General features: G+C 44.6%; 1 pseudogene; it reads right to left on the reverse strand.

Annotated features, from left to right (window-relative positions):
• Positions 1-8712: 8712 nt before the first annotated feature.
• Positions 8713-45816, reverse strand: LOC120850205 (annotated as a pseudogene).
• Between the last annotated feature and the right edge of the window lie 26273 nt (positions 45817-72089).

The following is a 72089-nucleotide window of genomic DNA, read 5'->3' on the forward strand; positions in this document are numbered from 1 at the left end:
GTACGTGGGGGAACCAACAAACGACACAATCGGTCGTAGAGGACAATCGGGTTTGTGAATTTTGGGGAGGCCGTAAAGTTTTGGAGAACAACCATCGGAAGAAAAAAGGCGGCGATAAATTGTGTCATTTAAGCGGTTCTTCTTTTTTAGATCACGTAGATGGTCAACCAGAGCCCTTTCAGATTTTTTAGTCGGATCCTGTGCTAACTTTACAAAATGCGCAGTTTCCTGGAGGATGGCATCCATTTTTTGAAAATAAGCCTCTTTGTCAATGACAAAATAGCACGTTACCTTTTCTGGACGTAACTGTTTGCCGAAGTGAGACAGGTCAGATTGAAACCACCGTGTATCGTAAACCTTGTTATACCGGAAATTTTTTGAGTTTCATTTCTCACCACCCTGTGGAACATAAGCGAGCTGTTGTAAAAACTTTAATTAGCCGATCAAAACATTTCCCTTCAAATTCAGATTTACGAGCATCGGAAGTTCAGACTGTTATCGAATCCCTTTTGAAGCGCGGGTATTCACAATGTTTTATTGAAAACATACGTAAACAGATGCAGCAGGGAAGAACAAAAGCGACTAATAATTACAAAGCAGGCGTGGTGACTATCCCTTATGTAAAAGGAGTCTCAGAATCTATTCGCCGGTCCCTCCTGCCACTAGGTATACGAACAACTTTCAAACCCCATATAAAATTACGTGACCTCATTTCGAAGCCAAAAGATCCAACCCCTCCTGAATCTCAAAGTGGTATTGTATACAAAGTGAACTGTCAGGACTGTGACAAGTGTTATATCGGAGAAACTGGCCGCAAACGGAGTACCCGCCTCAAAGAGCACAAAAGAGACGTGGAGAAGGCAACACATGCCACAAGATCAAAAACTGAACTGGTGGACCATTGTTGGACGACTGGTCACACTTTTGACCTTGCGAATGCTGTGACCCTGGCACGCGAACAACGGTGGGGCCCCAGAAGATTTCTGGAATCATGGTGTATTCGCAGTGACCCATCTGCCTGCAATTCTGACCGCGGCCCCCTCCCAGACGTGTACACCGACATCCTGAAATAACCTTTCCTTTAACTTCCCATCCAGGACAGACGTAAAATGAAGTTGAAGCGAGTGCAGACGATGATAATGTCTCCCGTATGCCATGGACGAAGATGTCGGCAGAACCAGCGCTACGGATGAAGAGAAGGAAGAAGAAGCGTTGGATTTCTGGTAGCTAGTCGGGTGTTCCCAGGCCGCACTGATGATGTCTCCCGTCTAGGAGACGAAACGTCTGGTAAATGTTGGTATTGTTATGCAAGTCGGAGGTATTTGTTTTTAATTTGAACATTCATGCCCGGCCAGACGTAGCGCTGCAATGAATTTTCGAGAAGCTAGAATTCGAGGATTGGCGAAAGAATTGTGGGGGACTCATCGGCGTAGAGCTGCAGGGACGAATGGCCGCTGCCTGCCGATGGAAATGTCGCACACGACGATGACGCCTGTTGAGAAATCAGGAATGTGCGTGAGCTGTAGAAACGTTGAGGAGACGCGGAGGTACCGAATCTAACGCTTCTCGTGACAAATTTGGGATGTGGAGTGACGCAATGCGATTTAGTGTGTTTGCAGTAGGTGCCGCGAACGTTTTGCGAACCAGAGGCTATAAGATTGAACCAAAGGGTCGAAAGTTCCGCAAGGTTTCTAAACGTCGCACATATTACATAAAAAATTCGACGAACTTCGTTCAATTTTTGGCGCTGAGAAAATCGATTTTTTTGGACTTCCGACTTTTCGCACTATGAAATTCGACATTTTTGAACTTTCGAACTTATTATGCCGAGAAATTCGACGATTTTCCAACTTTTGATTCTGCTGAGTTCAAAAGTGCGACGAACTTCGAATTTCCAACAAACGTTTGACGAAATTCGAACTAAGTTCACCCCCATAGGTTCGAGGCCACAAATATAAATAACACAAGGTGTCCAAGTGTGAAGTCGAGTTGAAATTGCACTTAGAGTCTTACTTAGCTGATCGCGCCACAAACGACTTGCTTGTAAAGCGCTGAATGATTACTTTGGGGTGGCCTCGGCCTCGTACCTCACAGCTTTTTCTTTTCGACTTCCGCACAGAGCCTCTCCCGTGCACAACTCCGTAGGTTGCCCCGAGGTAACCTATGGGAGAACAGATTCCTGATCTGCAGGCTTGGAATTCAACCGAGGCACTTCGCTGGGAGCGTCCTTCATAGCCTTAGTTGGTTTTGAACGCAAGTCCCCCGATTTCCTCGCGTCAATGAAAGGCGCGCGCGGCGCCGATGCGATACATCGAACGCTGAAACGGCGCTTACTTTATTATCATTAGTAGCCGGCTTCATTATAGAGTGTACTATATCTCCATTCGTCGAAGAAAAGTTCCAGGCACAGGCAATATGGTTGGCCCGATAACAACCGGTCGTGACCTGATCAGCTGCATTAGGCCGGCTGGTCCCTTAATTTAGTCTGGTTGCATTCTCATCGACCTTGACTCGTGTCAAGTGCTGTGCACCTGGATGCCTTTATATGGATGCGTAGTCTTGTACATTTAGCTGCCTTATGCCAGCATTGCATTTAGGCGACGTTTGATCAGAGTGCAACTAGTTTGCAAATAAGCAGGCAATAAGCTGCCCGGGGAGCACAACCGAAACGGCTTGGGTCTTCGAAGATGAACCCATATTCTTAGAAACGAGAATGCTGAGGTTCTCGACAGCGGATTGTGCCTGCGGAAACTTACGACCGAAATTTTAGGGAAAGGGAACACCGCCCGACTTTTCTTCGAATAAACAATGGCTGACGTGGACACAGTTCAGATAGCGTGAGGCGGCTGTAAACGCGCGAGAGACATGAAAGTCTGCTAATCACTGACAATTTTTTTTTTAATAATTTCTAAACGGCAAATTCAGTTCAGCCGAAAGATTGTGCATTAATATTTCGTGTGGGGTTTTGGTTCCAATAAGTTTGGCGATCAAGAAAGAAGATCAAGTGAGTCACCGTTGGATAACAACTTTCATCAATGTACCCAAACTCAAGTACCGCATCTTGGTCACACAGCCAGTTGGTTTTGGTGACTAAACCAGTCCCTATTTAGTCAACATGCAGCAGCCGCAGAAAAATCAGATCTTTAGGGGAATTGTGTCTTGAAGTTCGCCGATGCCATAATTCGAATAATGTTCGTGCCTCCACCACCCAGGTGCATTCGTCGCATGTTCATGGGATTTAGTGTCCCGGTTGGACACCACAAGACTCGTGTATCTCGAACACCTGTTTAAGTCCTTTAAAACTTTATAGATTCGTCCTCCTAAAATTATAACCTAAAATGCAGGGTAAATACTATAGTACTGAATGTGTTCCATTTTTGGTGGGGCCCAAAAGTTACCCTCTCAAACACGCAGTAGATATTACACGTCTTTTGACCGTTTTCTTTTTTGGAGTAACGAAAAAGTAATCGAGTAGAATAACGAAGTAATTAATAAATCACTTTGTAAGGAAATTAATTTGCAACCATAATTCATTACTTTTTAGGCCAGGTGATTGTAATGGTAATTATTTACTTTTTTTTTTAGTAACGGGCGCAGGTCTGCCTGGAACGCGTCTCCAATCGGTGTGGTACCAAAGTAGTACCAAAGTGGCAACAAAGAACGTCACAGAAGCCGGAGTGTCATGTCAGATGTCACGATCCTGGCGGTTGGTGTTAGAAGTCTTGGGAAAAAGTATAAGCGAACCCGAGTGTCGCTGTCGCCGCGGCGTCCCAACTCCTGACTGCCGAAGCTTCCGAGGACTGTCAAACCAGAGAGCGACTTGCAGCAGAGCAGGCGTCTGCCACATCTACCATCGCCTGCTGGGACACCGCCAGGGGTCGCGGCCGACGACAGCATGGCGCCTTTATGACGTCATCAGGCGGAACTCGAGGGACCACATTTGAGGGCCCTGTAGACGCTCCAGGCACCGTACCGCGACTGCTTTTACGTATTTCGTCATTCAGTGAATTGCCGCTCGCCTTCGGGGAACTTAGGGGACAAACGCCCGCAAACGAACATCTCTCAGAGGGGCCCATCAATGAAAGGACAGCCACATCGCGCGAAGGTCGATTGGCGAAGCCAGATGCCGTTTTAATTTATGGCCAAGTTTTTTCCCCGCGGCCTCGGGGGGAGAGAAAGGGAAACGCGAGAAGTTTTTTGCAGTTTCTACTTAAGTTCATAGAAGTTGTTCCGTCAGAACGAGAAAGTACAAACAGCTTCTAATATCTACGGCCACATTTCAACTAAACTCATCAATTGTGTGAACCGCGCGAGCGACAGCTACTTTACTTCTACTCGATGCTGGCGTACCGGCGCCAGGCTTGATTTACGTAGCGAGAGTCGCTTTGGAAATCACAGGAAAAAAGGAGCCACTATTACAAACGTACCGTTCTAAAGGACAAGCACAAGGCAGCGAGCAATTAGCGAATAAAAAAGACAAAATGAGCAATTCACTTTTTTTTTTTTGTTGTTGCAGAGATCTCCGTTCTAAGGTAGACGTGTCAAGGAGAGCTAGAGAACATTACCGACGATTACTGCCCACTCTGAACTAGATTTTGGCGACGGGGCACTGCATTATTCTGCGAGATTGGAGTGAAAGTCCTAGCAGCAGGAGTTTGCAACGTAGTTGGAGGGCAAGACAGAAACCAGTAGGCCCTAGCATCGCGTTTTTTTAGGCGAGGGAATCTTAAGAATACCGGGACTGCCCCTTGTGGTCACCGACGGTCCCTGGTAGGGAGGATTATGCACCGCCCTCAAGGGCGCCACCATCGGAAGAGTCATGGGTGCTTAGCAAGGATGACGTGCCTCGGATGTTGGGTGAGTACGTGCATACAAGGGCGACAAACGCACTTTTTTGTTCGCCGCCAACGCAACAACGGTTATTTTTCGACAAAAGCAACACTTCGCAGCAACTTGTTCACCAACATGTCCTTTTATGGTCAGTTTGTGACGTTCGCACGTAAACAAACGAAGTTGCCAACAATGTGTCTTTGCAGGTCTGCCAACAGTGTTTGTTCTTTGGTCGTTCTACAGAATTTATTCAGAAATTGAGATAAGGAAAATTAGAGCAGGAGGTAAGGGATGTGCCGAACCATGTCCAGAAATCATGTTTTTAGTTGTAGATTTCTTTGGTGGGTATTATTTTTCTTTTTATAACTTACCCTGCCTTGAACACGTTACAAAATAAAATAGGCTGCAGTTACAATTATTCGCAACATACAACAGTTTGTTAAGATTACATCTTTACGGGACACCAAATCAATTGAGATTTACTATTATGATTATCGATCATACCCAGGCCCGCCCCCCCCCCCCCCCCCGAAATCTTCTATTTGGCTGGGGCCTCCTCTCCCCCTCCCCCTTATTCACGATTTTGTCATGGGCGGGCATTCCCCCCCCCCCCCCCCCCCCCCCTTTTCCCCCCCGAAACAAATTCCTAGCTACGTGCCTGCCTGTACTGCTCCAATAAATGAAACATTAGTGGTTCGTGTATATCTTATTTTGTACCAATGCCTCTCTTACGTTAGGGTTGCTTGTTCGTTGTGAACATTTCTACAGGACAAAAAGATTTAAAGTGTTGATTTTTTATTGTTTCCTTTTTTTGCAAAACGATTGTGCAATTAAGACTATTGTACTAGCACGTACATTTGCTTCTAGTAACTCAAATTTGATTTATATCATATACTGCATTTTTGAGTCACAACTTCATGAAAATAGCATACCTGGAGTCCGTGTGAAAACAAACAAGCAAGTCAAGCAGGCGTTGAAACAAACTCTCTTCGTTCTTGTTGAAAAACAAGAGACTATCCCCCAAATCTTATAGGCGTTGACGTAACGTCTGCTAAGAAGGGACATTCTTAATTCGAATTCCTTTGTTTGGCTGGCAGAAAACCAACGACATCTACAATGAATTACATGCACACTTCCTGGTTCCCATAAAAGAAATGAAGAGCTACTCATATCTAATGTAATTCGCTAAAAAGAAAAAAAAAACAAAAAAACATGTCGAGGACGAGACATACGATGACAATAAGACATGGCGTATTACGACGTTGCCCATGCACCTGCATCGTCTTCGTTTCTTTTTTTATGGTGTATTACGTTAAAGATAAATCGCAATTAACTATTTCGGTTAGACTTTTACTTCAGAGATGTCGGCGATAAGGGTGGGTAGCGCCGACAAATACAGCACCTGATTAAAGCGGACCAAGAGCGCCGTGTTGCCTTTCTTCACCGCTAAAATTGTATTCAATTTTAGCGCAAAAACATAAAAAACCTAACCTACAATAACCTAACATAGCCTAACCTAGTTTAAAATAACACTAACCTAACCTTACTAGCCCTAACCTCACCGAACACTAACCTCACCCTAAGCCGACCTAACCTAACCTCACACTAACCTTACTACCCCTAACCTCACCTAACACTAACCTAACCCTAACCTCAGTTAGCATATCTCTAACCTAGCCTAACCTTTAAGCCGGGGTTACACTGCTCATACATCATATAAAAGGTAGTTTGCCAACACAAATCACCGCAGTATCTATGATTTGAATGAGGCGTGCCAAGTTTCTCTTTGAACTCATTGCCATGCTGCATTCGAAGCACGAATTTCGTGGTGACTTGCGCTCGAATTTGTTCGCAGACGTTCTTTTGTATGATGTATAAGCAGTGTGACATAGGCTTAACATAACCTAACAATTAAGAATCTACAGAGCACCGAGCCTCGGGCGGAACATATTTTTCACATATACCGTTCGGAACATGTAAATCCACACCATTGTTCGAAGAACTGACCGCACGTAGGTATATATTGTGCAGAAATAGAAAGTCAAGGAACCACTGTTGCAATTTGAGGCGAAACCCATAGTTTTCCAAACATTGCCTGGAACGATTTCCTAATATCGTGAGATTTGCGGCTGGTTGCTGCCACATATGTGTTTGTGTGTGTGTGGGGGGGGGGGGGGGGGGGGGGAGGGGTGGGTGAGGTCCGTGGGGATTGGGGACCGAGTGCGCTACTACATTGTAGTTCATGATATTAAATTCCTGAGACTGGGAAGGCAACCTAAAACAAAAAGTGTAAGAAGACACAGAAAAAAGGGACAGTAAACGTCTCAAACTCAGATAAGTTTTATTCCGTCCACTGCTTTTAAAGCTACCTCCCAAGGCCACCACCAACTCACACCGATACGAATCTCCCTTCCCACAAAGACCTTCTATACCCCAAGATTTCACTATTGTATTCTGTAAGAACGACCTGAACAAAAGACAAAAGAACAAAAAACGTCCAAAACCGAATCTAGAACCGCACGCTTCATACAATATCCTCTCAAAAAATATAGAAAGAAAATTCCACAAAAATCACAGACACAAAAAAAGTACAGCGTGAAAGAATATAATAGATTCATATTTGAGAAACATATTTGACTGGTTTCCTAGCTGCATTGAAGCTTGACTTACGCAATTGCCCGCCGTATTTATTCTAATCGTTTCTTTCGCTACACCTTTCGTGTAGTTAGGTTCTCCGCATAGCACTTCTGTTCCTTACCAGTCAATTGCACAATTCTTACATTCCTGAATACGTGTAGCCAGTTCCGAATTTGACACTTTGCGTTTTACGTTTTGTTTGTTGTGTTGGGTTGGGTGTAGGAAAAAATGTTGTTGTTTGTTGTGTTGAGTTGGGTGTAGGAAAAAATGTCCCCGGAAATAATGTCCCTGGAAAAGATGTCCCCGTAAAAAAAAGTCTCCAGACAAAATATCCCCGAAAAAAAAAAAAAAAAAAGCCCCAGGTGGAAAGTAGGAAAAAATGTCTCAAAAGGATTCTTTGTCTCTGAATTTCCCTGATCCTCACGGCCTTCGCGCGGTCCGGTCATATTTACTTGGGAGAAAAGACACCCTGTGGCAAAACGGCCCCAACAAATAGGGAAATATACGATTCCGTAAGGTACACATCGCGACACTGTTAGTGCGAACACGACATCGGCGCATTTTCCCATTTTACTTAGAAAGAGTATTAGTTGGAATGAAATTTTACCGTCTGCATTATATCCCCAAGAAAGCAACGCTCGGTCACCGACTTCTAGAAGATTCGCGTTCATTCTCGCACCAGACGTAACTTTTCACCTGCTTTCTTGTTCTCGAAAGTGCCAGATCATCCTCGCCCCGAGCGCGCGATGGTCGAGCCTTCTTTGCCGAACTTTCGAGACAGTGACGCACTGTAGATAAGCAGCTACCCACGACATTGCCGAGTCAGTCTCGCTCTCCCTCTCTGTTTCGCCGAATTGCCGCCTGCTTTCCTGCTGCCTCGACGCTCTTTCGTTACTTATGTTTGGTTGGTACAAGTTCGCCCATTAAACCTTCATTCTCAGTTCACTCTTCGTCTTCTCGTCACCTTCATTCGTGACACTATAATAAGTTTAATGGCAACCTTTCGTTTCTATGAGAAAAAAAAAAAAAAAAAAACTAGCGATCGCTTGTTCGTGCTAACAGTGTCGCGCTTTTTACCTATTTGGAAAGGGTACACAAGTACCTCTTAAATATCCACAAACACAATATTTGGCTTTGGCTAGAAGTGTTATAAATGATTATTTCACAATGAAAAATAAAATAAGTTGAGATGCAATGTTACAAAATCAGGAATAAAATGACACACTCTAGGTTCATAAACAAAAGTCAAAAGCAAATCGTACGGCCGACGGCACACATGAAATCTTCAATTAAGGCGGGAACACATTTGCGGAAAAACGAACCGAAAATCGGAGAGAAATCGGAGGCTGCGAAAATCGCAGCGTGCGATTTTCGGAAGACGAGCCACATGAGGTGGAATGCGCGGCGCGGAAATCGCAATGCACTGCGGTTTTCGTGCTCCGACTTCAGGAGGCTGTTCGGTAGTCTGGCGAGCTGGCGTCCCATATTTCGCGCCTCTTAAAAACTTCAGCTATTAAAACCTCGTTGAATGCCACGCGAGCCTTTGTACCACCACCCTTTGATAAAGACAGAAGGGGTTTTCTACGAAGGTTGAGACGAGAACGCAGGGATGGCATACGATGTTGCCTGCGCTGCTTCCGAAGCTGCGTGAGCCTCCATGTTGCGAGCCGATCGCATCTTTTCGTTCCGTCCTGTTCCGGGCTTTCGATCACCGAGCTCCTCCGCCCCGAATTCGGAGGCGCCGTGCGAAAATATCTGGCGCTGCAGATCTTTCGAACCGCTCCCGATTTTCGGAAAAGGGGAGGAGCCTAGCTGCCGTGCGATTTTCGTGTGCGGTTTTCGCACGAAATTCGGCTTTTTTTTCGCAAATGTGTTCCCGGCTTTACGATTGCCCCAGCGGCGTACATTTCGCAGAGGCTGCGAAGACGGCGTGTCATTTCGACGAGTCTGGACTTGCACCTCTTCTTGGGAGGAGCACCGACTCGATTCTGGGCAGTCATCATGGCCACGGTCGATTCCTCCGAGCGCAAGGCGTCGATAGCTTTCCATACTGTAGAGTGGCTGTGGCCGACTACGCTTCCAAATCTCCGGTTCCATGCTTCAGAGTACTTGTTGGTCCTTTGACCTCCGTCTACAGTGGCCGAAAGGACATTCCAAGTGGCGGGAGGATAGCTTGGTGGCGGGAGGATAGCTTGGTGGCGTTCTTCGCAGGCTGACGACGCCGTTCGCTCGATTTACGCGCCAATAACTTCCGGTGACATAGGTTGTGTCAAAATAGTCTTCTGCGGATTCTGGCATCATCACCTTCAAGACATAGATGCCACTTTCGATGTCTTCGGGTGGCAGGAAGACGAGGGCGTCGACCATCCCAACGAAAGTACGAGAGCTGTCGTCTTCGTTGTAGGGCCTTGCCAGTCCGAGTTCTTGAACCTTTCGCCAGGTGCTCTGGCACAGATGGAATAAGCAAGCCTTCCTGTTGATGTCTTCCCCGTGTACTTCCTTGACAGCGTTCATGGTCGCTTTTTCGAAATCGCACATGACGTTGACGGGAGGGGGCGTCAGTTCTAGAAACTCACATTCTCTAATGACGGACGTGAGAAGCTTTCGATAGGCTTCTTGGGATTTTCTTGTCATAAATGCGTAAGCAACAGAGACAACGCTCTCTCCTAGAGGTACCAGGATGAAGTGCAGCTGCAGGAATCCCTTGGGAGAGAGTTCGAAGTTCCCGTCCATAACACATATGCTGCTCTTGGCTAGCAGTTTTAAGCAAGGCTTAGTTGCGAACACGAGCAGTCGGGCTTGTCTCAGGTCCGTTGTCGTAGCAGAGGAAACGCTTTGGTTCATTGCCCGCAGTCGTCGTCCAGGCTGTCTCAACAAGCAGGTCCCTGAGGCTGACAAGATTTGATGGGTACACTGAACCCCGCTGTTGGCGAATACAGCGATTCAGGCTCTGCTCAGTCTTCATGAGGTACTTTCCATCTTCACTCAGGTCCCTCACGGCTTGAGTGATAACGGCGGCAGGCTTTTCTTTTGAAGCAAGGGCGACCTCTTTACTCTTGGTCCTGGATTTTGCCACACTAATTCCACCGTCGTCTGGGGGGGTGGTTATGACAAAAAGTATGGTTGTAGGCGCCTGTTGCTCCGTCGACAATCAAGGCTTCTTTGCAGTGAATGACGCGCTTGACACAGCGCCAGCGGACGCCCGATGCTAGGTCCTTTTCGTGTACATGCACCCATCCACGCACAACTTCGTTTCTCCCTTGATGGACTTCAAGGTTTCCATTCTGGAAATATATATCATACTGTTATAGATATCAGTTATTGAAAACGTACGCCATTTATCAATATCAGTCGTTAAGTAGAATTGAGACAAAGTTTAAAAGCCTGCATGCAAAACTAAGATTTGCTGCAAGTTAGCAATTGTAAACCAATAAACACGGGTAAATTGGTTATTTATTAGATAGAAAATCGCACTCTCATTTGTTGATAGAACGTTAAAAGAACTTACTTCACAGCAGCCCCCAAGTCCCCGATGTGAATGAACTCCGCTGACCGAGCACCTGGCCACACGATACCAATGAGACCGGCTATCTAGAACTTACGAACTCTTTCGACAAAGTCATATCCCGCTTCCAAAACACACCAGAATAGATTATTTCGGTTGCTTGGTGTGACTTACAGTCTCCCTTTCTACCTCTAGGTGAGTCAGGTAATTTGTGATTGGACAATGACAGGACCGCCCAAAGGCCATGAGAATCAGGGAAAATCCAGCGATAGAGAACGCTTTGGGGAAATTCTTACAGCGGAGCTGTTAAGGGCTAGGTTCCCCAGTTTTATGTCCGGTACCAAACAAATGTCTACACAAAACTACACAAAACTCTGGACAGCTACCGCCATCTATGAGCGACGGCGGCAACCAGACAAGCAACCTGTTTGCCACCGTCGCTCATAGATGGCGGCAACCTTTCCAGCCTTTCCGTAAAGGTGCGCGATGGTCCAGTGGTCGCCGTCGTGTACGTCCCCCCCGCCCCCCCCCCCCCCCCCCTCCCCCACCCCACCCGCGACGCCCAGGAGAGACACTGAAGCATTCATGGTGGACGTCTTCGGCTAGGTCATGCTCGGCGACGACACGTCTGCCGTAGTGACGAGTGACTAACGTTGACATTGCACGCTAGGAGGGAAAGTGGCTCACTTCTTTTATGCTCGAGCGCTTCGGGCTTGCGTGTGTGAACGAACCTACGGTGTTCACGACCAGGCATCGGACGTATATACACCTCGTCTTCACGAAGAACGTGCCTGCCGTCAGCGTACACCCTACGGTGGTATACCACAGCGATCACTTAAGGACATGGTCATTGAGGTTACGAAATAAATAACAACGCCGGTTCGTTATATATATATATATATATATATATATATATATATATATATATATATATATATATATATATATATATATATATATGTCTGATCCTTTAATCGTTCAAATAACCTATTACCCAATCACACTTTAGTTTTTACATTTATAAATACTTCATTCCTATCATAGTACAGCTTCGCTGGTCTCCCTTCTTCACCGAAGTGGAAAGACTGACAGTTTGTTTCCTACTTTCCACCTGGGGCCTTTTTTTCCTGGGACATTTTTTTCCGGGGACATTTTTTTCGGGGACATTTTTTTCCGGGGACATTTTCTCCGGGGACGTTTCTTCCGGAATCCGTGCTCAGTTAGTCTATCATTGATGCATCTTGAAATCTGACCAACATATTTGAAACCACAGGCCAACGGTATCTCGTATACTACGTCCTCTTCAGTGTGAGTTGGTGGCGACCTTGGGAGGTGGTTATAAAAGCTGTGGACGGAACAACATTTGTTAGCTGAGTTTGAGTCGTTTTTCCTGTCCCCTTTTTTTCTGTGTCTTCCTGCACTTTTTTTTTTTCAAGTTTCCTTCCCAGTCTCAGGAAATTAACATCATGATCAACATAAACCAGCTCGCCTGCACCTTGACACTTTTTTCGTACATTGCAGTGCTACTGCACGCCAGTTCCGAGCGCGTGGAGCGAAAGCTAACGCTGCAGAACCCAGGGATCGTATAGGACCAATCCCCACCCCTGATCGTTTCGATCTGGATGAGCATCATATACCACCGCACGGTCGTGTATCACTACTGTGCGGTGCACGTTAAAGACCCCAGGCTAGCGACTGCAGTGCACTTGCCAAATTGCTCATCTATACAGCCGACACACCAGACGCTCACTGAGACTGACTAGCTACAGGCTGTACATACACAAACATAATTAGTATTTGGCACGCGCTTTCCAGCCTTGAACTCCTCGTTCACACTTCCGCAAGACGCTCTTGCCGCCGACCGAATTCGCTGGCCAAACAATGACCGAGTCGCTGATATCGAATGGCTTGCGATATTAAACATCAGCGACAAAACGAGCATTCACGCTAACCTCTCGAATGTTCGCGAAATAGGCAACAACCGATTAGGTCTTATTCACACTTCTCATACAGAATGCGGACGTAAGGAACAACGCATTTCGCACGCCTTGCAAAATTCGAACTCCAAAAGTACATAACTAGAATTGAGCACCCAAACCTAGTTACGCAAGAAGTATTACGTCTACAAGGGGGGGGGGGGGGGGGGGCACAGGAGTAACCGGAATGAATTTCTGGAGGGCGCCCCGCCCTCCAGAAATTAATTCCGGTTACTTCCGCCCCCCCCCCCCCCCCCCTTTCTTAGACATCTGGCCGCCCCCCCCCCCCCCCCCCCCCTCCCTTTTCTGGGCCCCACCTTCGTAGTACCAGCTTCTACCGCCAACAGTGCTTAACGACACCCCTTCCTAAAGCCCCTCGATGTCTTTGCATTTGTCTTGCGAGTAGCGTCAAATGAGCCTGTGCACGAGGCCCGTGTGGCCCTTGGAAGCAAATGGCGGCGCAACGCTGAAATGAGCAACTCTTGGGAGCGGATGGTGGCGGAGCACCCGCTCTTGGCACGTGTCTTGCGCGTTTCCACAACATTGGTTGGCGGTACTTGTGTGCGTGAATTTAATCAAGGGTTTTTACCCCTTCCTCCCCTCCCGAGCCAGTTTGCCGACCGGGGTCGGCGTCGTCTGCAAAAGTTCAAGTGCCATGTTGTGAATTTTTTTCCCAAGAACTTCAAAATCACTGCTCGTTTTTCGCAATGCAATGTTTGATTTGAAAGACCCTCTGCAACAATAATAATAATAATAAAAAAACACGTTTTTCCATTCAGCATTTTTTTATAGGCATAAATAGAAAAGTTACGCGGGGCGAGATCCGGTGAATACTGAAGTGAAAAAGCGATAGCACGCCTGTTTTGATTAAATATTGTTGCACTGACAGGAACCTCCACTCCCTCCTTTCCCTCAAATCGAGGCGTTTCTGCCTCCCTGAGTTGCGCAAGCGTCGCAAAACTTCCAGGTAAAGCACCTGATTAGCAGTATCACCAGAAGGAACAAACTCGGAGCTAAGAATTCCCAAATGTTTTGATGTTTTCATCAGTTGAGGAGGTTGAGGGTCACCTTGAAGGAGGTTGGTCGTCGATAAACAATTCACCGGCCTTGAACAGACAAAAACTCCTCGTAGAGCTGCGATCTCTTAATAGCATGTTCTTGGTGAGCCGTCTGAAGCATTATAAAAGTTTTGCCGCCATTTTCAGTAAAAGAAAACACAATTTCAAGGCCGCCCGCTGTTGCCTCAATTAAGTCATTCGAAAAGAAGAAATATAACAGAAAAAAAGAGAAAGAAACGAAGAATGGTTTTGAAGCGCTGGGGAAAAAATTTACCACATGCCGCTTTAACTTTAGCAGACAACGCCGGTCAGTAAACTGATTCGGAAGGGGCAGAGCTGGACATTGGGAAAGTTTGGCCAGTGGGTGTGGCGACCAAGGCGCCAGAGAAGAGAAAAGTAAGGGAAAGGGAGGAGAGCGCCGAAGGAGTAAGAGAGAAAGAAGGGAGCAAAAAGGAGACGACCGCTATTTTTACTAGGGATGCCGCGAACCACCCTAGGTTTGAATTCGAAAGTTTTCGATATTTTCGACCGTAGAGAGGTTCGAATTAGAAAAATTCGCAACTTTCAAAAATCGTGGAGTTTTGAATTCGAAAAGTTCGAAGCTTTATGGTTTCTAAAAGTTCGCGTTCGATTATATCGAATATCTTCTTACTTGAGGTTCGAGAAATTCAAAGATTTCGAACTTTCCTAAATTAAAATTGGAGAGATTTTATTTTATCAATTTTTTTTTGGATCTGAAATTAGAAAAATTTGAATGTTTCGAATTTTTATAAATATTAAGTTGGAAAAATCGAAGATTTTGAATTTCTTTCTACATAAAGTTCGAAAAGTTCGAAGGTTTCGATTCTCTTTTAGGGCTAAATTCGAAAAACAAAAACTTCTAAGGTTTCGAATTTCTTTCAAGTCCAAGTGCGCAAAGTTCGAAGTCCGGTTTTCATGTTCCGCCAGTTTCAGTCTGAAATAACATTTTCCCGCCTCACTGGTTTTCACGAAATCAGGTTTAGAAAAGTTCGGGTGTGATACTTAGACTGCGCGAAGTTGGTCAGGCAATTGAATGAGACGACGAATGTCCCGGATGTGCTGGAATATTTGCCAGAGCAGGGTGACGTGTGACCGTAGATCAGTAATTGTGACCGCCAGCCCGGTGGGGGGGTCTTTAACGTGCATCACGCAGTAGTGATCACACAAACGCACTGTTTAACGATACTCATAAAGTTCGAAACGCCCAGAAGCAGGCAGGTGGTTGAGGGTCACTTGAGGCTCAGAAAAACCTTGAAGGAATCTGGCAAACTGCCTCCCTACCCCCTTGCACGCTGGTAGTAATCCAATCGAACGCCGCCCGAGTGACGCTGGCATATAGTAAGTTTAGTGTGTACATGAAGCAAAATCCTGAGACTGAGAATGAAATTTGAAAGAAAAAGTGTAAGAAGACAGAAAAAAAAGGACAGGACAACGTCTCAAAATCAGCTGAGGACAACATCTCAATCTCAACTCAGCTAAAAACTCTGCTTAGGACAACGTTTCAAACTCAATTCAGCTGAGCTTAAGACGTTGTCCTGTCCCCTTTTTTCTTTCTTCTTACTCCATTTCCTGCGAATTTCATTCCCAGTCTCGGGATTTTGCATCATGCTCAACATACACCAGCTCGCCTGCACCTTGCCAATTTTTTCGTTCGTAATTGCTTTGGAGGTTTATTTTCCGGGACGAAAGAAACGCCGAGCAAAAATCACCGAAGCTGACACAACTTGAGGTCGAGGTGCGTTCTACCATACCAGTGGCGTCGGAAGAGGAAAAACGGGGGAGGGGGGGGGGGGGTCCAGTGTCTCTCTCTCTCCTTATTTTTTATTTTGTTTTGCACGCAGGCAATTCTTTATTTGCTTCAAGGAGCCCAGGGTAACAGCATCATGAGGGGCGAAGTAGACGACACGAGCGGAGTCAGTAGTAAGTCACCAGCTACAAATTCCTCGTTAGAGTATTTCGGATGGATTTGAAACAATTACAACTAAGCCTGAAGCAGTCTTGTACGCAGTGCAAAAAAAACAAAAAAGTAATCGATTAAGAAAGATTCAGTTCTACTCATCTTCACCCCAAGAACCGTAATAAAAAAAAGTTCGGCTGCTCAATAAACATTACTAATTTCCCCCTTTATGAAATTAACATATAGGTAGCTGCATTGTAGATTATATATATGTTATCTTGTCAAGACGTAGCCGCTTCAAACAGCAAAGGCATCGCTTCTTCCTCCAACAAAGTAATATTGTAAGAACTATACACGTAGCGCGACGTGTGAACAATGCGCAAAACTTTCTTTTTTTTCTTGAGGCCAAAAACAAGCGTACAATACTATAGAAGCGAAGTAATTAGTCGTTACTTGAAAAAAAGCACCCAGACTTCGACTACTTCATATTTTCAAAACGACTTTTTTTTTTTTTTTTTTCTCTCTAGCGCTTTGAAAACGGATCTTTTGTACTGCTTATCATTGGATCATAATCAGCGAATTATAGGAACTACTTATCTTTTGAGCCGAAATTGATATCAATAAACATTCCTCTTGCCGGAGAATAGGTTCAAAGATTTCTCCTAAAAAGTAAAAAAAAAAAAAAAAAGAAAAGAAAAAACAAAGGGCGCCAGTAGATGGAAAGATAAGGGGAGAAAAGGGAAGCGGTTAAGGGCGATTTACTACTTCCATAAGCAATCAGGTTATCCTCGCGATTACTTTCGAATACACTCACTCAAACGATTACAAAATTACTCTGAAAAGTAACCGGTTACAAGTAATTCGATCGCTTGTAAATGAGTACCGTCTGCTCTGAAGAAATTGAACTTACGCTTATTTTCAGAAAATGGCTCTCAAGTCCGATGGCGCAGTGAGTCGCCCATTTCGACCTTCTGCGCACGTCGTAGATCATCTCTTTCGAACGATTCAAGGCTCGCTCACACGGTCGCGCTTGACCGCGTTAAAGGGCAACTCCGCTTAATTTCAAAAATTTTGAGATAGTGGCCGATTTTGCTTTTTGAAGCACTCAAAAACAATCCCCAATCCTTTGTTTCGCGAAAAATAAAATATTTTTCGTGTAATTTTGCTCTAGCCATGATCACAAACCGAAACCGAAACGGTGGCAAAGCCGGACAACATTGTATATTCGGCATCACTAAGCATGTACACCCACGTGATATACAATGGGAAGAAGGAGCTCCCCTCTTATCAGGATCCTCCTTTGTGCCTCCTGGATTAGCACAGGCGTCGCTATTTTCCCCCCAGAAGATTATAGAAGATTAACCTGTCACTCAAAATTCTTACAAAAGCAGCTTCCCTCTCCGGGGAGAGCACGGCGCTGGCGCCACCCGTGCTCTCGCCGGGAAAGAAAACAAAATTGAAAAAAAAAAAAGAAGCTGTACATGCTTGATGACGTCACGGACGTGCCGGTAGAAGGAATTTGGAGGAAGCGGAAATGCAGCCGGGCAGTGTTGTCTGGCCCGCACGTCTCATCCAAAACCAGCGGATTCGTGCTTGTCAAACTTTGACAGCGATTTTAATGAACTTCTAGGCGGAATTCCGTCGTTATATTTGCCATGGGGGTTTTGTAGATGATAACAAAGAGAACTGTATAGTTTTGCAGTACTGGAAAAGAAGCGGAGTTGCCCTTTAAGACGGCTTGCGTCCATCTGTTGCCATGGCGACCTGTCGACGATCTAAAGGGGAGGCGTTGCACTGCTCGACGCAACGCAGTCGACGCAACTGTGTGAACGAGTCTTGATAACATAGCCAGTGTTGTGCCAAACACACAAACAAAGTATTTAAGATAAGATACTGAATACCCCTTGGAAAGTGCCTACGGGACTTGCGGTTGCAAATTGAAGCAGCCAGCAACCAGTCTACTTTTCCAGTCTTCCTGTGTATTCCTATGGGAAAACGGACGTGATATTTTTCTCATCGCCGAAGAATGGTAAAAGTCAGCATAGTTTCTTTACTCGTAACGGGCACTAATAAGTAGCTTTATTCACATTATAAAAGTGTAATTTATTTAGTTAATGCTTTTTTGTTTCCTGAGTCATGTTTAAGTAATCAAAAATTCAGGCCCAGGTCTATGTTGTACAGCATGATATACAATACAAGCCGTCAATTCAAGCAAAAACGAACAATTAAAAAGAAAAAAAAAATCGGTTATTAAACATGAGGAAGATACATAGAAATGGGGGGACGGACAACAATGACTTCCAACTAGCAACAACATTTATTGACCCGAAGTTTGCATATATAGGTGAAGGAGGAAAGGGTGAAAGACGCCACAGTGGAAGGGGAATGCAATGGGAGAGGAGGTGGTAGTAGTAGTAGTAGTATGCGTTTTGGGGGAAAGGGGGAGGGAACCGACTTGCTGGGGTTCCCCCCCCCCCCTCTTCCCCAAAAACGCGTTCTACTACTATTACTACTACACCCTCTCCCATTACGTTCCCCTTCCACTGTGGCGTCTTTCACCCTCCCCTCCTTCACCTATATATGCGAACTTCAGGTCAATAAATGTTGTTGCTAGTTGAAAGACATTGTTGTCCCTCCCCCCATTTCTATGTATCTTCCTCATATTTATAACATATAATATATTTATATATACATATATATGGATATAATAATAATAATAATAATAATAATAATAATAATAATAATAATAATAATAATAATACCAACAATTGGAAAGGGGGGTAGAGGCAAGAGGGGAGGGAAGATAACTTTCAGGGCGCCGAAAATACACAAGGACAAGATACAAGAAAGGAGACGTGAACAAGGCGCACTCGCAACTAGCGTTTATGAAAAACCACTCTCTTATATACTCATGGCAAACAACACAATCATACTACGTCCGGTGTAGCCCCCTTCGTAGAAAAGTGTGCTCTTTTGCCGATAGTGACACAGACGTGTCACTAATGCAGTCCATGCCTTTTTCTTTTATTTCGAAGGCCTCGTGCAGCTCCCTCGATATCCGATCGGCGTATCTGGCCAAAAACCTTGTGTCACTAAATGACGGTGTGCAGGAGCAACGGCTGCAGTGCGTGGCGAGGTGTCCCGACGGGGTAGCCCGTGTAGCCGCAGCATGTTCGCGGGCGCGATCATTAAAGCATCTGCCCGTTTGGCCAATGTACGATGATCCGCATGACATGGGGATTTCGTATATGACGCCCGTGGCACATTCCGTGTACCTGTTGCGGTGCTTCGTATTGCAAAGATCTGCGGACTCACGGGGATTGTTGATTCTGTGACACAATCTCGATAGCAGCAAAGTGGAAAGTTGAGCCAGTTGGTTCATGGTTCTTTAAATAATTAAAAGCGCCGAAAAAGACAAGGACAAAGAAGTGGAACGACACAAGGCGCAAGAAGTGGAACGAGCGCCTTGTGTCGTTCCACTTCTTTGTCCTTGTCTTTTTCGGCGCTTTTAATTATTTAAAGAACAATCTCGATAGTTTGTTTGGTGCGGAAAACACAATAGGCACATCGTACCTATCAGCAACCTTTTTAAGATTGTGGGTGAATGAGTGTACATAGGGGATTGCCACCGGCCTCACTGCTGCTCTTTCACGGGGCTGCCTCCGTGTACCTTTAAACTTTTTTATTAGGGTGTCCGCTACATCCACCAGAACTCTCTGCGGGTAGCCCGCTTTTTGCAACCTCACTGCCTGTCTCGTGAAGCTCGCTTGAGCGGTGTGTGCACATGATCTTCTTAGTGACGCCTCGAGACAACTAGATGCAATTCCTCTTTTTACAAGTTTCGAATGGGCCGAGCTGAACGGAAGGATGCCCTTTTTAGAGCGTGGCTCATATGTCCGGCATATGTGATTTTCTTCAAGACTTAGCCTAAGGTCCAAGAACTGTATATGCCCGTTCACTGGCTCTTTACGCGTGAACGACAACCAATCACCGCATGACCTAAATATGTCAAGCACTTCTTCAACCCCGCAGCTCGGTGCGTCAGCGGGTCTGCCGAGGACAAGAAAGTCGTCCACATATCTGACGATGCGACAGCGGTTCGCGTCGCCCAACCTCTCGGCAATCTTTCTTCCGCACACACTTAAAAAAAAAAAAAAGATTCCGTGAGAGTGACATCTAATCGCTTGGAGGCGCGGAAACGATGGACGTCAGCTATGGTCCCAAGAAGTTTATGCCTCTCCTGGATCAGCCTATGGAGGGGGATCCGAAGTTGTTTTGACTTTGGTGGATGGCGAAGGCCTCCATGATGTCTCGTCCGTATCTTGAGGCGTGACCTCCAATCCTGGTCGTCGAAGGAAGGTCGGCCGAACAGGGTATGCTGAAGTCAGAGGTGTGTTTGGCAGTCGGATGGTAACTAATCTCCGAAGTGTCGGAGGCTGCTTTCTTGACCTCGTTCGTGTGTTCACTCACGCGATCATTTAGCACCGCCCGATGTATTTAGCACCACAGAACATGGGAACTGAATGCGCGCACTCTTTACAGCAGGTTACATAATTGGACTTGTGATTTTTCTGGCAAGAGGGCGCTGGACCGGTGTTGTTGACCTTTCTACAAATAGAAGCTTATTTAAACTTGCACGAGCGCGAGCTCGATGAATTTCAGGCGATGTGAAGTGTTATATATGTAGGGGATGCATGCCAAGCATAACTTAGGAGGGAGGGGTTTGGACCTGTACCCCGCGACAAGATTTTAAAGTTGTTGTTTCAATCAGGTCTCTCGGGTATCCTACCTTGAGCAGACGGCTAATCTGCTTGGATAGGCTGGGGGCGGAAAAGGTGCTGACAGGATTTAGCTTTGCCCGACGCAATTAGGTTTTGGACGATCCCATTTTTTGCATTCTTGAGTGTGAGCTTTTGAAAGGGAGAACGGGCTTAGAGGACCTCTGCTGGTGAGCCAAGCAGTTGCCTTTGCTAGTCGGGACCAACCTGAGATCGAGGAACTGTAAACCCTCAGTGGAAGGGGTGGGGTCTCTTTGGTGAACGTGAGCCCATGGGAGTTCCTCTGGAACACGCTCTTTATGCCTGCGGAGTCGGTGATGGTAGATAGTAGGATTAGGTAATCGTCAACGTAACGAAAAACCTCCACATGGGGAAAACCTCGTTGAAGGTCCGACTGAGCTTTGGAGTCAACAATAAAGAAGTAAATTTCGCTGAGGGTGGAAGCCAAGCAAGACCCGATACAAACGCCGGATTTTTGTAAGAACACTTTACCCCCATATTCAACAAGCGTTGATCGGAGATACCACTGTGTCCATTCGAGAAAGGAGGACAGCGAGACTCCACATGAATTTTGAAAGTCTATGTCAGCTTTCTGGTGGATGGCGTCAGAAATGAAATCCAGGAGTGTCTTCACGTTTAGGCTATAGTAGAGATGTACAACATTGAGAGAGAACGATCATACAGCTTCAGTGCCGGCGTGCAACCCGTCCAAGACGAGAAGGACATCTTCCGAATTTCTTAGTCTGAAAGGTTGGGGGAGCCCTAATGTGCCGAGATGTTTCTGCAGAAACTTCGCCAAAGGATTCTGCCAACACTCTGCAACAACTGTAGCATCTGCCAGGTCGGCTGAAAGAAAGGGCTGGCAACTTGCTTTTCACTGGTGTCCTGCGCACACTGGAATTGCGGGAAATGAGAAGGCGGATGCCCTCGCTACTGAAGCCCATCGACTTGACACCCCAACCATTTTCCTTCGCCATTACAACGAAGCATAGCGATTGATACGAAATTTCTACCAGAAGCGCCACCCATACCGAGAGACGGCTGAAGGACGGCCCCCTCCAGCAATCCCCCGCAAGCTGTCAAGAGAACAAGCGTCAATGTTACATCGGCTGAGGGCAAGCTGCGCAAACACAAGGTCAACTCTGCGCAAACTTAAACGAGTCAATAGTCCTGATTACCTACACTGTGAAGCCCTAGACACATTGAACACGTGCTACTAGTATGCACAGAATACGAAGAAGAGCGTAAAACCTTGTTTCAACGCTACACTTTCAACGGACTTCCTTCCTCCAACACTCGGGAACTCCTCATCCCAGAAGCCCCACGTCGGCTTGTCCAGAGGGCTTACAAAGACCTCTTGGATTTTTTGAGTGAGACTGGTTTGGCAGACCGTCTTTGATCAAATACCAGACACCGCAAACAGCAAGCTTTTTAAATTGAAACCCACAGTTGTGCCAAACCCCCATCACATTATTCAACTGATTTCCAAATTTCTACACTATCTCTTTTAGCCACCTACGGCTCCTCCCCCTTCCCCAAGCCGGGTAGCGACTCGCCCCGTACAGGAGGCCAACATCTCTCCCGGCTTTCTCTTTCCTTCTCTGGACCTCACAACAAGAAGAAAAGAAGAAAATGGAGAGGTATTGCTTTGCTGGGGCAAGAACGGCACTTTTTAAAGAAGGGAGATTAGGTGAGTCGCAGAGAGCTTTCACCCTGGACCTGAGGGACCCGGATATCCGCGTTTTGAGGCCGATAAAATTCTTTTTCAGGGCGTTGTCGGATTTGTCTTGCATTTGTTGCTTGTTCAGGATGACGAACTGTCCCGTTTTGTCAGCTTGAAGCAATCTCAGCTCACCGGCTTGAAGTTCTTTGATGACTGGCGTAGTGGCGTTTTTGGTTCTCCTGCTCCCACCGTGGAAGCACACAGCCCTTGTTCAAACACCGACGAAGTTTTGACGGTTATCCTCCGGGATCTTGGCGGCGATCTTGTACACCGACGCCAGTTCGTTGACTCCGGAGCTGTCCACGGGCGGGGCAAACTTAGGTCTATGGGCGAGCAGGCTTTCCGTGGTCGGAGACATCTGAACCCCTGACAAATTGAGGGGGGCTCTGGTTGGGCCTTGGTTGACACGTCTCCGGCGTTCCTCACGTGACAGAGAAAATGATCTCAGCAGTCTGATAGCAGGGTGCTGGCTGACTCCTGTAGAAACCTGAAGGTTGCCTGACGATCATAGTTGGGTCCCAGGGGTCGCGCTTCACGGAGGACTGGAGTTGTTGCAATAAGCGTAGCTCATTGGAGATTTCGTCCCTAGCAATCCGCACACCCTTTTGATTTGCTTGCCAGTTGCCATGGGCGTACCAACCGGGGGGGCAGGAGGGGCCCTTGCCCCCCCCCCCCCCCCCAGTTCTCAGAGTGGGGGGGGGGCAAGGCATGTGTTTTGCCCCCTCTGAAACAGCCGCCACTGGGCAGGGCAAACACTGTCCGGCGGCGCCCCAGGGATACCAAGGGCGCCGCCCCCTGGCCCTTGGGGGGGGGGGGGGGGAGGGGACGGGAGAGGGGGGTCTGGTTTGCCCCCTTACTCAAAAAGAAGTTGGTACGCCACTGCCAGTTGCTTGTCTGGAATCCCACGATCTGCGTGATGAATCCGCGTGGATCCTTCTTGCGAATTGAGTATCCTAAGACTCGCACACGTAACAGCAGGAGCGTATTGCTTTATTTTGATTATTCATCCACAGTTTGCTACTAATCCAGTATGTGTTCTTCGTTTCTTAACTCCATGCTTCGTTCTTGTCGTCTCTTTTGACTGTTTGATTTGGCATATATTAGCATTCTTTTGGTGTTTTGTCAAGCTGCTTCACTCTGTGTACTTCATAGCATTGACTGTATGCGTAAATACGTGCCCTATAACAGCAGTCTTCAACGTCAACACGTATCATACATGTGTATTGGGCTATTTCAGCGCAGTGTTCGGCGAAATGAATTCTAAAGAAAAACGCTCTAGCTGACAGATATTTTTGTACATCCGATTGTAAAACGTATTCTGTCACAACGCTAAGCAATATTTGCTGTTAAAATCGAGCGCGAAGAGAAATCCCATTTGCGTTTTCCCATAGGAATGCATTACCAGAAGTGAAATGTAGACTGGTTGCTGTCTGCTTCAAAACGCAACATCACACTAGCACCACCTGAGCCTCTAGCGTTTATTGTAATAACTCAATGAACCTGAACAAAGATTCAGTTTACCCGTTAAATTTAGAGAGAAAAGCATGGGCGGACGGACGGACAAAACTTTGAAATTAGGAGGGACTACTTAAAAATACTTAATGCTCACAAAAAAAAAAAAAAGAAAAAAAGATGCAAAGTCGTGAAAGGTACAATAATTCGGTTTATGCAGGTGAGTTATACCGTCAGGCGACATAATAAAAAAGGGACAAGTCTCACAATAAGTCGAATAATAACCTAAAATTTTTTCATTTTTTAATGAGTGAAAGTAAACACGTGGTTCCAATTAGAAACATGCTGAGCGTAATCGAAAGCGGCTGCATCAACGGGTTCTAGAAAGACTTGGACCACGTGGGAAGCGTGGTAGTGCTCTAAAGTTGCCGATCATCCAGCATGCGCAAGGCTTGCGGGCGAAACCGCGGACAATAACAGACGGGAGAACCGCGCAGCGCCAGCCATGCGCTTGTTGGACGAGCGGCATCTTTAGCGCACTACCGCGCTTTCGGCGCGCTCAAAGACTTTCCAAAGATTTACTGATTTCGTGGTGTGTGATTATGCGTGGCAAGTTTTTATCTGGAACCATACGTTTATCCTTACTAATGAAAAAGTGAATTCACAAGCTGCAGTTAGCTATCCGACATATCTTAACAATTAGCCCTCTACAGTATATCCTCTTGGCCGTGTAAATCACCATCACGGAACGCATATTGTAGCTTTCACGACTTCAAAAAATAAAAACAAAACAGCCTGTAAGGTTTAAAAAGAGCCCAATAAATCAGTTGTTTTTAACAATTCAAAATTGTGCAGCCCATCCAATTCACGTGAAGATGGAGGATCAGCGAATCTGTTATCTTGACGACAACTTTACGACATTTATACGATTTACATAGGATTGCAATGAAAACATGTATACGACTTCGTTGTTTAATTGTCTTAGTGACTGAAGTGATCATTGTCTTATGCTCATTTATGGGAAAGTTGTAAACCCAATGTTTCGAGGCACACATCGAGGGCACTTTTTTTCCGATTGAGCCCAAGCCTCTTTATCAGCATCGCAGGAGCGAAAGAAAAGAAGGTTAGATCGGCACGCTCTGCCCTCGGCCTCGACACAGCGCATACCTAGCTGAGGTAAGTTGGTGACTGTAGATGATAACGAGGGATCAGGACCTCACTATCGGATAATGCTAAGGAAGGCTGACTCAGGCGGGTTGCCCCCTCGTTTTATTTATACTTGCCACGACCAATCGAGACGAGGGAGCGCCCTTAAAACGGGAGTTATTTTTTTTTTGCTAACATCCATGGGCGATATTTTTTTTCTAGATTTTAGCACATAACAGCTTCGCTCTAAAAGGATAATTTAGAAAATTAATCTCGTGGTAAAAAACAAACAAACAAAAGAAAACCACTTTGTTTCTGGTAAATATCTCAGGGGTCACAGAATCGTCAATTTGGAAATCTGCATGCGACACATCTGCTATATTTTGAACGATTCGTATGAAAACTGAAGGCGATTTTTCGTGGGATAATATTAAATAGAATCGACATTCTATTTCCAGATAATACCAAAACCGGGCAACAAGGCAAGTTATAAATTTTGATTTCATTCAACCGTCAGGTGATACCAGGTGTTCCGCAGAAAAGAGGATTGGTTTGTCTTTCCCCGCATTAATGAACTATGCATCGCCGAACGATCAGTTTCGGCCGAAATGTCATGCTAGCTGTTGGCAACCGATGCCAGATTTAGTACTTTACGTTCGTTTAATTCGAAAAGTCTACGCGAATAAAAAATTTAATAAAAAAATACGAGCTTGGTCATGCCGACAACGACCGGTAAGCACAAAATGACCACTATATCTTCCAGGGAAGAAGAGAAGGGCGTCTGAACTGCACCACCTACCGCAGTTTCGCTTTCATTTCTGATACAAGCCGCGAGATGGAGCTGCGTGAATGAAAAGGCCGCGAAGCGCGCGAGCTTATTTACGCAATGCGCGAATGAGCTTGCACTTGCGTGATCCGTACCCTCGACTCCAGATAGCTAAAAAACAAAACAAATAAAAAACAAAAACTGAAGATAGTTTAGTCGCAAAAGGTCGTCTGCCGGGAGACTGAAAACTTTTTATGCAATTCCTGATGGACGTAAAGCCTTTCAGTACCGATGTTTCGTTACAGCCGGCCGTTAGAGTTGAGCGTCAAGACTCGCTCACAAACTTGCGACTCCTTGAAACCGAGTGCCTTAAAACCTCTTAAAATCTCATTGGACGTGAGAACAATGAGAACACACTGACACGCGTGCGCCGTCTATGCGGTGGCCCTGGAACTGCATTTCACTAGGGCGCTGCGCAGGTATTTGTTTTGTTTCTGGATGGAAGCTGAAAGTACATTAATGTATAATTGTAAGAGATTGGAGGAAAATGGAAGCTTCAAGGTGCTGTATCCATTTACTCAGCCAGGAAAGGCAACACTGACGTGAGAAAGTTTCCTGAAACATGCGGCGAAACTGCGAGTGTGGGGTGCTCGTTCGGGGTTTGGGTCAAAACTCCCACGAATCGGCAGCTTTTAACGTCCACTCTGTCGTGGCCGCGGCAGCAGCCGCGGCCGCAAGTGGAATCAAGTGGAAGCGTTCTGAATATCGCCGTGGCGACAACGTCACGTGCGTTGCCCTTTCCGTTACGAAGAGCACACATGGGTAGATTACTTCCAAAATGTAATTTAATTACAATTACAATTGCTTTAATTAAACTATTTTAACTATAATTACAGTTACCACTACGTGAAAAATAATTCATTAAAATTACAAATTACTCCTAAAAACTTTACAACTATTAATGCCTGAGAGCGACCTGACTTGGGCCACATAGCTTCCAACGAGTTGTTTAGAATGCAACGCATTCGTTCATTCCTTGCCCCAATGCTTGGGGAGGCTTAAGCATCGCTAAATCAGTGTCACGTATTGTACTTTCCTTTTATAGATTGTGTTAAATACATTATAGAACCTGACAGTTTGGGAAATGAAGTACCACTTTCTAATATTTTATTAAATAATAATAAATTAGTTCATATACTCGAAAACGCTAGATCGTTAAAGTAAAATTCTGTTGACACACTTTTGTTAGCCATGCAAATAAAAATGCGACAATTAGTGATGCCTAAATATTTTAATAGTGTCAATATAAAACTACAATTCCCAATCGCTAATACGGCAACATGCGCACACAAACGTTTTCTGTTATTGTAAATTATTTACATTGAGTTGAAATTATAGCTCACTGCTTCCGCTAGGGGAGTATTTTTAGGCTAGTGGTTGGGCACAAGAGCTGTCAATTAACGAGCACAAGGTATTGAAAGAATTTCGGCCAATCACGTGCTCCTATTTTCGCGCTATTCTTACCAGTTAATGACCAAACTCTCTACATATACGGCTCTGCTCTCGTCGTAAGAGGTTTTAAGAGCTTTCAAGGCACTCAATGCTAAGAAGTCGCAGGTGTGTGAACGGGTCTTTACAGAACTCCACGAAAATGAACTGATAAATAATAAGGCTTGTTCGCTGTAGCAGAGGCCTTTCATCTTATAATATAGCTCAACTCGCTGTTTTCAAACACGCCTGCATTTGCCCGCACCAGGGGTGGGCACAGCGCGTGCGCACAAACAAGAGTCGCGAGAGCTGTGAAGCATGTGCGCATGCGTCATGGCGACAGCAGCACCACCGCAGCGGCGTGACGTCACAGCAGAGTTTTGTGGTACTCGCGGACTCCGCTGGCCGCAAGTTTCGTATTGACAGTTTTCTCTAAAGTTACTTTATAGCTTTTGAATCATCGGATAACGAACGGCAAGTTCTGAAACTTTGCCGTCTGGTCTCAACCACCATATATAGCGCTGCATTTGGGCGGAGCGTTCGGCGATGCTTAGTTTATTTTTGAGGTGAGAAAAACGTGGTTCTCGTCTCTCGGACATACCCGGTATAACGAAGGTGGATCACCCCGTTGCATGAATTCAAGTTTAAACCCAAAACTTTCTTTGCAGAGCGCCCACCACCCGATATTCCACCAGGCACAGGTAATTCGACGTATACATAAGTTTGGTGTAGCGGAGGGATTGTAGCACCACAAAGCTTTCCTAATTAGACCAAGACTCTAGGATCGATTTCATCCGATCAAAGGTCCGCACGATGTCCTTGGGTCTTACTTTTCCCGACTGTTCCCTTTATAAAATGCTTCACTAGGGATTTAAAAGGTTAAAAAGCGCAAACAAAGCAAGGACAATAGAGACAGAAAGACGACAAGACGGACAGGACAGGAGGACAGGACAGGCGGTTACGGTGACGTCAGAATGCCGAGCTCTTATTGGTTTTGATTGGAAGGATAGTGGGTAGACCTCAATGCTCGTTGCTTCGAGGTATACCCACTATTTTTCTCCAATCAGCCAATCAGAGCTCGACGTTTTGACGTCAACGCAACCCCCCTGCGCAACAAGCAGACGATCTTGAGCTCCGCGAATAGGAAAGTATTTGACGGGAGCACGGAGTGTGGTTACATTGCAGACTCACTTTTCTTCTTCTCACACAGGTCCTCCCATCTTCTCGACGGAATTCAGTTGCATTCCGTGGCACATCCGCTGGAAGTGCTACGTGGGCATCCTTAAATGCGACTGCAAGAGTGAGTTCATGCGTATCCTGAAGTCTCAGTGCCACAGCTCTTACATCATTCAAAAGACGCGGAGTTCCTCTGCAGACATGGTGACAGAACTATCTCCGGACACCCCACAAGTTTCCCCAAAACATGTTTGCCTCGTAGATTATTTGTATGCTTCGAAACGAGCCTGCAGACAGTTTTTAACGCGACAGCGTTAAGGAGTTTATGTCGGCCTCGGTGGCGTCGTGACGGGAAAATCCTGATTGGTGGATAGGGTCGTGACGTCACAGCCACATGACCTTTCGCGGAAACTTCAAAATAACCCACAAGGCTCACGTGAAAAGGGACGTGAAAGTGACTAAACGTGAAACTGATTAAGGAACCCGTGACATGCATGCGAATTAAAGGCCGCCGCATGTCCCGAATGATTTCACTTTACAAAGCAGTTCGTTTGTATGAAAGAAAGAAACATATAATTTTAGTCAAGATTCAAACCCAGGACCTTTCGGTTGCGGGCCAGACACGTACTGACTAGGCCACCGTGTCCACCGCCCTTCCTGCTCACTGACAGGAAGAGCACGAGAAGCCAATGAGAAGACGATGCGAATGGTGCCCGATAACGCTATCGCGTTCCGCTCTTAAAGGCGAAGCTTAAGTGTCCTTCAAGTTTTTGTACTACCAATGTGGCATAGAAGGGCACGACTCAGACATGTCCGAGAACGTCGCATCTGCGTCCTTAAATCCTGACAAGGCGTCAAATGGAATTTATGAGACATAAACTATAGAAAAAAAAAACAAAAAAAAAAAACACGAAAATCATGAATATGGACAGTCACGGTACGGTGGCTCGGTGCTTATCTCCCTCTCGATTATTATATCCCTTCGCTTCTGCCGTCCCTCTTTTTAATTTTTTTTTTTTTTAATCTGGATCCTTGTTTATGCGAAAAAATGTTAGTGCCAGAAAATAAACATTCGTCGTCCGAAAGCGAGTGGTTTTTCGTGAACTCCCTCCGTGTTTTGCTTCTTTTCATTATAAGTAAACATGTCTGCGCAGTGTCGTTTCTACGATGTTTCCTAAGTATAGTGCGACCCCGGTTGAACGCTTCGTCACTGTAACCGCTGCGCAAGAAATAGACAGACTTGCGCCAGCATATTCGAAAATGCCTCATGGTTTCGAAGAAACCGTCAATTCTACTTATTAATACTTCCCTCGCACTTTTTTCTTAAAAAAAAGAGAGTGTACTTTGGGAGATTCTAAATAACTTGGCCCAAAATAGGTTGTTTTAGATTTAAAGATAAATAAAATGTAACGTAAACAAGAGGAGATAGATACGCGCGCGGTGCCCAAGGGTATGATCCCCGAGATGGAGTAGTGCCACCTGGTGGCTACCTGTCGTGACGTAGCATCAAGTATCACGTGAACGCTTCTGCGCTTCGTTGGTAGCTTGTAGGTTGAGGTGTGTCGTTCACGATTCATGTTTGATTAGTTCATTTGAACCAGAGTTTGGGCGTGTGTGTGTGTGTGTGTGACCTAATTCTTTCTCTGTACTTCTCGTCGAAATTATGCTCAAGCAGCGCGACAACAGTGGCGTCGCGACCTACGGAACAGGACCCAGTGACCCAGTTTCGTGTTGCCGAACTAAACCGCGACCAAATCGGTCGTCATCGTAGTTTCGGGGTTTTTCCAAGTGACCAAACAGGTAGATACAGGGATAGCGTAATTTCCGGAGCAAGATATTTTTTTTTCGACCTGGCGGAAATATGCAGGCGCAGAAAACAGAAACCAATCACGACAAGGGCAGAGCAGGCGCTGAACTCGTCCTTCCGATCGCAAATTTTTCTCGCAGTCTGCTCGCAAGGTTTTAGTGACACGAAAATAAAGTGTACGTACCACAGGAATCCCTTGCGTGTTTATTTGAGATTTACATCAAAGAGAGCAGCAAATCGAGTTGGCGAGGGGGTCAGCGCCACGACAGACTCCACCACCACCACCCAACATTCCAAAAATGACAAGGGGGCGACGAAGAGATAAAACTCACCTTTTAACCGGAAGATCTAGGCCAAGGTAATGACCTAAATCTTCCGGTTAGTAATGGCCGGCCGCAAGTTGGCAAGCCAGAGTGGAAAGGCTGGAAAGGTTGTCGCCATCCATGAGCGACGGCGGCAAACCAGACAACCGGCAAAAACAACACTCTGGACAGCTACCGCCATCTGTGAGCGACGGCGGCAGCCACACGACCGGCAAGGCGATTGTCTGGTTGCCGCCGTCGCTCATAGATGGCGGTAGTTGTCCAGAGTTTCGTGTCATCATTTCTTTGCTGACAAACACGATACAAAAAAAAACAAAAAACAAAAAAAAACGGGTCATACGAACACATTTCTTCAACGAGGCCGCTGGTCGCAGGTAGCGAGTGACGGGCAAAGGTTTCCGACCCACCTTGCTTGGCCTTGCCACCAACTTGAGCTGAAGCTGTAGTCGTTGGGATTGTTGTACTTACTTCCGGAACCCGTGAATCGAGCGTTTCCTTTCGTTTGCTGCTCGAAGTCGGGAAGAGCGCGAAGAGCACGTGGATATATCCTCGCTGGTCTCCACGGCGAAGTGTCCGGGTGGTGTTGGCGGCCATGCAGACATATCGTAGGATTCTACCGTAACTTAATCACAAGTTCCAATCGTTTCGCTTGGTATACTTATTCGAATTTGTTTTAAGCCCACGCACGTTTTGCGTCATAGAAAAAAACAATAAACACTCGGCGAACGGTTTCTGCTGCTACGCGCCAAAGCACAAGACCCGAGGCAAAGCGAAGCGGAGAAAATAAAAGCCCGGCGTCGTCACGTGATACTTGTAACTACGTCACCATCGAGCGATCGCAGCGCTCTAATCGGTCCCGCTCGGGATAGCAAGGTAGGCCACACACTTTCCTGTACATATTTATCAGAAAAATCGGCAGTTTTTCAGTGTTTATTATTTCTTTTTTTTTTTCAATTATCGGTGTGCTTGGGGATTTCTTTCGGGTGGACGCCAAAAAGGGTGACTATCGGTGGAAAAAGTTTATGAACAACTAAGTGTTCAAGTCTAAGAAAAAGAGCTAAAAAAACAATGATCCTACAAGAACCCTCCCCCCCCCCAGAAACCAGACTTTTTTTTTTCTTTTAACAAATTTGATACTTTTGACCAGTCGGGACTTCATCGGTGCTTTTCGGGCTTAACCGACCTAGTATCTTAGACACCGACAGTTGTTTATTGCCGCTTATCGGTTTCAGGCCATTTTGAATTTTTGACACCGACGGACTTTAATAGTGTCGGAATGTTACCATCACACAAAAATAACAGGCAAGGCATATACTGAATTTCCCTCCTCTTTTTCCCTTCGCTTCCTACTCAATAGCGACCACGGCAAAAAGCGTGAGTATGACGATTATTTCTTGCCCAATTTGTTCTACTGAATGTCTTGTTTCGATTACAGAGGCCAACGACAACGGGAACACGTCAAACAAGCACGGTGCGATATCATTCTTTGACTATTCTTGGGCTAGCTAAACATTCTTGTAGGGTGTTAACAGATGTGAAACACAAAGAAATCGTGAAATTAAGAAAATAAGTACTGCAGAATTTGAACTCATGGACACGTCCAAAGAATCACTTTATGACCGGGAGCTCAACATTTCATCTACATGTCTTGTCTCGATTACAGAGGCCAACGACAACGGGAACACATAAAACAAGCACGGTACGATATCATTTATAATTATTCTTCGGTTAGCTAAACATTCTTGTAGGGTGTTAGCAGACGTGAAACACAAAGAAATCGTGAAATTAAGAAAATAAGTACTGCAGAATTTGAAATCATGGACACGTCCAAAGAATCACTTTATGACCGGGAGCTAAACATTTCATCTACATGTCTTGTCTCGATTACAGAGGCCAACGACAAGGGGAACGCATAAAACAAGCACGGTGCGATATCATTTATAACTATTCTTCGGTTAGCTAAACATTCTTGTAGAATGTTAGCAGACGTGAAACACAAAGAAATCGACAAATTAAGAAAATAAGTACTGCAGAATTTGAACTCATGGACACGTCCAAAGAATCACTTTATGACCGGGAGCTAAACATTTCATCTACATGTCTTGTCTCGATTACAGAGGCCAACGACAACGGGAACACATAAAACAAGCACGGTACGATATCATTTATAACTATTCTTCGGTTAGCTAAACATTCTTGTAGGGTGTTAGCAGATGCGAACACAAAAATATATAAAAAATTAAGAAAATAAGTACTGCAGAATTTGAACTCACGGACACGTCCAAAGAATCACTTTATGACCCGGAGCTCAACATTTCATCTACATGTCTTGATTACAGAGGCCAACGACAACGGGAACACATAAAACAAGCACGGTGCGATATCATTTATAACTATTCTTCGGTTAGCTAAACATTCTTGTAGGGTGTTAGCAGATGCGAGCACACAAAGATATCGACAAATTAAGAAAATAAGTACTGCAGAATTTGAACTCACGGACACGTCCAAAGAATCACTTTATGACCGGGAGCTCAACATTTCATCTACAGGTCTTGTCTCGATTACAGAGGCCAACGACAATGGGAACACATAAAACAAGCACGGTGCGATATCATTTATAACTATTCTTCGGTTAGCTAAACATTCTTGTAGGGTGTTAGCAGATGCGAACACAAAAATATATAAAAAATTAAGAAAATAAGTACTGCAGAATTTGAACTCACGGACACGTCCAAAGAATCACTTTATGACCCGGAGCTCAACATTTCATCTACATGTCTTGATTACAGAGGCCAACGACCACGGGAACACATAAAACAAGCACGGTGCGATATCATTTATAACTATTCTTCGGTTTGCTAAACATTCTTGTAGGGTGTTAGCAGATGCGAACACACAAAGATATCGACAAATTAAGAAAATAACTACTGCAGAATTTGAACTCACGGACACGTCCAAAGAATCACTTTATGACCGGGAGCTCAACATTTCATCTACATGTCTTGTCTCGATTACAGAGGCCAACGACAACGGGAACACATAAAACAAGCACGGTACGATATCATTTATAAGTATTCTTCGGTTAGCTAAACATACTTGTAGGGTGTTAGCAGATGCGAACACAAAAATATATAAAAAATTAAGAAAATAAGTACTGCAGAATTTGAACTCACGGACACGTCCAAAGAATCACTTTATGACCCGGAGCTCAACATTTCATCTACATGTCTTGATTACAGAGGCCAACGACAACGGGAACACATAAAACAAGCACGGTGCGATATCATTTATAACTATTCTTCGGTTAGCTAAACATTCTTGTAGGGTGTTAGCAGATGCGAACACACAAAGATATCGACAAATTAAGAAAATAAGTACTGCAGAATTTGAACTCACGGACACGTCCAAAGAATCACTTTATGACCGGGAGCTCAACATTTCATCTACATGTCTTGTCTCGATTACAGAGGCCAACGACAATGGGAACACATAAAACAAGCACGGTGCGATATCATTTATAACTATTCTTCGGTTAGCTAAACATTCTTGTAGGGTGTTAGCAGATGCGAACACACAAAGATATCGAAAAATTAAGAAAATAAGTACTGCAGAATTTGAACTCACGGGCACGTCTAAAGAATCACTTTATGACCGGGAGCTCAATATTTCATCACATGTCTCGTTTCGATTACAGAGCCCAACGACAACGGGAACACATAAAACAAGCACGGTGCGATATCATTCTTTGACTATTCTTCGGTTAGCTAAACATTCCTGTAAGGTGTTAAGCGACGTAAAAGACAAAGAAATCGAGAAATTATAAAAAGAAGTACTGCATAATTTGAACTCACGGGCACGTCCAAAGAATCCCTTTATGACCGGGAGCTCAAAATTTCATCACATGTCTTGTTTCGATTACAGAGCCCGACGACAACGGGAACACATAAAACAAGCACAGTGCGATATCATTCTTTGAGTATTCTTCGGTTAGCTAAACATTCTTGTAAGGTGTTAACAGACGAGAACCACAAAGAAATCGAGAAATTAAGAAAATAATTACTGCAGAATTTGAACTCACGGGCACGGCCAAAGAATCACTTTATGACCCGGAGCTCAACATTTCATCTACATGTCTTGATTACAGAGGCCAACGACCACGGGAACACATAAAACAAGCACGGTGCGATATCATTTATAACTATTCTTCGGTTAGCTAAACATTCTTGTAGGGTGTTAGCAGATGCGAACACACAAAGATATCGACAAATTAAGAAAATAACTAATGCAGAATTTGAACTCACGGACACGTCCAAAGAATCACTTTATGACCGGGAGCTCAACATTTCATCTACATGTCTTGTCTCGATTACAGAGGCCAACGACAACGGGAACACATAAAACAAGCACGGTACGATATCATTTATAAGTATTCTTCGGTTAGCTAAACATACTTGTAGGGTGTTAGCAGATGCGAACACAAAAATATATAAAAAATTAAGAAAATAAGTACTGCAGAATTTGAACTCACGGACACGTCCAAAGAATCACCTTATGACCGGGAGCTCAACATTTCATTCACATGTCTTGATTGCAGAGGTCAACGACCACGGGAACACATAAAACAAGCACGGTGCGATATCATTTATAACTATTCTTCGGTTAGCTAAATATTCTTGTAGGGTGTTAACAGACGTGAAATACAAAGAAATCGAAAAATTAAAAAAAGAAGTACTGCATAATTTGAACTCACGGGCACGTCTAAAGAATCACTTTATGACCGGGAGCTCAATATTTCATCACATGTCTCGTTTCGATTACAGAGCCCAACGACAACGGGAACACATAAAACAAGCACGGTGCGATATCATTCTTTGACTATTCTTCGGTTAGCTAAACATTCCTGTAAGGTGTTAAGCGACGTAAAAGACAAAGAAATCGAGAAATTATAAAAAGAAGTACTGCATAATTTGAACTCACGGGCACGTCCAAAGAATCCCTTTATGACCGGGAGCTAAAAAATTTCATCACATGTCTTGTTTCGATTACAGAGCCCGACGACAACGGGAACACATAAAACAAGCACAGTGCGATATCATTCTTTGAGTATTCTTCGGTTAGCTAAACATTCTTGTAAGGTGTTAACAGACGAGAACCACAAAGAAATCGAGAAATTAAGAAAATAATTACTGCAGAATTTGAACTCACGGGCACGGCCAAAGAATCACTTTATGACCGGGAGCTCAAAATTTCATCTATGAATGTCTTGTCTCGATTAAAGAGCCCAACGACAACGGGAACACATAAAACAAGCACGGTGCGATATCATTCTTTGACTATTCTTCGGTTAGTTAAACATTCTTGTAGGGTGTTAAAATACGTGAAACACAAAGAAATCGACAAATTAAGAAAATAAGTACTGCAGATTTTGAACTCACGGGCACGTCCAAAGAATAACTTTATGACCGGGAGTTTAAAATTTCATCACATATCTTGTCTCGATTACAGAGCACTACGACAACGGGAACACATAAAACAAGCACGGTGCGATATCATTCTTTGACTATTCTTCGGTTAGCTAAACATTCCTGTAAGGTGTTAAGCGACGTGAAAGACAAAGAAATCGAGAAATTATAAAAAGAAGAACTGCATAATTTGAACTCACGGGCACGTCCAAAGAATCACTTTACGACCGGGAGCTCAAAATTTCATCACATGTCTTGTTTCGATTACAGAGCCCAACGACAACGGGAACACATAAAACAAGCACGGTGCGATATCATTCTTTGACTATTCTTCGGTTAGCTAAACATTATTGTAGGGTGTTAACAGACGTGAAATACAAAGAAATCGAAAAATTAAGAAAATAGGTACTGAAGTATTTTTACTCAGTTGCACGTCCAAAGAATCAATTTATGATCGGGAGCTCAAAATTTCATCACATGTCTTGTTTCGATTACAGAGCCCAACGACAACGGGAACACACAAAACAAGCACGGTGCGATATGATTCTTTGACTATTCTTCGGTTAGCTAAACATTCTTGTAGGGTGTTAACATACGTGAAACACAAAGAAATCGAGAAATTAAGAGAATAAGTACTGCAGAATTTGAACTCACGGGCACGTCCCAAGAATCACTTTATGACCGGGAGCTCAAAATTTCATCTATGAATGTCTTGTCTCGATTACAGAGCCCAACGACAACGGGAACACATAAAACAAGCACGGTGCGATATCATTCTTTGACTATTCTTCGGTTAGCTAAACATTCTTGTAGGGTGTTAACATACGTGAAACACAAAGAAATCGAGAAATTAAGAGAATAAGTACTGCAGAATTTGAACTCACGGGCACGTCCAAAGAATCACTTTATGACCGGGAGCTCAAAATTTCATCACATGTCTTGTCTCGAATACAGAGCCCTACGACAACGGGAACACATAAAACAAGCACGGTGCGATATCATTCTTTGACTATTCTTCGGTTAGCTAAACATTCTTGTAGGGTGTTAAAATACGTGAAACACAAAGAAATCGACAAATTAAGAAAATAAGTACTGCAGATTTTGAACTCACGGGCACGTCCAAAGAATCACTTTATGACCGGGAGCTCAAAATTTCATCACATGTCTTGTTTCGATTACAGAGCCCAACGACAACGGGAACACATAAAACAAGCACGGTGCGATATCATTCTTTGACTATTCTTCGGTTAGCTAAACATTATTGTAGGGTGTTAACAGACGTGAAATACAAAGAAATCGAAAAATTAAGAAAATAGGTACTGAAGTATTTTTACTCAGTTGCACGTCCAAAGAATCAATTTATGATCGGGAGCTCAACATTTCATCTATGAATGTCTTGTCTCGATTACAGAGCCCAACGACAACGGGAACACACAAAACAAGCACGGTGCGATATCATTCTTTGACTATTCTTCGGTTAGCTAAACATTCTTGTAGGGTGTTAAAATACGTGAAACACAAAGAAATCGACAAATTAAGAAAATAAGTACTGCAGATTTTGAACTCACGGGCACGTCCAAAGAATCACTTTATGACCGGGAGCTCAAAATTTCATCACATGTCTTGTTTCGATTACAGAGCCCAACGACAACGGGAACACATAAAACAAGCACGGTGCGATATCATTCTTTGACTATTCTTCGGTTTGCTAAACATTCTTGTAGGGTGTTAACATACGTGAAACACAAAGAAATCGAAAAATTAAGAAAATAGGTACCGAAGTATTTTTACTCAGGGGCACGTCCAAAGAATCAATTTATGATCGGGAGCTCAAAATTTTATCTATGAATTTCTTGTCTCGATTACAGAGCCCAACGACAACGGGAACACATAAAACAAGCACGGTGGGATATCATTCTTTGACTATTCTTCGGTTAGCTAAACATTCTTGTAGGGTGTTAACATACGTGAAATACAAAGAAATCGAAAAATTAAGAAAATAGGTACCGAAGTATTTTTACTCAGGGGCACGTCCAAAGAATCAATTTATGATCGGGAGCTCAAAATTTCATCTATGAATTTCTTGTCTCGATTACAGAGCCCAACGACAACGGGAACACATAAAACAAGCACGGTGCGATATCATTCTTTGACTATTCTTCGGTTAGCTAAACATTATTGTAGGGTGTTAACAGACGTGAAATACAAAGAAATCGAAAAATTAAGAAAATAAGTACCGAAGTATTTTTACTCAGGGGCACGTCCAAAGAATCAATTTATGATCGGGAGCTCAAAATTTCATCTATGAATGTCTTGTCTCGATTACAGAGCCCAACGACAACCGGAACACATAAAACAAGCACGGTGCGATATCATTCTTTGACTATTCTTCGGTTAGCTAAACATTATTGTAGGGTGTTAACATACGTGAAACACAAAGAAATCAAAAAATTAAGAAAATAGGTACCGAAGTATTTTTACTCAGGGGCACGTCCAAAGAATCAATTTATGATCGGGAGCTCAAAATTTCATCTATGAATTTCTTGTCTCGATTACAGAGCCCAACGACAACGGGAACACATAAAACAAGCACGGTGCGATATCATTCTTCGACTATTCTTCGGTTAACTAAACATTATTGTAGGGTGTTAACAGACGTGAAATACAAAGAAATCGAAAAATTAAGAAAATAGGTACCGAAGTATTTTTACTCATGGGCACGTCCAAAGAATCAATTTATAATCGGGAGCTCAAAATTTCATCTATGAATGTCTTGTCTCGATTACAGAGCCCAACGACAACGGGAACACATAAAACAAGCACGGTGCGATATCATTCTTTGACTATTCTTCGGTTAGCTAAACATTCTTGTAGGGTGTTAACATACGTGAAACACAAAGAAATCGAAAGATTAAGAAAATAGGTACCGAAGTATTTTTACTCAGGGGCACGTCCAAAGAATCAATTTATGATCGGGAGCTCAAAATTTCATCTATGAATTTCTTGTCTCGATTACAGAGCCCAACGACAACGGGAACACATAAAACAAGCACGGTGCGATATCATTCTTTGACTATTCTTCGGTTAGCTAAACATTATTGTAGGGTGTTAACAGACGTGAAATACAAAGAAATCGAAAAATTAAGAAAATAGGTACCGAAGTATTTTTACTCAGGGGCACGTCCAAAGAATCAATTTATGATCGGGAGCTCAAAATTTCACCTATGAATTTCTTGTCTCGATTACAGAGCCCAACGACAACGGGAACACAAAAAACAAGCACGGTGCGATATCATTCTTTGACTATTCTTCGGTTAGCTAAACATTATTGTAGGGTGTTAACAGACGTGAAATACAAAGAAATCGAAAAACTAAGAAAATAGGTACTGCAGAATTTGAACTCACGGGCACGTCCAAAGAATCACTTTATGACCGGGAGCTCGAAATTTCTGCTACATGTCTTGTCTTGATTACAGAGCCCAACGACAACGGGAACACATAAAACAAGCACGGTGCGATATCATTCTTTGACTATTCTTCGGATAGCTAAACATTCTTGTAGGGTGTTAGCATACGTGAAACACAAAGAAATGGAGAAATTAAGAGAATAAGTACTGCAGAATTGGAACTCACGGGCACGTCCAAAGAATCACTTTATGACCGGGAGCTCAACATTTCATCTACATGTCTTGTCTCGATTACAGAGCCCAACGACAACGGGAACACATAAAACAAGCACGGTGCGATATCATTCTTTGACTATTCTTCGGTTAGCTAAACATTATTTTAGGGTGTTAACAGACGTGAAACACAAAGAAATCGAGAAATTAAGAAAATAAGTACTGCAGAATTTGAACTCACGGGCACGTCCAAAGAATCACTTTATGACCGGGAGCTCAAAATTTCATCTATGAATGTCTTGTCTCGATTACAGAGCCCAACGACAACGGGAACACATAAAACAAGCACGGTGCGATATCATTCTTTGACTATTCTTCGGATAGCTAAACATTCTTGTAGGGTGTTAGCATACGTGAAACACAAAGAAATGGAGAAATTAAGAGAATAAGTACTGCAGAATTTGAACTCACGGGCACGTCCAAAGAATCACTTTATGACCGGGAGCTCAACATTTCATCTACATGTCTTGTCTCGATTACAGAGCCCAACGACAACGGGAACACATAAAACAAGCACGGTGCGATATCATTCTTTGACTATTCTTCGGTTAGCTAAACATTATTTTAGGGTGTTAACAGACGTGAAACACAAAGAAATCGAGAAATTAAGAAAATAAGTACTGCAGAATTTGAACTCACGGGCACGTCCAAAGAATCACTTTATGACCGGGAGCTCAAAATTTCATCTATGAATGTCTTGTCTCGATTACAGAGCCCAACGACAACGGGAACACATAAAACAAGCACGGTGCGATATCATTCTTTGACTATTCTTCGGTTAGCTAAACATTCTTGTAGGGTGTTAACGTACGTGAAACACAAAGAAATCGAGAAATTAAGAGAATAAGTACTGCAGAATTTGAACTCACGGGCACGGCCAAAGAATCACTTTATGATCGGGAGCTCAAAATTTCATTTATGAATGTCTTGTCTCGATTACAGAGCCCAACGACAACGGGAACACATAAAACAAGCACGGTGCGATATCATTCTTTGACTATTCTTCGGTTAGCTAAACATTCTTGTAGGGTGTTAACATACGTGAAACACAAAGAAATCGAGAAATTAAGAGAATAAGTACTGCAGAATTTGAACTCACGGGCACGTCCAAAGAATCACTTTATGACCGGGAGCTAAAAATTTCATCTATGAATGTCTTGTCTCGATTACAGAGCCCAACGACAACGGGAACACATAAAACAAGCACGGTGCAATATCATTCTTTGACTATTCTTCGGTTAGCTAAACATTCTCGTAGGGTGTTAACATACGTGAAACACAGAGAAATCGAAAAATTAAGAAAATAAGTACTGCAGAATTTGAACTCACGGCCAAGTCCAAAAAATCACTTTATGACCGGGAGCTCAACATTTCATCTACATTTCTTGTCTCGATTACAGAGGCCAACGACAACGGGAACACATAAAACAAGCACGGTGCGATATGATTCTTTGACTATTCTTCGGTTAGCTAAACATATTTGTAGGGTGTTTGTTAGGATGGAACCTTTACTATCCGTCCTTAATCCTAGAACCTAACTGCACGTTCCCCCGGTTTGGCGTCGTCGTTTTTCCCATCCCGTGTTTGTCCTCTCGCGGCACGTGCGCGGCACGTGCGCCTGGCATAGTCCTTCGCCAGACACTCCTCACAGGTCTCCCCCTCTTGACACGTGAACCAGGCGGGAGTAGATCTGGAACTGGCTCGTGGTACGGTGTCAGCTGGTCCGCGTTAGCCACGTGCCGGTTTCGCCCAGTAACTGGGTCCTTAAGCACAAAGTCGTTAACAGCCAGGCACTGGACCACACGGAAGGCCCCCGTGCGCCGTGGAGCAAGCTTCGCAGTAACGCCTTTGGCCGCATCGCTCAATGTGTGGGCATCAAGAAGGACAAGGTCCCCTTGACGTATTGTTGGAGGCTTCCGGTGCCGTTCGTAATAAGGTTTCTGGGCCTGCCTTGCTTTCTCTTGGTGATGTCGAGAGAAATTTAGTGCGTCGTGCAGGCGCCGAGTGAGTTCCGCCGCAAAAGCATGACATTCTGAAGCTGGTGGCTCGCTGTCATCCTTGAGTCCCGCCACTTCCTACGGGGTGCGAAGCTCTCGGCCGTAGCAAAGGAAGGCTGGGGCAAATCCGGTGACGACGCTTTCTGCTGTGCGCATCGCGAAAGCGAATTTAGGAATGGGCTTGTTCCAGTCTCTGTGGGTAGAACAATATGCTCTAAGGCTCTCCTTCACAGTGCCATTGTGCCTCCTTACCATTTGTCCTGATGGCCTGTATGGCACAGTGTGGCGGTCGGCGATCCCCCAGTGGCTTAGGAGACCTCGGCACAGTTTACTGACGAATGGCTTGCCGTTGTCACTGGAGATGGAAACAGGTTTGCCGTGTGGGCAGAAAAGTTGCACCATGCACTCTATAATGGTTTTGCTGGTTGCTGTTCGTAAAGGAAAAAGTTCGATAAAATTTGTGAATCTGTCGATTATCACCAAAAGGTGTTTGTTGCGTCTGGGTGTGGTGGGCAGAGGTCCTACAATATCCACACTTAGCTCCTCCATCGGTGCAGTGGCCCACTGGCTGCTCATAAGTCCTTGAAGCTTCTGGCGGCGGGCTTTAGTGCGTTGGCACACTTGACAGCAACGAACGTACCTGGCGACATCAGCTCTCATTCCCAACCAGACAAAGCGGGAAGAGACGCGTTTTAGAGTTTTGAAAAAACCTGCGTGAACGCTTGTGGGATGGTCATCCCAGGGCACCTTGCTTTCCCCGCGTAGTTGAACGAGGAGGCCGTTGGCTTCTACTTCGGTTGTTTCCGCCAAGTCCACCAGTAGGCGCCGGTCAGGGTCATCATCAGGAAGCTTCATGCCTTCTTTAACACTCAGGAGCCTCGACAAAAGAGTGTCCTGCTTTTGCTCGTCAATTAATCTTGCTCTGTTGCTCAAGCAGGTGACATCGTCGATCAGGGACACTTCTGCAGCTGCCTCAAAGATGATCTGAGGCTTTGATTTTGGTGCACAGATGGGAAACAGCGGTTCAGGCAGGCTCTGATCAGGTATGTCTACTTACTGGAGAGGTGCCCTACTGAGGGAATCTGCTGGGATATTCGCAAGCCCTCTCCGGTGGTTGATTTTGCAGTTGAAGCCCTGGAGTCGAAGCACCCAACGCTTGACTCTTGGGGACGACTGGTCGGTGCTGAACATCCAGGATAATGAGGAATGGTCACAGTGGATTTCAAACTCGGTAAACTCGTGGTAAGGTTTGAACTTGTGTACTGCCCAGACCACTGCGAGACACTCCCACTCCTGGACAGTGTAACGTCGCTCAGATTCAGTAAGCACTCTGCTGATGAAGGACACCGGTTGCAGTTGGTCGGGGCCTTGCTGCAGAAGCACTGCAGCTATGCCAACTCCACTGGAATCCGTTTCGACGACGAAGGGCCGATGCAGGTCTGGCAAACTCATCACCGCATCGTGAGCCAGTGCATCCTTGAGCAGGGTGAAGGCATGCTCCTGCTGGTGATTCCGGATTCACTTGCGGTCATTTCTCAAGAGATCGGTGAGGGGGCGGGCAATAATGAAGAATTGTTTAATAAAGTTCCCGTAAAAGCCAAGCAAACCAAGAAAGGCTTGCAGCTGCTTGACTGTGGTAGGTCGGGGGTAGTTGAGCACCGTTAACACCTTCCCCTCGTCCGGCCTGCATTGTCCAGGGCTTATTACATGGCCCAGAAACTTCAGCGACTGGCAGCACATCTGAACCTTGCCGGGGTTCATGGTGAGTCCTGCTGATCTGATGCGCTCCAGGACTTCTCGGACATGTGCAACATGACTGCCGAGCGTCTCTAAATACACAAGTACATCGTCCATAAAAGCCATAGCAAATCGGTGGTTGATTTCATTCAGGACTTTGTCCGTCAGCGTTTCAAAGGAGGCTGGACCACCTGCAACACCAAACGGCATCCTTGTAAACTCGAAGGTGCCCTGGTAGCATATGAACGCCGTCTTCGGAATGTCGTCCTCGCGCATACGGATTTGGAAAAAACCCTGCGAAAGGTCAAAGCTTGAGAAACACTTAGCTCTCCCGAGTTGTGCCAGCAGCCAGTCGGTTCGGGGCATCAGATACACTGGCACCCTGGTGCGTGCGTTGAGCGGCCGGTAGTCTATGGCCAAGCGGAAGCCTCCGAACTTTTTGGCCACCAGAACAGGTGCACCGGTCCACTCACTAGTGCTCTGACGCACAAGTCCCTGTTCCCGCAAGTCTTGAAGGCAACTGTCAATGGGGGATTTTTTCTTTCTTGGAATTGACGGGGCGCAACTTGCAACGAACGGGTGGACTGTCTCCTGTGTTGATTCGGTGCTCAGCAAGGGAAGTGCAGCCGGGAGTTTTGGTGAAGATGGGCCCAAAGATCAACAATTTCTTTATAGGAGCATACACTCCCGGTGTCTTTGCAGAGTCTCCATCGCCTTCGGTAGCACTATGGCTGGATGTGGTGGAGCAAGTTGACTCCTCTTTGAAGGGGTTCTCCAGGGAGTACGAATATTCTTCTGCAACAAGCTCGCTGCTTCCTTGCTTTATGGCCTTCACAAATGGAACAATGCGCTGGGGTCTGTTACAATTGTCCATCCTTCAAGCGCCACATGCAAGGAGATATCTGTCACTGTAATGAAATCCCTTCCTAAAACAATGTCTCTGCAGAGGTCGGGCATACACAGAAAACGTTGTCTCCGGGAACCGGCCGCCCACCGGATCTTGCACTGAAGAGATGCAGCGGACTGGGACCATCCTGTTGCCAGTCGCAGTGTGCACACTTCCCTTTTTTGACTGGCACCTGTGGCTTGAGCAGCTGCGATGGCCGGCCGACCCAAGAGACTGACGCTGGAGCCTGTGTCGAGCAGCGCCTTGAACGTTGATGATCCAATGGTAGCGTCAAGGAGAGGCTCTTTTCCCCCGGCAGTAGTCGCCACTTGCAGCGTTCTGTCGTAGATGCTCACCGGGACAGCATCAACCAGTGTCCGTTTCCCGGACACTGTGCTTGAAAATGGCCAGGCTGTTGGCACCTGAGGCAGAGACCTGGACCCAATCGGCGACCCGTAGTACAGGTGCGAGCGGGGTGACCGATTCCTCCACATCTCGGGCCACGGTTGACTCCTTGTTGGCGCTGATGCCACTGAGAAATCGGCAGAACTGAATCTGCTACTCCTCCTGACGTTGTGGGTCCTGAAAGCTGGTCCCTGTAGTAGGCTGGTTCGATTGCCGCAGGGTGGAGTGGCCAGCAATACGTCGACGGCATAGCGACTGTTGCAGATGATACAGCATCTGCTAGAGCTGGTGCGAGAGTAGCGGGAATTGCAGCCTCCGTCCCGGGGAAGTCGCTGTTACCTTGTGCCCGGAAAGCTAGGTCACGGGCCACCTGGTTGCTTCTTGTGGGGGGCGGCTTGTACTGAAGACGCCGACAGGCACGCTCCATGAGGCCGTCCGCTGCCTTGGCAAGCTCGCTCAAATTCGCGTACTCCTGGAGCTGGGGATGCATTTGGCGTAGCACGCGGTCGACCTTTTCTGAGTCGGGCAACTCTTCCCCGATTCTTTCGTAAAATTCAGCGATGGTGTAAATGAATTCCTTGAGGTTCTCCTCGGGGTGTTGAGTGCGGCGTCTCAACTTGTCCTTTAGACGTCGCTTGGCGTCGATTGAGACAAACTCGGCACAAAACGCCGTCTTGAAATCATTCCAACTGCCGAAGTCACCAATAAAACGCCACCATAATTTGGCGCTCCCATCCAGCGCAGCCGGAACGACCTGGCTGAGACGGTGTTCAGTGGTGACTCCCGTACTCAAGCGAAAGTTTTCTAGTCTCTCGATAAATCCTTCGGGCGACTGTCGATCACTGAAGCCTGCAAACTTCGGCAACTGCGCCACAATTTTCGGCAGAGGGCCGCCAGACGGGTGGACTGCAGCCGCGGTCACCTCGGGTTCGTTGGCTGAGGGTACTGCAGCAGTCAGTAGCAGTTGGCGCACTTGAACAGAAACTTGCGCCCGCTGCATCACGGATCCGTCGGTTTGTCTTAAAAGACGGGCTATCACTTCATCTGACACCTCCAGGTTGTACATCTTCGATCCCGGACGAGCCCCCAATTGTTAGGATGGAACCCTTACTATCCGTCCTTAATCCCAGAACCTAACTGCACGTTCCCCCGGTCCGCCGTCGTCGTCTTTCCCATCCCGTGTTCGTCCTCTCGCGGCACGTGCGCGGCACGTGCGCCTGGCATACTCCTTCGCCAGACACTCCTCCCATGTTAACAGACGTGAGACACAAAGAAATCGAGAAATTAAGAAAATAGATACTGCAGAATTTGAACTCACGGGCACGTCCAAAGAATCACTTTATGACCGGGAGCTCGAAATTTCTGCTACATGTCTTGTCTTGATTACAGAGCAAAACGACAACGGGAACACATAAAACAAGCACGGTGCGATAACATTCTCTGACTATTCTTCGGCAAGCTGAAAATGCATGTGGGGCGTTAAAAAAAAAGAAGCGAAACACGAAGAATCGTGAAATTAGGATAACAAGTACGGAAGAATTTCAACTCACGGACACGACCAAAGCACTGATTTTATGAGAGGAAGTTTCTACCGCATGTCTTGTCTTGATTAAAGAGCCCAACGACAACGGGAATACCTCTAACAAGCACGGTGCGATAACATTCTTAGACTACAATTCAGCTAGCTAAACATTCTTCTCGGGTGTTAAAAAAACGTGAAACACGAAGAAATCGTGAAATTAGGAAAATAAGTACTCCAAAATTTGGACGCAAGGACACGTCCAAAGCAATGGCTTCATGAAAGGAAGCTCAAAATGTCTACCGCATGTCTTTTCTTGATTACAGAGTCCAACGCCAACGGGAACACCTCTATCAAGCACGGTGCGATAACGTTCTTTTATTATTCCTCGGCTAGCTCAACATTCTCGTAGGGCGTTAATGGACGCGTAACTCAAAGAAATCGTGAAATTAAGTAAACAAGTACTGCAGAATTTGAACTCACTGGCACGTCCAAAGCACTCACTTTATGACATGAAGCTCAAAAGTTCTGCTACATGTCTTGATTACAGAGCCCAACGCCAACGGGAACACCTCTATCAAGCACGGTGCGATAACGTTCTTTTATTATTCCTCGGCTAGCTCAAGATTCTCGTAGGGCGTTAATGGAGGCGTAACTCAAAGAAATCGCGAAATTAAGTAAACAACTACTAGGGAATTTGAACTCACTGGCACGTCCAAAGCACTCACTTTATGACAGGAAGCTCAAAAGTTCTGCTACATGTCTTGATTACAGAGCGCAACGCCAACGGGAACACCTCTATCAACCACGGTGCGATAACGTTCTTTTATTATTCCTCGGGTAGCTCAACATTCTTGTGGGGCGTTATTGAGAGGGTAACTCGAACAAATCGAGAAATTAAGTAAACAAGTACTGATGAATGTGAACTCACTGGGACGTCAAAGCACTCACTTTATGAGAGGAAGCTCAAAAGTTCTGCTACATGTCTTGATTACAGAGCCCAACGCCAACGGGAACACCTCTATCAACCACGGTGCGATAACGTTCTTTTATTATTCCTCGGCTAGCTCAACATTCTTGTGGGGCGTTATTGAGAGGGTAACTCGAACAAATCGTGAAATTAAGTAAACAAGTACTGATGAATGTGAACTCACTGGGACGTCAAAGCACTCACTTTATGAGAGGAAGCTCAAAAGTTCTGCTACATGTCTTGATTACAGAGCCCAACGCCAACGGGAACACCTCTATCAACCACGGTGCGATAACGTTCTTTTATTATTCCTCGGGTAGCTCAACATTCTTGTGGGGAGGTAATGGAGGCGTAACTAAAACAAATCGTGAAATTAAGTAAACAAGTACTGATGAATGTGAACTCACTGGGACGTCAAAGCACTCACTTTATGAGAGGAAGCTCAAAAGTTCTGCTACATGTCTTGATTACAGAGCCCAACGCCAACGGGAACACCTCTATCAACCACGGTGCGATAACGTTCTTTTATTATTCCTCGGCTAGCTCAACATTCTTGTGGGGCGTTATTGAGAGGGTAACTGGAACAAATCGTGAAATTAAGTAAACAAGTACTGATGAATGTGAACTCACTGGGACGTCAAAGCACTCACTTTATGAGAGGAAGCTCAAAAGTTCTGCTACATGTCTTGATTACAGAGCCCAACGGAAACGGGAACACCTCTATCAACCACGGTGCGATAACGTTCTTTTATTATTCCTCGGCTAGCTCAACATTCTTGTGGGGTGTTATTGAGAGGGTAACTAAAACAAATCGTGAAATTAAGTAAACAAGTACTGATGAATGTGAACTCACTGGGACGTCAAAGCACTCACTTTATGAGAGGAAGCTCAAAAGTTCTGCTACATGTCTTGATTACAAAGCCCAACGCCAACGGGAACACCTCTATCAACCACGGTGCGATAACGTACATTTATTATTCCTCGGGTAGCTCAACATTCTTGTGGGGCGGTAATGGAGGCGTAACTAAAACAAATCGTGAAATTAAGTAAACAAGTACTGATGAATGTGAACTCACTGGGACGTCAAAGCACTCACTTTATGAGAGGAAGCTCAAAAGTTCTGCTACATGTCTTGATTACAGAGCCCAACGCCAACGGGAACACCTCTATCAACCACGGTGCGATAACGTTCTTTTATTATTCCTCGGCTAGCTCAACATTCTTGTGGGGCGTTATTGAGAGGGTAACTCGAACAAATCGAGAAATTAAGTAAACAAGTAGTGCAGAATGTGAACTCACTGGGACGTCAAAGCACTCACTTTATGAGAGGAAGCTCAAAAGTTCTGCTACATGTCTTGATTACAAAGCCCAACGCCAACGGGAACACCTCTATCAACCACGGTGCGATAACGTTCTTTTATTATTCCTCGGCTAGCTCAACATTCTTGTGGGGCGTTATTGAGAGGGTAACTCGAACAAATCGAGAAATTAAGTAAACAAGTAGTGCAGAATGTGAACTCACTGGGACGTCAAAGCACTCACTTTATGAGAGGAAGCTCAAAAGTTCTGCTACATGTCTTGATTACAAAGCCCAACGCCAACGGGAACACCTCTATCAACCACGGTGCGATAACGTTCTTTTATTATTCCTCGGGTAGCTCAACATTCTTGTGGGGCGGTAATGGAGGCGTAGCTAAAACAAATCGTGAAATTAAGTAAACAAGTACTGATGAATGTGAACTCACTGGGACGTCAAAGCACTCACTTTATGAGAGGAAGCTCAAAAGTTCTGCTACATGTCTTGATTACAGAGCCCAACGCCAACGGGAACACCTCTATCAACCACGGTGCGATAACGTTCTTTTATTATTCCTCGGCTAGCTCAACATTCTTGTGGGGCGTTATTGAGAGGGTAACTCGAACAAATCGAGAAATTAAGTAAACAAGTAGTGCAGAATGTGAACTCACTGGGACGTCAAAGCACTCACTTTATGAGAGGAAGCTCAAAAGTTCTGCTACATGTCTTGATTACAAAGCCCAACGCCAACGGGAACACCTCTATCAACCACGGTGCGATAACGTTCTTTTATTATTCCTCGGCTAGCTCAACATTCTTGTGGGGCGTTATTGAGAGGGTAACTAAATCAAATCGTGAAATTAAGTAAACAAGTACTGATGAATGTGAACTCACTGGGACGTCAAAACACCCACTTTATGAGAGGAAGCTCAAAAGTTCTGCTAGATGTCTTGATTACAAAGCCCAACGCCAACGGGAACACCTCTATCAACCACGGTGCGATAAAGTTCTTTTATTATTCATCGACTAGCTCAACATTCTTGTGGGGCGTTATTGAGAGGGTAACTAAAACAAATCGTGAAATTAAGTAAACAAGTACTGATGAATGTGAACTCACTGGAACGTCAAAGCACTCACTTTATGAGAGGAAGCTCAAAAGTTCTGCTACATGTCTTGATTACAGAGCCCAACGCCAACGGGAACACCTCTATCAACCACGGTGCGATAACGTTCTTTTATTATTCCTCGGCTAGCTCAACATTCTTGTGGGGCGTTATTGAGAGGGTAACTCGAACAAATCGAGAAATTAAGTAAACAAGTAGTGCAGAATGTGAACTCACTGGGACGTCAAAGCACTCACTTTATGAGAGGAAGCTCAAAAGTTCTGCTACATGTCTTGATTACAAAGCCCAACGCCAACGGGAACACCTCTATCAACCACGGTGCGATAACGTTCTTTTATTATTCCTCGGGTAGCTCAACATTCTTGTGGGGCGGTAATGGAGGCGTAACTAAAACAAATCGTGAAATTAAGTAAACAAGTACTGATGAATGTGAACTCACTGGGACGTCAAAGCACTCACTTTATGAGAGGAAGCTCAAAAGTTCTGCTACATGTCTTGATTACAGAGCCCAACGCCAACGGGAACACCTCTATCAACCACGGTGCGATAACGTTCTTTTATTATTCCTCGGGTAGCTCAACATTCTTGTGGGGCGGTAATGGAGGCGTAACTAAAACAAATCGTGAAATTAAGTAAACAAGTACTGATGAATGTGAACTCACTGGGACGTCAAAGCACTCACTTTATGAGAGGAAGCTCAAAAGTTCTGCTACATGTCTTGATTACAAAGCCCAACGCCAACGGGAACACCTCTATCAACCACGGTGCGATAACGTTCTTTTATTATTCCTCGGGTAGCTCAACATTCTTGTGGGGCGGTAATGGAGGCGTAACTAAAACAAATCGTGAAATTAAGTAAACAAGTACTGATGAATGTGAACTCACTGGGACGTCAAAGCACTCACTTTATGAGAGGAAGCTCAAAAGTTCTGCTACATGTCTTGATTACAAAGCCCAACGCCAATGGGAACACCTCTATCAACCACGGTGCGATAACGTTCTTTTATTATTCCTCGGGTAGCTCAACATTCTTGTGGGGCGGTAATGGAGGCGTAACTAAAACAAATCGTGAAATTAAGTAAACAAGTACTGATGAATGTGAACTCACTGGGACGTCAAAGCACTCACTTTATGAGAGGAAGCTCAAAAGTTCTGCTACATGTCTTGATTACAAAGCCCAACGCCAACGGGAACACCTCTATCAACCACGGTGCGATAACGTTCTTTTATTATTCCTCGGGTAGCTCAACATTCTTGTGGGGCGTTATTGAGAGGGTAACTCGAACAAATCGAGAAATTAAGTAAACAAGTACTGATGAATGTGAACTCACTGGGACGTCAAAGCACTCACTTTATGAGAGGAAGCTCAAAAGTTCTGCTACATGTCTTGATTACAGAGCCCAACGCCAACGGGAACACCTTTATCAACCACGGTGCGATAACGTTCTTTTATTATTCCTCGGCTAGCTCAACATTCTTGTGGGGCGTTATTGAGAGGGTAACTCGAACAAATCGAGAAATTAAGTAAACAAGTAGTGCAGAATGTGAACTCACTGGGACGTCAAAGCACTCACTTTATGAGAGGAAGCTCAAAAGTTCTGCTACATGTCTTGATTACAAAGCCCAACGCCAACGGGAACACCTCTATCAACCACGGTGCGATAACGTTCTTTTATTATTCCTCGGGTAGCTCAACATTCTTGTGGGGCGTTATTGAGAGGGTAACTCGAACAAATCGAGAAATTAAGTAAACAAGTACTGATGAATGTGAACTCACTGGGACGTCAAAGCACTCACTTTATGAGAGGAAGCTCAAAAGTTCTGCTACATGTCTTGATTACAGAGCCCAACGCCAACGGGAACACCTTTATCAACCACGGTGCGATAACGTTCTTTTATTATTCCTCGGCTAGCTCAACATTCTTGTGGGGCGTTATTGAGAGGGTAACTCGAACAAATCGAGAAATTAAGTAAACAAGTAGTGCAGAATGTGAACTCACTGGGACGTCAAAGCACTCACTTTATGAGAGGAAGCTCAAAAGTTCTGCTACATGTCTTGATTGCAAAGCCCAACGCCAACGGGAGCACCTCTATCAACCACGGTGCGATAACGTTCTTTTATTATTCCTCGGGTAGCTCAACATTCTTGTGGGGCGGTAATGGAGGCGTAACTAAAACAAATCGTGAAATTAAGTAAAAAAGTACTGATGAATGTGAACTCACTGGGACGTCAAAGCACTCACTTTATGAGAGGAAGCTCAAAAGTTCTGCTACATGTCTTGATTACAAAGCCCAACGCCAACGGGAACACCTCTATCAACCACGGTGCGATAACGTTCTTTTATTATTCCTCGGCTAGCTGAACATTCTTGTGGGGCGTTATTGAGAGGGTAACTCGAACAAATCGAGAAATTAAGTAAACAAGTACTGATGAATGTGAACTCACTGGGACGTCAAAGCACTCACTTTATGAGAGGAAGCTCAAAAGTTCTGCTACATGTCTTGATTACAGAGCCCAACGCCAACGGGAACACCTCTATCAACCACGGTGCGATAACGTTCTTTTATTATTCCTCGGGTAGCTCAACATTCTTGTGGGGCGGTAATGGAGGCGTAACTAAAACAAATCGTGAAATTAAGTAAACAAGTACTGATGAATGTGAACTCACTGGGACGTCAAAGCACTCACTTTATGAGAGGAAGCTCAAAAGTTCTGCTACATCTCTTGATTACAGAGCCCAACGCCAACGGGAACACCTCTATCAACCACGGTGCGATAACGTTCTTTTATTATTCCTCGGGTAGCTCAACATTCTTGTGGGGCGTTATTGAGAGGGTAACTCGAACAAATCGTGAAATTAAGTAAACAAGTTCTGATGAATGTGAACTCACTGGGACGTCAAAGCACTCACTTTATGAGAGGAAGCTCAAAAGTTCTGCTACATCTCTTGATTACAGAGCCCAACGCCAACGGGAACACCTCTATCAACCACGGTGCGATAACGTTCTTTTATTATTCCTCGAGTAGCTCAACATTCTTGTGGGGCGTTATTGAGAGGGTAACTCGAACAAATAGTGAAATTAAGTAAACAAGTACTGATGAATGTGAACTCACTGGGACGTCAAAGCACTCACTTTATGAGAGGAAGCTCAAAAGTTCTGCTACATGTCTTGATTACAGAGCCCAACGCCAACGGGAACACCTCTATCAACCACGGCGCGATAACGTTCTTTTATTATTCCTCGGCTAGCTCAACATTCTTGTGGGGCGTTATTGAGAGGGTAACTCGAACAAATCGTGAAATTAAGTAAACAAGTACTGATGAATGTGAACTCACTGGGACGTCAAAGCACTCACTTTATGAGAGGAAGCTCAAAAGTTCTGCTACGTGTCTTGATTACAGAGCCCAACGCCAACGGGAACACCTCTATCAACCACGGTGCGATAACGTTCTTTTATTATTCCTCGGCTAGCTCAACATTCTTGTGGGGCGTTATTGAGAGGGTAACTAAAACAAATCGTGAAATTAAGTAAACAAGTACTGATGAATGTGAACTCACTGGGACGTCAAAGCACTCACTTTATGAGAGGAAGCTCAAAAGTTCTGCTACATGTCTTGATTACAAAGCCCAACGCCAACGGGAACACCTCTATCAACCACGGTGCGATAACGTACATTTATTATTCCTCGGGTAGCTCAACATTCTTGTGGGGCGGTAATGGAGGCGTAACTAAAACAAATCGTGAAATTAAGTAAACAAGTACTGATGAATGTGAACTCACTGGGACGTCAAAGCACTCACTTTATGAGAGGAAGCTCAAAAGTTCTGCTACATGTCTTGATTACAGAGCCCAACGCCAACGGGAACACCTCTATCAACCACGGTGCGATAACGTTCTTTTATTATTCCTCGGCTAGCTCAACATTCTTGTGGGGCGTTATTGAGAGGGTAACTCGAACAAATCGAGAAATTAAGTAAACAAGTAGTGCAGAATGTGAACTCACTGGGACGTCAAAGCACTCACTTTATGAGAGGAAGCTCAAAAGTTCTGCTACATGTCTTGATTACAAAGCCCAACGCCAACGGGAACACCTCTATCAACCACGGTGCGAGAACGTTCTTTTATTATTCCTCGGGTAGCTCAACATTCTTGTGGGGCGGTAATGGAGGCGTAACTAAAAGAAATCGTGAAATTAAGTAAACAAGTACTGATGAATGTGAACTCACTGGGACGTCAAAGCACTCACTTTATGAGAGGAAGCTCAAAAGTTCTGCTACTTGTCTTGATTACAAAGCCCAACGCCAATGGGAACACCTCTATCAACCACGGTGCGATAACGTTCTTTTATTATTCCTCGGCTAGCTCAACATTCTTGTGGGGCGTTATTGAGAGGGTAACTCGAACAAATCGAGAAATTAAGTAAACAAGTAGTGCAGAATGTGAACTCACTGGGACGTCAAAGCTCTCACTTTATGAGAGGAAGCTCTAAAGTTCTGCTACATGTCTTGATTACAGAGCCCAACGCCAACGGGAACACCTCTATCAACCACGGTGCGATAACGTTCTTTTATTATTCCTCGGGTAGCTCAACATTCTTGTGGGGCGGTAATGGAGGCGTAACTAAAACAAATCGTGAAATTAAGTAAACAAGTACTGATGAATGTGAACTCACTGGGACGTCAAAGCACTCACTTTATGAGAGGAAGCTCAAAAGTTCTGCTACATGTCTTGATTACAGAGCCCAACGCCAACGGGAACACCTCTATCAACCACGGTGCGATAACGTTCTTTTATTATTCCTCGGGTAGCTCAACATTCTTGTGGGGCGGTAATGGAGGCGTAACTAAAACAAATCGTGAAATTAAGTAAACAAGTACTGATGAATGTGAACTCACTGGGACGTCAAAGCACTCACTTTATGAGAGGAAGCTCAAAAGTTCTGCTACATGTCTTGATTACAGAGCCCAACGCCAACGGGAACACCTCTATCAACCACGGTGCGATAACGTTCTTTTATTATTCCTCGGGTAGCTCAACATTCTTGTGGGGCGGTAATGGAGGCGTAACTAAAACAAATCGTGAAATTAAGTAAACAAGTACTGATGAATGTGAACTCACTGGGACGTCAAAGCACTCACTTTATGAGAGGAAGCTCAAAAGTTCTGCTACATGTCTTGATTACAGAGCCCAACGCCAACGGGAACACCTCTATCAACCACGGTGCGATAACGTTCTTTTATTATTCCTCGGGTAGCTCAACATTCTTGTGGGGCGTTATTGAGAGGGTAACTCGAACAAATCGAGAAATTAAGTAAACAAGTAGTGCAGAATGTGAACTCACTGGGACGTCAAAGCACTCACTTTATGAGAGGAAGCTCAAAAGTTCTGCTACTTGTCTTGATTAGAAAGCCCAACGCCAACGGGAACACCTCTATCAACCACGGTGCGATAACGTTCTTTTATTATTCCTCGGGTAGCTCAACATTCTTGTGGGGCGGTAATGGAGGCGTAACTAAAACAAATCGTGAAATTAAGTAAACAAGTACTGATGAATGTGAACTCACTGGGACGTCAAAGCACTCACTTTATGAGAGGAAGCTCAAAAGTTCTGCTACATGTCTTGATTACAGAGCCCAACGCCAACGGGAACACCTCTATCAACCACGGTGCGATAACGTTCTTTTATTATTCCTCGGCTAGCTCAACATTCTTGTGGGGCGCTATTGAGAGGGTAACTCGAACAAATCGAGAAATTAAGCAAACAAGTAGTGCAGAATGTGAACTCACTGGGACGTCAAAGCACTCACTTTATGAGAGGAAGCTCAAAATTTCTGCTACTTGTCTTGATTACAAAGCCCAACGCCAACGGGAACACCTCTATCAACCACGGTGCGATAACGTTCTTTTATTATTCCTCGGGTAGCTCAACATTCTTGTGGGGCGGTAATGGAGGCGTAACTAAAACAAATCGTGAAATTAAGTAAACAAGTACTGATGAATGTGAACTCACTGGGACGTCAAAGCACTCACTTTATGAGAGGAAGCTCAAAAGTTCTGCTACTTGTCTTGATTACAAAGCCCAACGCCAACGGGAACACCTCTATCAACCACGGTGCGATATAGTTCTTTTATTATTCCTCGGGTAGCTCAACATTCTTGTGGGGCGGTAATGGAGGCGTAACTAAAACAAATCGTGAAATTAAGTAAACAAGTACTGATGAATGTGAACTCACTGGGACGTCAAAGCACTCACTTTATGAGGGGAAGCTCAAAAGTTCTGCTACATGTCTTGATTACAGAGCCCAACGCCAACGGGAACACCTCTATCAACCACGGTGCGATAACGTTCTTTTATTATTCCTCGGGTAGCTCAACATTCTTGTGGGGCGGTAATGGAGGCGTAACTAAAACAAATCGTGAAATTAAGTAAACAAGTACTGATGAATGTGAACTCACTGGGACGTCAAAGCACTCACTTTATGAGAGGAAGCTCAAAAGTTCTGCCACATGTCTTGATTACAAAGCCCAACGCCAACGGGAACACCTCTATCAACCACGGTGCGATAACGTTCTTTTATTATTCCTCGGGTAGCTCAACATTCTTGTGGGGCGGTAATGGAGGCGTAACTAAAACAAATCGTGAAATTAAGTAAACAAGTACTGATGAATGTGAACTCACTGGGACGTCAAAGCACTCACTTTATGAGAGGAAGCTCAAAAGTTCTGCCACATGTCTTGATTACAGAGCCCAACGCAAACGGGAACACCTCTATCAACCACGGTGCGATAACGTTCTTTTATTATTCCTCGGCTAGCTCAACATTCTTGTGGGGCGTTATTGAACGGGTAACTCGAACAAATCGTGAAATTAAGTAAACAAGTGGTGCAGAATGTGAACTCACTGGGACGCCCAAAGCACTCACTTTATGAGAGGAAGCTCAAAAGTTCTGCTACATGTCTTGATTACAGAGCCCAACGCCAACGGGAACACCTCTATCAACCACGGTGCGATAACGTTCTTTTATTATTCCTCGGCTAGCTCAACATTCTTGTGGGGCGTTATTGAGAGGGTAACTCGAACAAATCGAGAAATTAGGTGAACAAGTAGTGCAGAATGTGAACTCACTGGGACGTCCAAAGCACTCACTTTATGAGAGGAAGCTCAAAAGTTATGCTACATGTCTTGATTACAGAGCCCAACGCCTACGGGAACACCTCTATAAACCATGGTGCGATAACGTTCTTTTATTATTCCTCGGCTAGCTCAACATTCTTGTGGGGCGTTATTGAACGGGTAACTCGAACAAATCGTGAAATTAGGTAAACAAGTAGTGCAGAATGTGAACTCACTGGGACGTCCAAAGCACTCACTTTATGAGAGGAAGCTCAAAAGTTCCGCTACATGTTTTGATTACAGAGCTCAACGCCAACGGGAACACCTCTATCAACCACGGTGCGATAACGTTCTTTTATTATTCCTCGGCTAGCTCAACATTCATGTGGGGCGTTATTGAACGGGTAACTCGAACAAATCGTGAAATTAAGTAAACAAGTAGTGCAGAATGTGAACTCACTGGGACGCCCAAAGCACTCACTTTATGAGAGGAAGCTCAAAAGTTCTGCTACATGTCTTGATTATAGAGCCCAACGCCAACGGGAACACCTCTATCAACCATGGTGCGATAACGTTCTTTTATTATTCCTCGGCTAGCTCAACATTCTTGTGGGGCGTTTTTGAGAGGGTAACTCGAACAAAAAGAGAAATTAAGTAAACAAGTAGTGCAGAATGTGAACTCACTGGGACGTCCAAAGCACTCACTTTATGAGAGGAAGCTCAAAAGTTCTGCTACGTGTCTTGATTACAGAGCCCAACGCCAACGGGAACACCTCTATCAACCACGGTGCGATAACGTTCTTTTATTATTCCTCGGCTAGCTCAACATTCTTGTGGGGCGTTATTGAACGGGTAACTCGAACAAATCGTGAAATTAAGTAAACAAGTAGTGCAGAATGTGAACTCACTTGGACGCCCAAAGCACTCACTTTATGAGAGGAAGCTCAAAAGTTCTGCTACATGTCTTGATTACAGAGCCCAACGCCAACGGGAACACCTCTATCAACCACGGTGCGATAACGTTCTTTTATTATTCCTCGGCTAGCTCAACATTCTTGTGGGGCGTTATTGAGAGGGTAACTCGAACAAATCGAGAAATTAAGTAAACAAGTAGTGCAGAATGTGAACTCACTGGGACGTCCAAAGCACTCACTTTATGAGAGGAAGCTCAAAAGTTATGCTACATGTCTTGATTACAGAGCCCAACGCCTACGGGAACACCTCTATCAACCATGGTGCGATAACGTTCTTTTATTATTCCTCGGCTAGCTCAACATTCTTGTGGGGCGTTATTGAACGGGTAACTCGAACAAATCGTGAAATTAGGTAAACAAGTAGTGCAGAATGTGAACTCACTGGGACGTCCAAAGCACTCACTTTATGAGAGGAAGCTCAAAAGTTCCGCTACATGTTTTGATTACAGAGCCCAACGCCAACGGGAACACATCTATCAACCACGGTGCGATAACGTTCTTTTATTATTCCTCGGCTAGCTCAACATTTTTGTGGGGCGTTATTGAACGGGTAACTCGAACAAATCGTGAAATTAAGTAAACAAGTAGTGCAGAATGTGAACTCACTGGGACGCCCAAAGCACTCACTTTATGAGAAGAAGCTCAAAAGTTCTGCTACATGTCTTGATTACAGAGCCCAACGCCAACGGGAACACCTCTATCAACCATGGTGCGATAACGTTCTTTTATTATTCCTCGGCTAGCTCAACATTCTTGTGGGGCGTTTTTGAGAGGGTAACTCGAACAAACCGAGAAATTAAGTAAACAAGTAGTGCAGAATGTGAACTCACTGGGACGTCCAAAGCACTCACTTTATGAGAGGAAGCTCAAAAGTTCTGCTACTTGTCTTGATTACAAAGCCCAACGCCAACGGGAACACCTCTATCAACCACGGTGCGATAACGTTCTTTTATTATTCCTCGGGTAGCTCAACATTCTTGTGGGGCGGTAATGGAGGCGTAACTAAAACAAATCGTGAAATTAAGTAAACAAGTACTGATGAATGTGAACTCACTGGGACGTCAAAGCACTCACTTTATGAGAGGAAGCTCAAAAGTTCTGCTACTTGTCTTGATTACAAAGCCCAACGCCAACGGGAACACCTCTATCAACCACGGTGCGATAACGTTCTTTTATTATTCCTCGGGTAGCTCAACATTCTTGTGGGGCGTTATTGAGAGGGTAACTCGAACAAATCGTGAAATTAAGTAAACAAGTACTGATGAATGTGAACTCACTGGGACGTCAAAGCACTCACTTTATGAGAGGAAGCTCAAAAGTTCTGCTACATGTCTTGATTACAGAGCCCAACGCCAACGGGAACACCTCTATCAACCACGGTGCGATAACGTTCTTTTATTATTCCTCGGCTAGCTCAACATTCTTGTGGGGCGTTATTGAGAGGGTAACTCGAACAAATCGAGAAATTAAGTAAACAAGTAGTGCAGATTGTGAACTCACTGGGACGTCAAAGCACTCACTTTATGAGAGGAAGCTCAAAATTTCTGCTACTTGTCTTGATTACAAAGCCCAACGCCAACGGGAACACCTCTATCAACCACGGTGCGATAACGTTCTTTTATTATTCCTCGGGTAGCTCAACATTCTTGTGGGGCGGTAATGGAGGCGTAACTAAAACAAATCGTGAAATTAAGTAAACAAGTACTGATGAATGTGAACTCACTGGGACGTCAAAGCAATCACTTTATGAGAGGAAGCTCAAAAGTTCTGCTACTTGTCTTGATTACAAAGCCCAACGCCAACGGGAACACCTCTATCAACCACGGTGCGATAACGTTCTTTTATTATTCCTCGGGTAGCTCAACATTCTTGTGGGGCGGTAATGGAGGCGTAACTAAAACAAATCGTGAAATTAAGTAAAGAAGTACTGATGAATGTGAACTCACTGGGACGTCAAAGCACTCACTTTATGAGAGGAAGCTCAAAAGTTCTGCTACATGTCTTGATTACAGAGCCCAACGCCAACGGGAACACCTCTATCAACCACGGTGCGATAACGTTCTTTTATTATTCCTCGGGTAGCTCAACATTCTTGTGGGGCGGTAATGGAGGCGTAACTAAAACAAATCGTGAAATTAAGTAAACAAGTACTGATGAATGTGAACTCACTGGGACGTCAAAGCACTGACTTTATGAGAGGAAGCTCAAAAGTTCTGCCACATGTCTTGATTACAAAGCCCAACGCCAACGGGAACACCTCTATCAACCACGGTGCGATAACGTTCTTTTATTATTCCTCGGGTAGCTCAACATTCTTGTGGGGCGGTAATGGAGGCGTAACTAAAACAAATCGTGAAATTAAGTAAACAAGTACTGATGAATGTGAACTCACTGGGACGTCAAAGCACTCACTTTATGAGAGGAAGCTCAAAAGTTCTGCTACATGTCTTGATTACAGAGTCCAACGCCAACGGGAACACCTCTATCAACCACGGTGCGATAACGTTCTTTTATTATTCCTCGGCTAGCTGAACATTCTTGTGGGGCGGTAATGGAGGCGTAACTAAAACAAATCGTGAAATTAAGTAAACAAGTACTGATGAATTTGAACTCACTGGGACATCAAAGCACTCACTTTATGAGAGGAAGCTCAAAAGTTCTGCTACATGTCTTGATTACAGAGCCCAACGCCAACGGGAACACCTCTATCAACCACGGTGCGATAACGTTCTTTTATTATTCCTCGGCTAGCTCAACATTCTTGTGGGGCGTTATTGAACGGGTAACTCGAACAAATCGTGAAATTAAGTAAACAAGTAGTGCAGAATGTGAACTCACTGGGACGTCCAAAGCACTCACTTTATGAGAGGAAGCTCAAAAGTTCTGCTACATGTCTTGATTACAGAGCCCAACGCCAACGGGAACACCTCTATCAACCACGGTGCGATAACGTTCTTTTATTATTCCTCGGCTAGCTCAACATTCTTGTGGGGCGCTATTGAACGGGTAACTTGAACAAATCGTGAAATTAAGTAAACAAGTAGTGAAGAATGTGAACTCACTGGGACGCCCAAAGCTTTCACTTTATGAGAGGAAGCTCAAAAGTTCTGCTACATGTCTTGATTACAGAGCCCAACGCCAACGGGAACACCTCTATCAACCACGGTGCGATAACGTTCTTTATTATTCCTCGGCTAGCTCAACATTCTTGTGGGGCGTTATTGAGAGGGTAACTCGAACAAATCGAGAAATTAAGTAAACAAGAAGTGCAGAATGTGAACTCACTGGGACGTCCAAAGCACTCACTTTATGAGAGGAAGCTCAAAAGTTATGCTACATGTCTTGATTACAGAGCCCAACGCCAACGGGAACACCTCTATCAACCACGGTGCGATAACGTTCTTTTATTATTCCTCGGGTAGCTCAACATTCTTGTGGGGCGTTATTGAAGGGGTAACTCGAACAAATTGTGAAATTAAGTAAACAAGTAGTGCAGAATGTGAACTCACTGGGACGTCAAAGCACTCACTTTATGAGAGGAAGCTCAAAAGTTCTGCTACATGTCTTGATTACAGAGCCCAACGCCAACGGGAACACCTCTATCAACCACGGTGCGATAACGTTCTTTTATTATTCCTCGGGTAGCTCAACATTCTTGTGGGGCGTTATTGAAGGGGTAACTCGAACAAATCGTGAAATTAAGTAAACAAGTAGTGCAGAATGTGAACTCACTGGGACGTCCAAAGCACTCACTTTATGAGAGGAAGCTCAAAAGTTCTGCTACATGTCTTGATTACAGAGCCCAACGCCAACGGGAACACCTCTATCAACCATGGTGCGATAACGTTCTTTTATTATTCCTCGGGTAGCTCAACATTCTTGTGGGACGTTATTGAAGGGGTAACTCGAACAAATCGTGAAATTAAGTAAACAAGTAGTGCAGAATGTGAACTCACTGGGACGTCAAAGCACTCACTTTATGAGAGGAAGCTCAAAAGTTCTGCTACATGTCTTGATTACAGAGCCCAACGCCAACGGGAACACCTCTATCAACCACGGTGCGATAACGTTCTTTTATTATTCCTCGGGTAGCTCAACATTCTTGTGGGGCGTTATTGAAGGGGTAACTCGAACAAATCGTGAAATTAAGTAAACAAGTAGTGCAGAATGTGAACTCACTGGGACGTCCAAAGCACTCACTTTATGAGAGGAAGCTCAAAAGTTCTGCTACATGTCTTGATTACAGAGTCCAACGCCAACGGGAACACCTCTATCAACCACGGTGCGATAACGTTCTTTTATTATTCCTCGGCTAGCTCAACATTCTTGTGGGACGTTATTGAAGGGGTAACTCGAACAAATTGTGAAATTAAGTAAACAAGTAGTGCAGAATGTGAACTCACTGGGACGTCAAAGCACTCACTTTATGAGAGGAAGCTCAAAAGTTCTGCTACATGTCTTGATTACAGAGCCCAACGCCAACGGGAACACCTCTATCAACCATGGTGCGATAACGTTCTTTTATTATTCCTCGGCTAGCTCAACATTCTTGTGGGGCGTTATTGAAGGGGTAACTCGAACAAATCGTGAAATTAAGTAAACAAGTAGTGCAGAATGTGAACTCACTGGGACGTCAAAGCACTCACTTTATGAGAGGAAGCTCAAAAGTTCTGCTACATGTCTTGATTACAGAGCCCAACGCCAACGGGAACACCTCTATCAACCATGGTGCGATAACGTTCTTTTATTATTCCTCGGCTAGCTCAACATTCTTGTGGGGCGTTATTGAAGGGGTAACTCGAACAAATCGTGAAATTAAGTAAACAAGTAGTGCAGAATGTGAACTCACTGGGACGTCAAAGCACTCACTTTATGAGAGGAAGCTCAAAAGTTCTGCTACATGTCTTGATTATAGAGCCCAACGCCAACGGGAACACCTCTATCAACCATGGTGCGATAACGTTCTTTTATTATTCCTCGGCTAGCTCAACATTCGTGTGGGGCGTTTTTGAGAGGGTAACTCGAACAAAAAGAGAAATTAAGTAAACAAGTAGTGCAGAATGTGAACTCACTGGGACGTCCAAAGCACTCACTTTATGAGAGGAAGCTCAAAAGTTATGCTACATGTCTTGATTACAGAGCCCAACGCCTACGGGAACACCTCTATCAACCATGGTGCGATAACGTTCTTTTATTATTCCTCGGCTAGCTCAACATTCTTGTGGGGCGTTATTGAACGGGTAACTCGAACAAATCGTGAAATTAGGTAAACAAGTAGTGCAGAATGTGAACTCACTGGGACGTCCAAAGCACTCACTTTATGAGAGGAAGCTCAAAAGTTCCGCTACATGTTTTGATTACAGAGCCCAACGCCAACGGGAACACATCTATCAACCACGGTGCGATAACGTTCTTTTATTATTCCTCGGCTAGCTCAACATTTTTGTGGGGCGTTATTGAACGGGTAACTCGAACAAATCGTGAAATTAAGTAAACAAGTAGTGCAGAATGTGAACTCACTGGGACGCCCAAAGCACTCACTTTATGAGAAAAAGCTCAAAAGTTCTGCTACATGTCTTGATTACAGAGCCCAACGCCAACGGCAACACCTCTATCAACCATGGTGCGATAACGTTCTTTTATTATTCCTCGGCTAGCTCAACATTCTTGTGGGGCGTTTTTGAGAGGGTAACTCGAACAAACCGAGAAATTAAGTAAACAAGTAGTGCAGAATGTGAACTCACTGGGACGTCCAAAGCACTCACTTTATGAGAGGAAGCTCAAAAGTTCTGCTACTTGTCTTGATTACAAAGCCCAACGCCAACGGGAACACCTCTATCAACCACGGTGCGATAACGTTCTTTTATTATTCCTCGGGTAGCTCAACATTCTTGTGGGGCGGTAATGGAGGCGTAACTAAAACAAATCGTGAAATTAAGTAAACAAGTACTGATGAATGTGAACTCACTGGGACGTCAAAGCACTCACTTTATGAGAGGAAGCTCAAAAGTTCTGCTACTTGTCTTGATTACAAAGCCCAACGCCAACGGGAACACCTCTATCAACCACGGTGCGATAACGTTCTTTTATTATTCCTCGGGTAGCTCAACATTCTTGTGGGGCGGAAATGGAGGCGTAACTAAAACAAATCGTGAAATTAAGTAAACAAGTACTGATGAATGTGAACTCACTGGGACGTCAAAGCACTCACTTTATGAGAGGAAGCTCAAAAGTTCTGCTACTTGTCTTGATTACAAAGCCCAACGCCAACGGGAACACCTCTATCAACCACGGTGCGATAACGTTCTTTTATTATTCCTCGGGTAGCTCAACATTCTTGTGGGGCGGTAATGGAGGCGTAACTAAAACAAATCGTGAAATTAAGTAAACAAGTACTGATGAATGTGAACTCACTGGGACGTCAAAGCACTCACTTTATGAGAGGAAGCTCAAAAGTTCTGCTACTTGTCTTGATTACAAAGCCCAACGCCAACGGGAACACCTCTATCAACCACGGTGCGATAACGTTCTTTTATTATTCCTCGGGTAGCTCAACATTCTTGTGGGGCGGTAATGGAGGCGTAACTAAAACAAATCGTGAAATTAAGTAAACAAGTACTGATGAATGTGAACTCACTGGGACGTCAAAGCACTCACTTTATGAGAGGAAGCTCAAAAGTTCTGCTACTTGTCTTGATTACAAAGCCCAACGCCAACGGGAACACCTCTATCAACCACGGTGCGATAACGTTCTTTTATTATTCCTCGGGTAGCTCAACATTCTTGTGGGGCGGTAATGGAGGCGTAACTAAAACAAATCGTGAAATTAAGTAAAGAAGTACTGATGAATGTGAACTCACTGGGACGTCAAAGCACTCACTTTATGAGAGGAAGCTCAAAAGTTCTGCTACATGTCTTGATTACAGAGCCCAACGCCAACGGGAACACCTCTATCAACCACGGTGCGATAACGTTCTTTTATTATTCCTCGGGTAGCTCAACATTCTTGTGGGGCGGTAATGGAGGCGTAACTAAAACAAATCGTGAAATTAAGTAAACAAGTACTGATGAATGTGAACTCACTGGGACGTCAAAGCACTCACTTTATGAGAGGAAGCTCAAAAGTTCTGCCACATGTCTTGATTACAAAGCCCAACGCCAACGGGAACACCTCTATCAACCACGGTGCGATAACGTTCTTTTATTATTCCTCGGGTAGCTCAACATTCTTGTGGGGCGGTAATGGAGGCGTAACTAAAACAAATCGTGAAATTAAGTAAACAAGTACTGATGAATGTGAACTCACTGGGACGTCAAAGCACTCACTTTATGAGAGGAAGCTCAAAAGTTCTGCTACATGTCTTGATTACAGAGTCCAACGCCAACGGGAACACCTCTATCAACCACGGTGCGATAACGTTCTTTTATTATTCCTCGGCTAGCTGAACATTCTTGTGGGGCGTTATTGAACGGGTAACTCGAACAAATCGTGAAATTAAGTAAACAAGTAGTGCAGAATGTGAACTCACTGGGACGTCCAAAGCACTCACTTTATGAGAGGAAGCTCAAAAGTTCTGCCACATGTCTTGATTACAAAGCCCAACGCCAACGGGAACACCTCTATCAACCACGGTGCGATAACGTTCTTTTATTATTCCTCGGGTAGCTCAACATTCTTGTGGGGCGGTAATGGAGGCGTAACTAAAACAAATCGTGAAATTAAGTAAACAAGTACTGATGAATGTGAACTCACTGGGACGTCAAAGCACTCACTTTATGAGAGGAAGCTCAAAAGTTCTGCCACATGTCTTGATTACAAAGCCCAACGCCAACGGGAACACCTCTATCAACCACGGTGCGATAACGTTCTTTTATTATTCCTCGGGTAGCTCAACATTCTTGTGGGGCGGTAATGGAGGCGTAACTAAAACAAATCGTGAAATTAAGTAAACAAGTACTGATGAATTTGAACTCACTGGGACATCAAAGCACTCACTTTATGAGAGGAAGCTCAAAAGTTCTGCTACATGTCTTGATTACAGAGCCCAACGCCAACGGGAACACCTCTATCAACCACGGTGCGATAACGTTCTTTTATTATTCCTCGGCTAGCTCAACATTCTTGTGGGGCGTTATTGAACGGGTAACTCGAACAAATCGTGAAATTAAGTAAACAAGTAGTGCAGAATGTGAACTCACTGGGACGTCCAAAGCACTCACTTTATGAGAGGAAGCTCAAAAGTTCTGCTACATGTCTTGATTACAGAGCCCAACGCCAACGGGAACACCTCTATCAACCACGGTGCGATAACGTTCTTTTATTATTCCTCGGCTAGCTCAACATTCTTGTGGGGCGCTATTGAACGGGTAACTTGAACAAATCGTGAAATTAAGTAAACAAGTAGTGAAGAATGTGAACTCACTGGGACGCCCAAAGCACTCACTTTATGAGAGGAAGCTCAAAAGTTCTGCTACATGTCTTGATTACAGAGCCCAACGCCAACGGGAACACCTCTATCAACCACGGTGCGATAACGTTCTTTATTATTCCTCGGCTAGCTCAACATTCTTGTGGGGCGTTATTGAGAGGGTAACTCGAACAAATCGAGAAATTAAGTAAACAAGAAGTGCAGAATGTGAACTCACTGGGACGTCCAAAGCACTCACTTTATGAGAGGAAGCTCAAAAGTTATGCTACATGTCTTGATTACAGAGCCCAACGCCAACGGGAACACCTCTATCAACCACGGTGCGATAACGTTCTTTTATTATTCCTCGGGTAGCTCAACATTCTTGTGGGGCGTTATTGAAGGGGTAACTCGAACAAATTGTGAAATTAAGTAAACAAGTAGTGCAGAATGTGAACTCACTGGGACGTCAAAGCACTCACTTTATGAGAGGAAGCTCAAAAGTTCTGCTACATGTCTTGATTACAGAGCCCAACGCCAACGGGAACACCTCTATCAACCACGGTGCGATAACGTTCTTTTATTATTCCTCGGGTAGCTCAACATTCTTGTGGGGCGTTATTGAAGGGGTAACTCGAACAAATCGTGAAATTAAGTAAACAAGTAGTGCAGAATGTGAACTCACTGGGACGTCCAAAGCACTCACTTTATGAGAGGAAGCTCAAAAGTTCTGCTACATGTCTTGATTACAGAGCCCAACGCCAACGGGAACACCTCTATCAACCATGGTGCGATAACGTTCTTTTATTATTCCTCGGGTAGCTCAACATTCTTGTGGGACGTTATTGAAGGGGTAACTCGAACAAATCGTGAAATTAAGTAAACAAGTAGTGCAGAATGTGAACTCACTGGGACGTCAAAGCACTCACTTTATGAGAGGAAGCTCAAAAGTTCTGCTACATGTCTTGATTACAGAGCCCAACGCCAACGGGAACACCTCTATCAACCACGGTGCGATAACGTTCTTTTATTATTCCTCGGGTAGCTCAACATTCTTGTGGGGCGTTATTGAAGGGGTAACTCGAACAAATCGTGAAATTAAGTAAACAAGTAGTGCAGAATGTGAACTCACTGGGACGTCCAAAGCACTCACTTTATGAGAGGAAGCTCAAAAGTTCTGCTACATGTCTTGATTACAGAGCCCAACGCCAACGGGAACACCTCTATCAACCACGGTGCGATAACGTTCTTTTATTATTCCTCGGGTAGCTCAACATTCTTGTGGGGCGTTATTGAAGGGGTAACTCGAACAAATTGTGAAATTAAGTAAACAAGTAGTGCAGAATGTGAACTCACTGGGACGTCCAAAGCACTCACTTTATGAGAGGAAGCTCAAAAGTTCTGCTACATGTCTTGATTACAGAGCTCAACGCCAACGGGAACACCTCTATCAACCACGGTGCGATAACGTTCTTTTATTATTCCTCGGGTAGCTCAACATTCTTGTGGGGCGTTATTGAAGGGGTAACTCGAACAAATCGTGAAATTAAGTAAACAAGTAGTGCAGAATGTGAACTCACTGGGACGTCCAAAGCACTCATTTATGAGAGGATGTTCAAAAGTTCTGCTACATGTCTTGATTACAGAGCCCAACGCCAACGGGAACACCTCTATCAACCACGGTGCGATAACGTTCTTTTATTATTCCTCGGGTAGCTCAACATTCTTGTGGGGCGTTATTGAAGGGGTAACTCGAACAAATCGTGAAATTAAGTAAACAAGTAGTGCAGAATGTGAACTCACTGGGACGTCCAAAGCACTCACTTTATGAGAGGAAGCTCAAAAGTTCTGCTACATGTCTTGATTACAGAGTCCAACGCCAACGGGAACACCTCTATCAACCACGGTGCGATAACGTTCTTTTATTATTCCTCGGCTAGCTCAACATTCTTGTGGGACGTTATTGAAGGGGTAACTCGAACAAATTGTGAAATTAAGTAAACAAGTAGTGCAGAATGTGAACTCACTGGGACGTCAAAGCACTCACTTTATGAGAGGAAGCTCAAAAGTTCTGCTACATGTCTTGATTACAGAGCCCAACGCCAACGGGAACACCTCTATCAACCATGGTGCGATAACGTTCTTTTATTATTCCTCGGCTAGCTCAACATTCTTGTGGGGCGTTATTGAAGGGGTAACTCGAACAAATCGTGAAATTAAGTAAACAAGTAGTGCAGAATGTGAACTCACTGGGACGTCAAAGCACTCACTTTATGAGAGGAAGCTCAAAAGTTCTGCTACATGTCTTGATTACAGAGCCCAACGCCAACGGGAACACCTCTATCAACCATGGTGCGATAACGTTCTTTTATTATTCCTCGGCTAGCTCAACATTCTTGTGGGGCGTTATTGAAGGGGTAACTCGAACAAATCGTGAAATTAAGTAAACAAGTAGTGCAGAATGTGAACTCACTGGGACGTCAAAGCATTCACTTTATGAGAGGAAGCTCAAAAGTTCTGCTACATGTCTTGATTACAGAGCCCAACGCCAACGGGAACACCTCTATCAACCACGGTGCGATAACGTTCTTTTATTATTCCTCGGCTAGCTCAACATTCTTGTGGGACGTTATTGAAGGGGTAACTCGAACAAATTGTGAAATTAAGTAAACAAGTAGTGCAGAATGTGAACTCACTGGGACGTCAAAGCACTCACTTTATGAGAGGAAGCTCAAAAGTTCTGCTACATGTCTTGATTACAGAGCCCAACGCCAACGGGAACACCTCTATCAACCACGGTGCGATAACGTTCGTTTATTATTCCTCGGCTAGCTCAACATTCTTGTGGGGCGTTATTAAGGGGTAACTCGAACAAATCGTGAAATTAAGTAAACAAGTAGTGCAGAATGTGAACTCACTAGGACGTCCAAAGCACTCACTTTATGAGAGGAAGCTCAAAAGTTCTGCTACATGTCTTGATTACAGAGCCCAACGCCAACGGGAACACCTCTATCAACCATGGTGCGATAACGTTCTATTATTATTCCTCGGCTAGCTCAACATTCTTGTGGGACGTTATTGAAGGGGTAACTCGAACAAATCGTGAAATTAAGTAAACAAGTAGTGCAGAATGTGAACTCACTGGGACGTCCAAAGCACTCACTTTATGAGAGGAAGCTCAAAAGTTCTGCTACATGTCTTGATTACAGAGCCCAACGCCAACGGGAACACTTCTATCAACCACGGTGCGATAACGTTCTTTTATTATTCCTCGGGTAGCTCAAAATTCTTGTGGGGCGTTATTGAAGGGGTAACTCGAACAAATCGTGAAATTAAGTAAACAAGTAGTGCAGAATGTGAACTCACTGGGACGCACAAAGCAATCACTTTATGAGAGGAAGCTCAAAAGTTCTGCTACATGTCTTGATTACAGAGCCCAACGCCAACGGGAACACCTCTATCAACCACGGTGCGATAACGTTCTTTTATTATTCCTCGGCTAGCTCAACATTCTTGTGGGGCGTTATTGAAGGGTTAACTCGAACAAATTGTGAAATTAAGTAAACAAGTAGTGCAGAATGTGAACTCACTGGGACGTCAAAGCACTCACTTTATGAGAGGAAGCTCAAAAGTTCTGCTACATGTCTTGATTACAGAGCCCAACGCCAACGGGAACACCTCTATCAACCACGGTGCGATAACGTTCTTTTATTATTCCTCGGGTAGCTCAACATTCTTGTGGGGCGTTATTGAAGGGGTAACTCGAACAAATCGTGAAATTAAGTAAACAAGTAGTGCAGAATGTGAACTCACTGGGACGTCCAAAGCACTCACTTTATGAGAGGAAGCTCAAAAGTTCTGCTACATGTCTTGATTACAGAGCCCAACGCCAACGGGAACACCTCTATCAACCATGGTGCGATATCGTTCTTTTATTATTCCTCGGGTAGCTCAACATTCTTGTGGGACGTTATTGAAGGGGTAACTCGAACAAATTGTGAAATTAAGTAAACAAGTAGTGCAGAATGTGAACTCACTGGGACGTCAAAGCACTCACTTTATGAGAGGAAGCTCAAAAGTTCTGCTACATGTCTTGATTACAGAGCCCAACGCCAACGGGAACACCTCTATCAACCACGGTGCGATAACGTTCTTTTATTATTCCTCGGGTAGCTCAACATTCTTGTGGGGCGTTATTGAAGGGGTAACTCGAACAAATCGTGAAATTAAGTAAACAAGTAGTGCAGAATGTGAACTCACTGGGACGTCCAAAGCACTCACTTTATGAGAGGAAGCTCAAAAGTTCTGCTACATGTCTTGATTACAGAGCCCAACGCCAACGGGAACACCTCTATCAACCACGGTGCGATAACGTTCTTTTATTATTCCTCGGGTAGCTCAACATTCTTGTGGGGCGTTATTGAAGGGGTAACTCGAACAAATCGTGAAATTAGGTAAACAAGTAGTGCAGAATGTGAACTCACTGGGACGTCAAAGCACTCACTTTATGAGAGGAAGCTCAAAAGTTCTGCTACATGTCTTGATTACAGAGCCCAACGCCAACGGGAACACCTCTATCAACCACGGTGGGATAACGTTCTTTTATTATTCCTCGGCTAGCTCAACATTCTTGTGGGACGTTATTGAAGGGGTAACTCGAACAAATTGTGAAATTAAGTAAACAAGTAGTGCAGAATGTGAACTCACTGGGACGTCCAAAGCACTCACTTTATGAGAGGAAGCTCAAAAGTTCTGCTACATGTCTTGATTACAGAGCCCAACGCCAACGGGAACACCTGTATCAACCATGGTGCGATAACGTTCTTTTATTATTCCTCGGCTAGCTCAACATTCTTGTGGGGCGTTATTGAAGGGGTAACTCGAACAAATCGTGAAATTAAGTAAACAAGTAGTGCAGAATGTGAACTCACTGGGACGTCAAAGCATTCACTTTATGAGAGGAAGCTCAAAAGTTCTGCTACATGTCTTGATTACAGAGCCCAACGCCAACGGGAACACCTCTATCAACCACGGTGCGATAACGTTCTTTTATTATTCCTCGGCTAGCTCAACATTCTTGTGGGACGTTATTGAAGGGGTAACTCGAACAAATTGTGAAATTAAGTAAACAAGTAGTGCAGAATGTGAACTCACTGGGACGTCAAAGCACTCACTTTATGAGAGGAAGCTCAAAAGTTCTGCTACATGTCTTGATTACAGAGCCCAACGCCAACGGGAACACCTCTATCAACCACGGTGCGATAACGTTCGTTTATTATTCCTCGGCTAGCTCAACATTCTTGTGGGGCGTTATTGAAGGGGTAACTCGAACAAATCGTGAAATTAAGTAAACAAGTAGTGCAGAATGTGAACTCACTGGGACGTCCAAAGCACTCACTTTATGAGAGGAAGCTCAAAAGTTCTGCTACATGTCTTGATTACAGAGCCCAACGCCAACGGGAACACCTCTATCAACCATGGTGCGATAACGTTCTTTTATTATTCCTCGGCTAGCTCAACATTCTTGTGGGACGTTATTGAAGGGGTAACTCGAACAAATCGTGAAATTAAGTAAACAAGTAGTGCAGAATGTGAACTCACTGGGACGTCCAAAGCACTCACTTTATGAGAGGAAGCTCAAAAGTTCTGCTACATGTCTTGATTACAGAGCCCAACGCCAACGGGAACACCTCTATCAACCACGGTGCGATAACGTTCTTTTATTATTCCTCGGGTAGCTCAACATTCTTGTGGGGCGTTATTGAAGGGGTAACTCGAACAAATCGTGAAATTAAGTAAACAAGTAGTGCAGAATGTGAACTCACTGGGACGCCCAAAGCAATCACTTTATGAGAGGAAGCTCAAAAGTTCTGCTACATGTCTTGATTACAGAGCCCAACGCCAACGGGAACACCTCTATCAACCACGG

This window comes from Ixodes scapularis, unplaced genomic scaffold (genome assembly GCF_016920785.2).
Source record: "Ixodes scapularis isolate PalLabHiFi unplaced genomic scaffold, ASM1692078v2 PGA_scaffold12__126_contigs__length_90152505, whole genome shotgun sequence".
NCBI classification, from domain to species: Eukaryota; Metazoa; Arthropoda; class Arachnida; order Ixodida; family Ixodidae; genus Ixodes; species Ixodes scapularis.